The 72,089-nt window shown below is 38.3% G+C and overlaps 1 pseudogene across 1 annotated transcript; it reads right to left on the reverse strand.

Annotated features, from left to right (window-relative positions):
• Nucleotides 1–29,771: 29,771 nt before the first annotated feature.
• Nucleotides 29,772–35,465, reverse strand: LOC309641877 (large ribosomal subunit protein eL39 pseudogene; annotated as a pseudogene). The gene has a single exon. The product of its transcript is annotated as a large ribosomal subunit protein eL39 pseudogene (transcript).
• Between the last annotated feature and the right edge of the window lie 36,624 nt (nucleotides 35,466–72,089).

Raw genomic sequence — 72,089 nt, forward strand, 5'->3', positions numbered from 1 at the left:
TAATTTCCAAAATATATGTTTTTTTTATATTAAGCATACAGCTTAATATAAAAAAAAACAAACAGCCCAATCAAGAAATGATCAGAAGACCTAAAAAGGTCTTTCTTTCTCCAAAGAAAAAATACAGATGGCAAACAGGCACATGAAAAGGTGCTCAACAATGCTAATTATTAGGGAAATGCAAATCAAAACTACAATGAGGTATCACCTCACAGCAGTCAGAATGGTGTCATTAAAAAGTCTGCAAATAATAAATGCTGGAGAGGGTGTGGAGAAAAGGAAACCCTCCCACACTGTTGGTAGGAATGTAAATTGGTACAGCAACTATGGAGAACAGTATGGAGGTTCCTTAAAAAACTAAATATAGAGTTGCCATATGATGTAGCAAATCCCACCCCTGGGCATATATCCAGAGAAAACTCTAATTCAAAGAGATACATGCACCACAATGTTCATAGCAGCACTATTTACAATAGCCAAGACTTGGGAGCAACCTAAATGTCTGTTGACAGAGGAATGGATAAAGATGTGGTATATATATAGAATGAAATATTACTTGGCCATAAAAAGGAATGAAATAATGCCATTTGCAGCAACATGGATGGACCTAGAGATTATCATATTAAATGAAGTAAGTCAGAGAAAGATAAATATCATGTGCTATCACTTATATGTAGAATCTAAAAAAAATGATACAGATGAACTTATTTATAAAACAAATAGACTCACAGACATGGAAAACAAACTTATGGTTACCAAAGGGCATAGCAAGAAGAGGGGGAGATAAATTAGGAGTTTGGAATTAACATATACACACTACTATATATAAAATAAACAACAAGGACCTACTGTATGGCACAGGGAACTATATTCATATCTTATAATAACCTATAAGGAAAAAGATTCCAAAAAAGAATATATATATAATATATATTATATAATAATATACATATTTAATATATTATTGTAATTATATAATACATAATAATAGATTATATATATTTATTATATATTATATAATAAATATATATAGTATAATATTCTAATATAGTATATTATTATATGTAATATTATTCTATATTATATAAAATATATAATATATAACATTATATATTATTATATAATATAACAATATATTACATATTATTTTATAAATATTATATATTATATTAATATAGTCATATATATTATATGTAATATAATATATACCATATAATATATAATATATTATATATACTATATTAACTGTATAATTAATGTGATATATTATATAACATATATATCAGATATATATTTTATGATACAATATGTCATATATTATATGAATGTAATATATCATATAATATATATCATGTATTATATATGTAATATATCATATATTATAATATTACCCTAATATATAAAATTATAATATAGAATTATATGATATATACTATTTATATCATATAATATTATATGATATATAATACATATGATATCTAATATCAATATATTAAGTATAACATATATATTAAATATGTATTATTATATAATATATTAATATTAATATAATTATTATATATTATAATATATATTATAATACATATGTTATGTATATTATATATAATGAATATTTTATATTATTATATATAAAAGAAAATTATTATGTTTATATGTAATATAATATATTATAATAGTAGATAATTATATATAATGTAATACTGTATATTATATTATATATAATATGTATAATGTATAATATATATTATATAACATATAATATAATAATATATACTTCAGATATGATATATCTGAAATATAATATATATAATATATCTGAATTACTTTGCTGTACACCTGAAACTAACACAACATTGTAGGTTACCTATACTTCAATAAAAAATGGTTTAAAAAAGAGCAGGGAAAAAAAAAATCTATGAGTCATACAGGGGAGTGGTATGGAAGAAGAAGAAAGCTTTTCTTCAAAGAGGAATGCCAACTAATATGTAGACAGAATAGAAAATCACCATTTTACAACCCCCAATTTAATAATTGATTAAGGTAAGGATTAATAATAGATCCTCAAACCACTGGGTAAAAGTTTACTGAAGATGTGGTTATTCAAAGTATCACCCCACAGATTACTTAATTGTTATAAAGGGAAAAGGATCAAATTTAGCATGTTCGATGGTAAGCAAGCTTACCTTATGTGCAATAAGGAATATGCAGCATTGTCTATGTAACACTTTGCAAAATTTTGACTCTAATCATGAGGAAAATGCCAGATTCAGAATGTAGAAAAGGTATTCTATGGGACAGCTGGCCTATGTTCTTTAAAAAAGAAAAAGGTCATGAAAAACAAAAAGGCAGCCTATTATATATTTTAAAAACTGAAGAGATATAATAATCAAGTGTAATGCTAAAACCTTGATTGGATTCTAGATCAGAAATTTAAAAATTTTTATAAAAGACATTTTAGTGTCAAGTGGGAAAATTTGATAATACTGAATTATACTTCTTGGTTGTGATAATGTTATTGTGGGGTCGTGACGGAGACTATTTTATTCTTAAGATAAACTTGCTGAAGTATTTAGGGTTATATGTAATGACTTCTACAATTTAATTTTAAATGTTTCAGCTCAAAATGTGTGTGTGTGTGTGTTTTCTTGGAGAGAGAGAGGATTAAGCAAGCAAATGTGGCAAAACATCAATAATCTGGGTGAAAGGTGTACAGGTTATTGTATATTCGTCTTTAACTTTTTGTGTGTTTGAAAATTTTCAAGATTAAAAGTTGGGAGAAAAAAATACAAACACTGAAGTTTTTAACAGACTAAATAAAGCGGCAACATAATGCTTCTGGCTGCAGAGCTAAGCAAAGATCAGATTGCTTCCTTTGGTTCTAGGAAGAAGGTGTTGAACCCATAGTTCCCAAATGTGCATGTCTTTGCTTCTGTTGATGGACAGAGTTTAATTAATGTCTCCGAATCCAAATTTCTGAGAGACAGAATCTAGTTAATCTAACTTTGGTTCCAATTCAGTCTAGTTCTGGATTAATCACTGGTAGTCAGGGTGTTTGGATCCTTTTGTTAGCTAACACAACTGTGTGGTGGGCCCTGTCCCTGCAAATGAGAGGGAGGATTGAAGGTACTTGCTGGCCAGTCTCCATAGAAGGGGCCTCTGTGAGAGAGGGGGGCTCTTGAGCTTCACTGACATAAAAAATGGGTACAAGTTTGACCAAAGAAGAAAATTTAACAAGTAGCATACTCAGATAACAATAGACTGTGCTTAGGCATTATTCTCCAAGGTGGTAGTATCTCTACATTATTTCTAGAGGAGACTGATCATAATTCGTTTAACTACTACCTTATTGAGACTTTCGACTGACCAGCCGTTGCTGTAAGACTGGTACAATCTACATTTTAATAAGATGTAACTCTCAGAAAAGAGAACAAAAAAGAATTCCCATCCAAACGTATGCATATTTATTTCTTAATAACTTTCATATATTCTCTTCTATTAATATTTTATGATATAAAACTTCCACAAAGATAGAAATTAACATGTATGAGATAAAATTAAATAGAAATTGAAGTTCATATATTTCCTTCTCTCACTCCAATGTTTTATGCACTCCATTTTGCAACCACTTCCAGTGCTTGATGTTTAACACTGGGACTCATTTATGGGTATCTAGATGTGTATTTCTTTAGCAATACCTGAAGCAGCTTTTAATTTGATTTTATAAAGCAAAAAAAAAAAAAAAACCCACTGAAATTCTTAAATTCATGTACTTTAGAATAAGTTATATGTAGTTTTACATAAATAATGTTTATTTTCCCCTATCAATGTCTTAAGGTCATCAATATCTGTAACTTTCCTCAAAATAAAACAGGTACCTTAGCTTGCTTTCCTTCCCATTGGTTTCTGCTTCTCTCTCCCACCTCCCTTCCATTTTGGTATACACTATAGTTTTCGTTATGTACTTTTATGGGTATATTACTTATTCTTTTTTTGTCCACTGATCTGTACATTTTTTTGCACTTGATCTTGGCCAAAAGGCCAAGAAGTGATTGCAAACTTTTTTGATCATGTGCCCATATTAGTTAAAAGAAAAACAAACTGTGACCATACACATGTACATCTACTTAATTTTAAATTATGTTACACTATATTAGTAGATTGTGCACATTATAAAATTTTCATAAGATGGAATTTTTTAGGAAGGATATTAAAAAAATAAATGTAAGTAAATGTTTTAATATCTTCTTATAGCATGTCACCTGTATTAGTCAAGGTATTATCTTACACAATTGTGGAGATTGGCTAGTCCAAAATCTGCAAGGAGGCTGGCAGGCTAAAGACTCAGGGAAGAATTGATGTTGTAGTTCAAGTCCAGAGTCAGTCTTCTGGCAGAATTTCTTTTTCCTCAAGGATGTCAGTCTTTTTCTTAAAGCCTTCAACCGATTGAATGATGTCCATCCACAGTATGGCAGGTAATCTGCTTTACTTGATATCTACTGATATAAATGTTAATCTCATCTAAAAAAATACCTTCAAAGCAACATCCAGACATGCTTGACTAAAAATCTGCGTGCTGAGGCCTAACCAGGCTGACACATAAAATTAACCATCACACCACCATAACCTCTTGTGTTGATCTGGCTTTCATTTGTCACACTTTGGGTCTCACTGTTTGACAAACAATAATGTTTACTTATTGATGCTATTTCTTTCAATCTCCGAATTTATCTTCTCATTGGATTGCTTCCCCTGAGTGTACTTTCAAAGTGGTTCATGTGATAAACTTCTTGATTATGCTTGAGAGTATCTTTATTTATTATACCCTAACATTCAAACAGTATTTTAGCTGGATATAGAATTGGAGCTTCAGTAAATGTTGTTTTCCATCAAAACTTTGAAAACATTACTCCATTATTTTCTTGTACTGAGTGTTGTTGTTTTTGAGAAGTCTGATATCAGTCTGATTCTTGTTTGTATGCATGTGATTTGCTTTTCTCAGTAGCAGGCCTTTAGAATGTTCTCTTTGTCTTTGATGTTCTCAAATTTCACCATAATGAATTTAATTGTAAGCTTTTTTCTAGTGTTTTCTTGAGTTCTTTAAATCTGGGGTCTTACATTTCACTTTCATTCTTGGTCATTATTTCTTCCAATAGTTCCTGCCCTGCCCTCCTACTCCAATCTACTTTTATCTCCTTCTAGTACTTCTATTATATAGATCTTGACATTTTTACTGCTTTCCTCCTTATCTTTTAAACTTTTTTTTATGCTTTCTCTCTTTAGTCCTTTATGATGTTTTTCAACCTGGTTTTTCAACTTACCAATTTGTTCTTTGGTTCTATTTATTCTGCCACTCAATTTATTGTTTGAGTTGTTTTTTATATCCAGTGTCTCCAAATGGTTTTCCTTCAAATTGCTTTTCCTGCTTCATGTTTTTAATGCCCTCCCTTTGTAATGTTTTCTCTCCTCTCTGAGGATTTTTATTTTACATATTTTAAATTCTTGTTCTATCTGATCAATCAATTCTGTTTTCTCTTATGTAAGTTGTTTAGTTTGTCATTTCTCTTTTACAGGACTTATGTTCCTCAGGTGTCTTCTTTAATCCTCCTGGGAGTTCATGTTCACTGTGGTCTACCAGGTACCTTGGCTGGTGCTGTGTATGTGGGGACAGACAGGCAGAAAGCACAGGAATTAGCTTGTATCCACCTAAATGCATGGGGGAAGAGCATGAATTAGGTTGTAGAACCACTGGTATTATAATCATTCTCTTTTATTTTCCCCTAAACTTGTGCGCCCGTGTGCGCGTGTGTGCGCACACACACACACACACACACACACACACACACTGGCATCTTTTCCCTCAGGGAACCTCCCAGTAAAATCCTGCCACTGCTCTTTCCCCAAGGCTACCTCCCCATATTGTAATTGTCTGGCCAATAGTAGGCGGGGAGAGAAGACACATAGGGACCAGCTAGCCCACCTGTACCTGTTGTCATCCACCCTTCATCCCAACCAGGATCTACTACTGCCCTGATCTTACTCCATCCTCTGGCTGGAGTTGGGCTGATGTTGCCATTTGCAGCTCCCACAGGGGCCATAGGACAGTCCTAGAAGAATGCAGGGCATGCAAAAAAAGCACAAATAGAAAATGCTACTTCCAAACTATCCCCATCCCTGCTATCTGGCTCTCCTTTGTGCTGGTCTGTCATTTCCTCCCCAAACTGGTATTCAACTATATCTGTCTCCCGAAAGATTTCTCACTGTCTTAGGATCCATTAATCAGTCTCTTGTTTTGTGGACTATTCAGAGTTGGAGGTGAGAGGAGGGAGTCAATACTCTTTTGCTTCACTGGTGCCGATCATAAATAATCTACATTTAAAAGCATAGTGTAGACCAGAAATACTACAAGTGTGTTGCTGTTGTTGCTGCCCAGATCCTCTTCCTTCTGCATTGCACTGGCTCTGCCTCATTTTCTTCCTCCTCTGTTGTACTGCCTCTGTCTCATTCTGGGACTTGTTCAGCGTTCCATGCTTGTCTACGTGAGGCTGATCACCTCTTTTCTTAGGAGCTCTATCAATCGCTATAGCCACTGTCACTCAAAATCCAGTCCTTAACTGAGAGCATTCAATTGTATTCACATTTGTCTGGTTCAAGGGTTTTTGTCCTGACCTCTGGATAGGCTGTGAATATTTTGAAGTTATATGTAACATTTGTGACTATGTGGAGGGGATTTGTAGCTATGATCATATATTGAAAGGAATTTGCATACTTTGAAAAGATAAGCATTAATACCCCAATTATTTCCACTTCTATTTGCTATTTCACAAATTTATTAGCTAGAACTCCTGGGGGTGTGGCTCTTCTGTAAAAAATGTGGGGACAGATTACCTATAGGAGGAAGAGGATAGGAAGGCAGTGAACATAGACAGGTAGCCTAGTGGTGAAAAGCATGGACTTGGGAACTAGATTCCCTGGATTTTGAATCCTACCTTGGCAATTTACTAATTGTGTAACCACTGACAAATTACTTAGCCTCAGTTTTTGTAAAATGGGCATGAAAAATGGTGATCTTATTTAAAATTTTTTTAAATTTAATTTTATTTATTTTTTTATACAGCAGGTTCTTATTAGTCATCAATTTTATACACATCAGTGTATACATGTCAATCCCAATCGCCCAATTCATCACACCACCATCCCCAACACCCACGTCTTTCCCCCCTTGGTGTTCATACGTTTGTTCTCTACATCTGTGTCTCAACTTCTGCCCTGCAAACCGGTTCACTTGTACCATTTTTCTAGGTTCCACATACATGCACTAATATACGATATTTGTTTTTCTCTTTCTGACTTACTTCACTCTGTATGACAGTCTCTATATCCATCCGCGTCTCAAGAAATGACCCAATTTCATTCCTTTTTATGGCTGAGTAATATTCCATTGTATATATGTACCACATCTTCTTTATCCATTCATCTGTCGATGGGCATTTGGGTTGCTTACATGACCTGGTTATTGTAAATAGTGCTGCAATGAACATTGGGGTGCATGTGTCTTTTTGAATTATGGTTTTCTCTGGGTATATGCCCAGTAGTGGGATTGCTGGATCATATGGTAATTCTATTTTTAGTTTTTTAAGGAACCTCCATACTGTTCTCCATAGTGGTTGTATCAATTTACATTCCCACCAACAGTGCAAGAGGGTTCCCTTTTCTCCACACCCTCTCCAGCATTTGTTGTTTGTAGATTTTCTGATGATGCCCATTCTAACTGGTGTGAGGTGATACTTCATTGTAGATTTGATTTGCATTTCTCTAATAATTAGTGATGTTGAGCATCTTTTCATGTGTTTCTTGGCCATCTGTATATCTTCTTTGGAGAAATGTTTATTTAGGTCTTCTGCCCATTTTTGGATTGGGTTGTTTGTTTCTTTAATATTGAGCTGAATGAGCTGTTTATATATTTTGGAGATTAATCCTTTGTCCCTTGATTCGTTTGCAAATATTTTCTCCCATTTTGAGGGTTGTCTTTTCATCTTGTTTATGGCTGCCTTTGTTTTGCAAAAGCTTTGAAGTTTCATTAGGTCCCATTTGTTTATTTTTGTTTTTATTTCCATTACTCTAGGAGGTGGATCAAAAAAGATCTTGCTGTGATTTATGTCAAAGAGTGTTCTTCCTATGTTTTCCTCTAAGAGTTTTATAGTGTCCAGTCTTACATTTAGGTCTCTAATCCATTTTGAGTTTATTTTTGTGTATGGTGTTAGGGAATGTTCTAATTTCATTCTTTACATGTAGCTGTCCAGTTTTCCCAGCACCACTTATTGAAGAGACTGTCTTTTCTCCATTGTATATCCTTGCCTCCTTTGTCATAGATTAGTTGACCATAGGTGCGTGGGTTTATCTCTGGGCTTTCTGTCTTGTTCCATTGATCTATGTTTCTGTTTTTGTGCCTGTACCATATTGTCTTGATTACTGTAGCTTTGTAGTATAGTCTGAAGTCAGGGAGTCTGATTCCTCCAGCTCCTTTTTTTCCCCTCAAGACTGCTTTGGCTATTCAGGGACTTTTGTGTCTCCATACAAATTTTAAGATTTTTTGTTCTAGTTCCGTAAAAAATGCCATTGGTTATTTGATAGGGATTGCATTGAATCTGTAGATTGCTTTGGGTAGTATAGTCACTTTCACAATATTGATTCTTCCAATCCAAGAACATGGTATATCTCTCCATCTGTTGGTGTCATCATTCATTTCTTTCATCCGTGTCTTATAGTTTTCTGCATATAGGTGTTTGTCTCCCTAGGTAGGTTTATTCCTAGGTATTTTATTCTTTTTGTTGCAGTGGTAAATGGGAATGTTTCCTTAATTTCTCTTTCTGATTTTTCATCATTAGTGTATAGGAATGCAAGTGATTTCTGTGCATTAATTTTGTATCCTGCAACTTTACCAAATTCATTGATTAGCTCTAGTAGTTATTGGGTGGCATTTTTAGGATTCTCTATGTATAGTATCATGTCATCTGTAAACAGTGACAGTTTTACTTCTTCTTTTCCAATTTGTATTCCTTTTATTTCTTTTTCTTCTCTGATTGCCATGGCTAGCACTTCCAAAACTATGTTGAATAATAGTGGTGAGAGTGGACATCCTTGTCTTGTTCCTGATCTTAGAGGAAATGTTTTCAGTTTTTCACCATTGAGAAAGGTGTTTGCTGTGAGTTTGTCATATATGGTCTTTATTATGTTGAGGTAGGTTCCCTCTATGCCCACTTTCGAGTTTTCCTCTACAATTTTTGGAAGAGTTTGAGATGGATGGGTGCTAGCTTTTCTCTAAATGTTGATAGAATTCACCTGTGAATCCATTTGGCCCTGGACTTTTGTTTGTTGGAAGATTTTTAATCACAGTTTGAATTTCATTAATTTGATTGGTCTGTTCATATTTTCTATTTCTTCCTGGTTCAGTCTTGGAAGGTTATACGTTTCTAAGAATTTGTCCATTTCTTCCAGGTTGTCCATTTTATTGGCATAGAGTTGCTTGTAGTAGTCTCTTAGGATGCTTTGTATTTCTGCGGTGTCCGTTGTAACTTTTCCTTTTTCATTTCTAATTTTACTGATTTGAATCCTCTCTCTCTTTTTCTTGATGAGTCTGGCTAATGGTTTATCAATTTAGTTTATCTTCTCAAAGAACCAGATTTTAGTTTTATTGATCTTTGCTATTGTTTTCTTTGTTTCTATTTCATTTATTTATGCTCTGGTCTTTATGATTTCTTTCCTTCTGCTAACTTTGGGTTTTGTTTGTTCTTCTTTCTCTAGTTGCTTTAGGTGTAAGGTTAGATTGTTTATTTGAGACGTTTCTTGTTACTTGAGGTAGGCTTATATAGCTATAAACTTCCCTCTTAGAACTGCTTTTCCTGCATCACATAGGTTTTGGATCATCGTGTTTTCACTGTCATTTGTCTCTAGGTATTTTTTGATTTCCTCTTTGATTTCTTCAGTGATCTCTTGGTTATTTACTATCGTATTGTTTAGTCTCCATGTGTTTGAGTTTTTTACGTTTTTTTCCCTGTAATTCATTTCTAATCTCATAGCGTTGTGGTCAGAAAAGATGCTTGATATGATTTCGATTTTCCTAAATTTACTGAGGCTTGATTTGTGACCCAAGATGTGATCTATCCTGGAGAATGTTCTGTGCGCACTTGAGAAGAAATTGCAATCTGCTGTTTTTGGATGGAATGTCCTATAAATATCAACTAAATCTATCTGGTCTATTGTGTCATTTAATGCTTCTGTTTCCTTATTTATTTTCATTTTGGATGATCTATCCATTGGTGTAAGTGAGGTGTTTCAGTCCCCCACTATGATTGTGTTACTGTCGATTTCCTCTTTTATAGCTGTTAGCAGTTGCCTTATGTATTGAGGTGCTCCTATGTTGGGTGCATATATATTTATAATTGTTATATCTTCTTCTTGGATTGATCCCTTGATCATTATGTAGTGTCCTTCTTTGCTTCTTGTTATAGTCTTTGTCTTAAAGTCTATTTTGTCTGCTATGAGAATTGTTACTCCAGCTTTCTTTTGATTTCCATTTACATGGAATATCTTTTTCCATCCCCTCACTCTTAGTCTGTATGTGTCCCTAGGTCTGAAGTGGGTCTCTTGTAGACAGCATATATATGGGTCTTGTTTTTGTATACATTCAGCAAGCCTGTGTCTTTTGGTTGGAGCATTTAATCCATTTACGTTTAAGATAGTTATCGATATGTATGTTCCTATGACCATTTTCTTAATTGTTTTTGGTTTCTTTTTGTAGGTCCTTTTCTTCTCTTGTGTTTCCCACTTAGAGAAGTTCCTTTAGCATTTGTTGTAGAGCTGGTTTGGTGGTGCTGAATTCTCTTAGCTTTTGCTTGTCTGTAAAGCTTTTGATTTCTCCATCGAATCTGAATGAGATCCTTGCCGGGTAGAGTAATCTTGGTTGTAGGTTCTTCCCTTTCATCACTTTAAACGTGTCCTGCCACTCCCTTCTGGCTTGTAGAGTTTCTGCTGAGAAATCAGCTGTTAACCTTATGGGAGTTCCCTTGTATGTTATTTGTCGTTTTTCCCTTGCTGCTTTCAATAATTTTTCTTTGTCTTTAATTTTTGCCAATTTGATTACTGTGTGTCTTGGTGTGTTTCTCCTTGGGTTTATCCTGTATGGGACTCACTGCGCTTCCTGGACTTGGGTGGCTATTTCCTTTCCTATGTTAGGGAAGTTTCAGACTATAATCTCTTCAAATATTTTCTCTGGTCCTTTCTCTCTCTCTTCTCCTTCTGAGACCCCTATAATGCGAATGTTGTTGCATTTAATGTTGTCCCAGAGGTCTCTAAGGCTGTCTTCATTTCTTTTCATTCTTTTTTCTTTATTCTGTTCCGTGGCAGTGAATTCCACCATTCTGTCTTCCAGGTCACTTATCCGTTCTTCTGCCTCAATTATTCTGCTATTGATTCCTTCTAGTGTAGTTTTCATTTCAGTTATTGTATTGCTCATCTCTGTTTGTTTGTTCTTTAATTCTTCTAGGTCTTTGTTAAACATTTCTTGCATCTTCTCGATCTTTGCCTCCATTTTTTTTCTGAAGTCCTGGATCATCTTCACTATCATTATTCTGAATTTCTGGAAGGTTACCTATCTCCACTTCATTTAGTTGTTTTTCTGGGGTTTTATCTTGTTTCTTCATCTGGTACATAGCCCTCTGCCTTTTCATCTTGTCTATCTTTCTGTGAATGTGGTTTTTTCAAAAAATGGTGATCTTTTCTACATCATAGGGTTGTTTTGAAATGAAAGGAAATTAAATAATAAAAATCTCATAGCATGCTGGCTGACATCAAGCATGTAATTATAATTATTTTTATTACTACTAAACCTCCAAAGTTTCTAATTTAGGGGACTGAGAAGATAATGGTGCCATGAATATTCATCTTTGTCTCTTATATAGCCCTACTCCAGTGCCTTCCACAGCAGAGGAATTTCTGAAAGGTTTGTTGAGTGGGACACAATTGAATCTCTGTGTTGAATTCTGAAAGTCTATTCCAGCCTCTGATTCAATTGGCAAATCTTTTTCAAGCTCACTCTGTCTACTTTAGGACACTCCGTTGGATCTCTAAGAAACTAGAAAGTTTGGGAACCAAGCCGGTACATTCTAGGAGAGGAAGAGAAAAACTAGGGAGGTCCATGTTTATGCATTAGCCAAACTGCTCCTTAAAAACACCTATGGGGTAAGAGGGGAGTGGTAATATCTCTCAGCAAAAGGTGAATCATAAAAGTTTTAAGTAGTCTAAGAGAAAATATATTTATTTTTAATATTTACTAAATGTAAGTCTATAAACAAGCATTTTGAGTACTTCTTGTATTCAGAGATTGCTGTGGGAAAACAAGTGTTAAAACAGAGGATACCAAGAAATTGAGAACTTGGTTTCTGTCTGTATGATTCAGGATGTGTTGATGAGAAACAGAACCAGTAGGCTGTGTGTATATTTGGAAAGAGACTTATTTTAAGGAATTGGCTCACGCGATTATGGACACTGGCAAGTCCAAAATCTGCAGTGATCTGGGAGGCTGGAGGCCCAGAGAAGGGCTGATGCTATGGCTCAAGTCCAAAGGGCATCAGACTGAAGACCCAGGAAAGAGGCAGTGTTCAAGGTCAATTCCCTCTTCCTCAGAACAGTCAATCTTTTGTTCTTTTCAGGCCTTTAACTGATTGGTTGAGACCCACCCACACTCTGGAGGACAATTTGCTTCACTCAAAGTCCACTGATTTAAATGTTAATCTCATATAAAACCCCTCAACATCCAGAATAATGTTGGACCACATATCTGGGCACCGTGGCCCAGCCAAGTTACACATAAAATTAACCATTACACTGTCTTAAAATAGATGAGGAGAAAAGCTTGGGGTCACACACAGAGCAATAAAGAAGAATGAATAAGGGCAGGTTTTAGATTCTAAAGACTTGAGTTCAAATCCTGCTTCCACACTTTGGTAATTGGGTGAGGACCTTGGGAAAATATGACAGATGCTCAAATCAGGCAAACTTGAAATTCAGGTGAATTTTCAGTTTTCCAGTGAAAGGGCCTCAAAAATACGTTTTTGGTCAACTTAAATATGCAAACATGAGAAATAAGATTCAATTGGGAGATATAACTTAAAATATTTACATATTTAGTTACATGTATATATTTAAATTCTATTACATATGAAATAATGTTAATTTAGAAGCATTGTTTTATTTTAGTCTCATACTTCATGAAATACTTTGATTCAAACTCTTCCCAAGCATCTTTGTCATTCCTTTGGCCAATTTCTGAGCTGCTGCACACAGTTTTTTGGAGTATGTCTTCCCATCAATCCAAATTGTGCAAGAATCCAAGCTTTTTGAATCTGGTTGATGCTGTCAACTACAAAATTTATCCCACTCTGTAAGTATAAACTTGAATAACATTAGGAGAGTGGATTTTTAAATTCATTGGGTGAACGATCATTATGTTTACAACATAACCTCTTAGAGTGATTAAAAAGACTTGAGTCATGAGTTTTATTAGCGGTCCCCCAGGAGTAATTAATAAATCTTGGTTAAACATCTTTACCTCTTTTTTAAAAAAAAACAATTCTATTAGATTACTTTCATAAGCATCTAAAACTAGCACCAGTTATGATCATTTCAGGTAAATATGTCTTTCTCATATTATTCTGATGTTCAAAATTTAGTAACTAAAACAGTGCCCCATAATAAGGGAGAACTTTCTATAGAATTGAAATGAAGGGATTTTTGATGGATAACTTTGGGAAAATATATTATTCAACATATAGAGTATTTATTTTTCTTTTATGGAGATAATGGCAATAATTACCTCATTACCTTCATTGTAATGAAGATAAAATGAAATAATTTAAGAAAATTCATGGTATAATGCCCAATACATTGTAAGGGCTCTGAAAGGTTAATTATTATTATTATAATTAATAATAAGCAATGTGACGGTATATTAGAGATGTTCCCTTCTTGTTCCATAATGAGTGAGAAACAAGATAAAATGGGCTTGGAATTCTTTTCTCCTTTCTCCAGTGTAGATTAGTTTCCAGACTTGGTTTGACTCTGCAGCCTTCCTCAAAGCTGTCAGATTTCACCAGGGTCCATAAGGCATCATGGATGTGACCATCAGTTTCATCCTCCTGCTTGTATCTCATTAGGAAACTATAAGAACTGGTTATGGAGGAGCTTCAAGATGGCGGAAGAGTAAGATGCAGAGATCACCTTCCTCCCCACAGATACATCAGAAATACATCTACGAGTGGAACAACTCCTACAGAACACCTACTGAATGCTGGCAGAAGACCTCAGACCTCCCAAAAGGCAAGAAACTCCCCACGCACCTGGGTAGGGCAAAAGAAAAAACAGAGACAAAAGAATAGGGACAGGACCTGCACCAGTGGGAGGGAGCTGTGAAGGAGGAAAGGTTTCCACACACTAGGAAGCCCCTTCGCGGGCGGAGACTGCAGGTGGCAGAGGGGGGAAGCTTCGGAGCCACGGAGGAGAGCGTAGCCACAGGGGTGCGGAGGGCAAAGCGGAGAGATTCCCGCACAGAGGCTCGGTGCTGACCAGCACTCACCAGCCCGAGAGGCTTGTCTGCTCACCCGCCGGGGCGGGCGGGGCTGGGAGATGAGGCTCGGGCTTCGGTCGGATCCCAGGGAGAGGACTGGGGTTGGCTGCGTGAACACAGCCTGAAGGGGGCTAGTGCACCACAGCTAGCCGGGAGGGAGTCCGGGAAAAAGTCTGCAGCTGCCGAAAAGACAAGAGACTTTTTCTTGCCTCTTTGTTTCCTGGTGCGCGAGGAGAGGGGATTAAGAACATCACTTAAAGGAGATCCAGAGACAGGCGAGAGCCACGGCTGTCAGCATGGACCCCAGAGACGGGCATGAGACGTGAAGGCTGCTGCTGCCGCCACCAAGAAGCCTGTGTGCGAGCACAGGTCACTATCCACACCTCCCCTCCCAGAAGCCTGTGCAGCCCACCACTGCCAGGGTCCCATGATCCAGGGACAACTTCCCCAGGAGAACACACGGTGCGCCTCAGGCTGGTGCAACGTCATACTGGCCTCTGCCACCGCAGAGGTTGCCCCGCACTCCGTACCCCTCCCTCCCCCTGGCCTGAGTGAGCCAGAGCCCCCGAATCAGCTCCTTTAACCCCGTCCTGTCTGAGCGAAGAACAGATGCCCTCAGGCGACCTACATGCATAGGCGGGGCCAAATCCAAAGCTGAACCCCAGGAGCTGTGAGAACAAAGAAGAGAAATGGAAATCTCTCCCAGCAGCCTCAGGAGCAGTGGATTAAATCTCCACAATCAACTTGATGTACCCTGCATCTGTGGAATACCTGAACAGACAACGAATCATCCCAAAATTGAGACAGTGGACTTTGGGAGCAGCGATTTATATATATTTTTCCCTTTTTCTCTTTTTGTGAGTTTGTATGTGTCTGCTTCTGTGTGTGATTGTGTCTGTATAGCTTTGCTTTTACCATTTGTCCTAGGGTTCTGTCTGTCCGTTTTTGTTTTATTTTTTTTAATTACTTACAAAAATTTTTTTCTTAGTAATTATTTTTTATTATAATAACTTTATTTTATTTTACTTTATTTTATCTTCTTCTTTCTTTCTTCCTTTTTTTCCTCCCTTTTATTCTGAGCTGTGTATGAAAGGCTCTTGGTGCTCCAGCCAGGCATCAAGGCTGTGCCTCTGAGGTGTGAGAGCCAACTTCAAGACACTGGTCCATAAGAGACCTCCCAGCTGCATGTAATATCAAATGGGGAAAATCTCCCAGAGATCTCCATCTCAATGCCAAGACCCAGCTCCACTCAATGACCAGCAGGCTACAGTGCTGGGCACCCTATGCCAAACAACTAGCAAGACAGGAACACAACCCCATCCATTAGCACAGAGGCTGTCTAAAATCATAATAAGGCCACAGACACCCCAAAACACACCACCAGACATGGACCTGCCCATCAGAAAGACAAGGTCCAGCCTCATCCACCAGAACACAGGCACTAGTCCCCTCCACCAGGAAGCCTACACAACCCACTGAACCAACCTTAGCCACTGGGGACAGATACCAAAAACAACAGAAACTACAAACCTGCAGCCTGCGAAAAGGAGACCCCAAACACAGTAAGTTAAGCAAAATGAGAAGACAGAGAAACACACAGCAGATGAAGGAGCAAGGCAAAAACCCACCAGACCTAACAAATGAAGAGGAAATAGGCAGTCTACCTGAAAAAGAATTCCGAATAATGATAGTAAAGATGATCCAAAATCTTGCAAATAGAATGGAGAAAATACAAAAAACGTTTAACAAGGACCTAGAAGAACTAAAGAGCAAACAAACAGTGATGAACAACACAACAAATGAAATTAAAAATTCTCTAGAAAGGATCAATAGCAGAATAACTGAAGCAGAAGGACAGATAAGTGACCTTGAAGATAAAATAGTGGAAATAACTACTGCAGAGCAAAATAAAGAAAAAAGAATGCAAAGAATTAAGGACAGTCTCAGAGACCTCTGGGACAACATTAAATGCACCAACATTCGAATTATAGGGGTCCCAGAAGAAGAAGAGAAAAAGAAAGGGACTGAGAAAATATTTGAAGAGATTATAGTTGAAAACTTCCCTAATATGGGAAAGGAAATAGTTAATCAAGTCCTGGAAGCACAGAGAGTCCCATACAGGATAAATCCAAGGAGAAACACACCAAGACACATATTAATCAAACTATCAAAAATTAAATACAAAGAAAAACTATTAAAAGCAGCAAGGGAAAAACAACAAATAACATATAAGGGAATCCCATAAGGTTAACGGCTGATCTTTCAGCAGAAACTCTGCAAGCCAGAAGGGAGTGGCAGGACACGTTTAAAGTGATGAAAGGGAAAACACTACAACCAAGATTACTCTACCCAGCAAGGATCTCATTCAGATTCAACAGAGATGTTACAACCTTTACAGAAAGGAAAAGCTAAGAGAATTCAGCACCACCAAACCAGCTTTACAACAAATGCTAAAGGAACTTCTCAAGGCAAGAAACACAAGAGAAGGAAAATACCTACAATAATAAACCCAAAACAATTAAGAAAATGGTAATAGGAACATACATATCAATAATTACCTTAAATGTAAATGAATTAAATGCTCCAACCAAAAGACATAGACTGGCTGAATGGATACAAAAACAAGACCCGTATATATGCTGTCTACAAGAGACCCACTTCAGACCTAGGGACACATACAGACTGAAAGTGAGGGGATGGAGAAAGATATTTCATGTAAATGGAAATCAAAAGAAAGCTGATTTGTATGGAAACACAAAAGACCCCGAATAGCCAAAGCAACCTTGAGAAAGAAAAACGGAGCTGGAGGAATCAGGCTCCCTGACTTCAGACTATACTACAAAGCTACAGTAATCAAGACAGTATGGTACTGGCACAAAAACAGAACTATAGATCAATGGAACAGGATAGAAAGCCCAGAGATAAACCCACACACATATGGTTACCTCATCTTTGATAAAGGAGGCAAGAATATACAGTGGAGAAAAGACAGTCTCTTCAATAAGTGGTGCTGGAAAAACTGGACAGCTACATGTAAAAGAAAGAAAGTAGAACACTCCTTAACAGCATACACAAAAATAAACTCAGAATGGATTAAAGATCTAAATGTAGTATAGTATACAAATGTAAAATATTTGAATCCACCTAATCCAGCACTGGATTTTTCACTTTAAATTACTTTCATGCACCCCAATGTTCACTGCAGCACTATTTACAATAGCCAGGACATGGAAGCAACCTAAGTGTCCATCATCGGATGAATGGATAAAGAAGATGTGGCACATATATACAATGGAATATTACTCAGCCATAAAAAGGAATGAAACTGAGTTATTTGTAGTGAGGTGGATGGATCTAGAGACTGTCATACAGAGTGAAGTAAGTCAGAAAGAGGAAAACAAATACCGTATGCTAACACATATATATGGAATCTAAAAAAAAAGAAAAAAATGGTCAGAAGAACCTAGGGGCAAGACGGGACTAAAGATGCAGTCCTACTAGAAAAAGGACTTGAGGATACGGTGAGGGGGAAGGGTAAGCTGGGACAAAGTGAGACAGTGGCATGGACATATATACACTACCAAAAGTAAAGTAGATAGCTAGTGGGAAGCAGCCGCATAGCACAGGGAGATCAGCTCGGTGCTTTGTGACCACCTAGAGGGGTGGGATAGGGAGGATGGGATGGAGGGAGATGCAAGAGGGAAGCGATATGGGGACATATGTATATGTATAACTGATTCACTTTGTTATAAAGCAGAAACTAACACACCATTGTAAAGCAATTATACTCCAATAAGGATGTTAAAAAAAAAAAAAGAACCGGTTATGTCCTTACTTGTCTTGACATATTCGGACAGTTATATTTCCTAAGTAACACCTGCTGCTTGTAGGCAGTTTAGACTTCTTACAAAATCCAAGATCAGAATCCTGGGAGTATGATTAGTTACCATGAAATAGACTTGCCTTCCCTGAAAGAGCGTAGACTTCTTTCTTTTCCTCAGCTCCACAGACAAAATTGAGCTAGACAACAAAAACTTCAGAAATCTTTTTTGTTAGAACTTCTCAAAATACAGATAAAGAGAGAAAACAACCCTCAAACCTCCTTGGTAAAAGTAATAGTGACAAAGTCATTATTTTAGCACCTCTGTCTTTCCAGTTTCGAAGGAGAGATGGAAATATCTCATGTCACCCTGCTGGGTCTCTCTATTTTTATCCTGAAACCATGAAAAGACCCGCCAATTACAAGAATGACAGCCAACTTGGAATTTCTCCCGTAACTGTTATCTTCTTCATCCAATAAATTTAAAGATCAATCTGAGAACAACTTGTGTTGCAGTGTGATTCAAGTAAGTGTGATTATTAGGGTGAATCAGGAGAACCTGACAGTGTGATTTCTTGTCACATTAAAGGAAGTACTATCCTTATGGTTCATAGAATGAAGGGCACTTTCAGGCAATTTGGCTCGGGTTTGGAGAATATTTCAATATGAGAATGCATTTTAGTTTAACATGGACAGTAGGCAGACAGATGTGTATCAAATAGCATCTACAGCATGTGAAAATTAATTTTTCATGACCAGTAAGATATAAATATAGTAATGTTTCTCATTTTAAAGTGTCATTTACATCAACCAGAAGTGTGATATATTAGGGGAAAATTCACAGCCTATGAATAGTATTGCCTTGGAGTCCTCATCTGTGGGTAAATGGACAAGGGTGGTGGGGATTCCTTTCCCTGAATATAAGCTTAAGTCGAACTTTCCCTGAAACATTTACATTTGGTTGTCTTGAAAGCACATTTTTTACTTGAAGTATAGTTGATTTACAGTGTTGTGTTAATTTCTGTTGTACAGCAAAGTGACTCAGTTATACACATATCAACATTCTTTTTTATATTCTTTTCCATTATGGTTTATCCCAGGAGATTGGATATAGTTCCCTATGCTATAGAATAGGACCTTGTTGTTTATCCATTCTAAATGTAATAGTTTGCGTCTACTAACCCAAACTCCCAGTCCTTCCCTCCCCCACTCCCCTTCCCCTTGGCAAAAACAAGTCTGTTCTCTATGTCTGTGAGTCTGTTTCTGTTTTGTAGATAGGTTCATTTGTGCCATATTTTAGATTCCACATATAAGTGATATCTTATGATATTTGTCTTTCTCTTTCTGACTTACTTCACTTAGTATGATAATCTCTAGTTACATCCATGTTGCTGCAAATGGCATTATTTAGTTCTTTTTTATGGCTAAGTAGTATTCCATTGTATATATTGTATATACCACATCTTCTTTATCCATTCACCTGTTGATGGACATTTAGGTTGTTTCCATGTTTTGGCTATTGTGAATAGTGCTGCTATGAACATAGGGGTGCATGTATTTTTTTTTTTTGAATTACAGTTCTGTCTGGATATAAACCCAGGAGTGGGATTGCTGGATCATATGGTAATCCTATTTTTAGTTTTCTGAGGAACCTCCATACTGTTTTCCATAGTGGCTGCACCAACTTACATTCCCACCAACAGTGTAGAAGGGTTCCCTTTTCTCCACAGCCTCGTCAGCATTTGTTACTTATAGACTTTCTAATGATGGCCATTCTGACTGGTGTGAGGTGGTACCTCATTGTAGTTTTGATTTGCATTTCTCTAATAATTAGTGAAGCTGAGTGTCTTTTCATGTGTTTTTTGGCCATCTGTATATCTTTTTTTGAGAAATGTCTATTTAAGTCTTCTAAATAGTGCTCATTTTGAAAGCACATTTTAGTCATCATCCTCTCTCCCAAACTTGGTCCTTTTCCTGCATGTCCTCTCTTGTACATGGCACCTTCATCCATTTAATTGAACATAACATAAACCCAGAAATCATCTTAGATACCTCCCTCTTCCTCACCCCCTTATCCAATCCATCTTAACTTTTCTGTAACTGTCCACTTTTCTTCCTCTCCACTGTGACCATCTTAGTTCAAGCCACCATCAGAAGTCACTTGTCTTGGACTTCCCTGGTGGCGCAGTGGTTAAGAATCTGCCTGCCAATGAGTTTGAGCCCTGGTCCGGGAAGATCCCACATGCCAGGGAGCAACTAAGCCTGTGCACCACAACTACTGAGCCTGCACTCTAGAGCCCACGAGCCACAACTACTGAGCCCACGTGCCACAACTGAAGCTCGCAAGCCTAGAGCCCATGCTCCACATCCAGAGAAGCCACCGCAATAAGAAGCCCGTGCACCGCAACAAAGAGTAAGCCCTGCTCACCACAACTAGAGAAAACCCATGTGCAGCAATGAAGACTCAGTGCAGCCAAAAAAATAAAAGAATAATAGGAGAATATATTAAAAAAAAAAAAGAAGAAGTCACTTGTCTTACTGCCCTGGCCTTGTGTTTTAAAACGTACCCAGGATTTGTTTTAATCAGGTATGGTAAGACCTACAGACACAGATGACTGTCATGAAGGAAAAGTCACAGATCTCTAGAAACAGGAAGCATGGCACAGCACTCAGTGGGCCCACATGGGGAAACACCAGGACTGGTCAAGAGGCAGAGGGAGTGAGGGGAAATTGTGGACAAGAGCCTTTATTATGGTTTCCGTGGGAAGAAATGGGTGAGGCAGGGTAAACAGGCATAGGATGTGCTACTTTGAAAAATTCCAGTGGGCTCTGGGGCACAGGAGCTGTCCCTGGTTGTCTGTTACCTGACCCTGGGGTGATTAGGGCAGGAGGATATTGGCCAGGAGTATAAGAGCTAGTAAAGGTGGTTGGGGGGTTGGGCTTTGGATTGGTTGGTTTGCATATAAAAGGAGCACTTGCAGGGGAGTCCTTTACTATATCTCTAGAAATTGTCTAGCCCTGGGAGTAGCAGTCTCTTGAGAATCAGCAAAGTCCAAATGTCAAAACCTCAGAAACACCTGGTTAATACACCTTGTAACTAGTCTCCTTATATCTCCTCTCCCCCACCAGAGTGAGATATCCTTTAAAAATACATATATGAAAACATTTACTCCTTAGTCCCAAATCCATCAGTAGCTCCCCATTGCTCTTCCTAGGAGTCGTGAATGATATGGTCCCTACTTACCTATCAGGCTTCATTTTGCACCTTCTTCCCTTTATGAACCCCAGCCATGCTAGCTTGCTTTCAGCTCTTTAAATGTGTTGTATTCCCTCCCTGGGCTGTGACATGTACAGTCCTCTCTGAGCGGAACATTCTAACTTACTTCCTCTTCCCTATGTTGCTACCTAAGCACTCTGGAGCTATCAGTTTGAGCATCACTTCTTCAGTGAAGACTTCCCCTCCATCCCCAGACCAGGTCATGACACATTCCCTGTTTTAGACTCTCATTGCATTTCATGATCCTCCTTCAGCATACTTGTACTTATCAAAGCTTGTGATTATATGCTGATTTGTTTGATTAATTTCTGATCCCTTGGATCCATGAAGGCAGAACTGTGTCCATTTGATTCACATTATGTTCCTGATTCCTAGCAGAGTGCCTCCATAAATATAGAAGCCTTCAATAAATACGTGTTGAATGACTGAATAAATGCCAGTTCTGGTTTAGGATATAGACAATATATTCAACTTAAAGACTGAGTTGGAAAAACAGAAATGGTCTTCCTGAGACTGCTTTTTAAAAAGCACTTGAAGCTGATGCATAATTGCTCTGAGTGATGTGTTATCGAAGTGATGGGAGCCATATCGACTGTCTCTACTGGGCATTGTGTGTCATGGCAATAAGATATCTGACATGATTTGGAACATGAAGAAAATAGATTGTGAAAAGTCATAAATATATGGAAGGTTTTTCCCTTCTCATGAGGATCACCTGACAATTGCTCTCAGTGGTCAGCGGCATGTTTTATGGCTGACTCTTCAGAGAAGATAAGAAAAGGTGGTCTGTGGGAAGATCTTTTCAGACTGTATATAGAAAGGGAAACTTTGACTTGTTTTTCTTTTACTCATGCTTTATAAAAATTTATAAAAACACTGCATAACGTTAACCACTTCCCAGATGTTTTTTATGAGGAAAGAATCCTAAAAAAACAAGCATCTATACACTGGATTAGTTAAAATTAGACTTGAGCTCTGGGTACTCTGAAAAGAGTGATAGGATTTCAAATTTTAAAAAAGATAGAGGTTGTCAAACGTGTAAGCTAGAATAACTAAAGTGCCACAGAACAGAGCAGACAATTCCCTGTCAAGGTGGCTCTACTATCCTAACGGGAGATGTCAAAGCTCTTTCTTTTATATCATTTCAGAAGGCAAGATGGAGTTTTAAAATCTTTTTCTTTATAGTACTACTCTCCGGTTCCCCACTTATCCACTTCTTCTTCTCCAGGGCTTATCTTCTCTTTGCACAGAGGAAGTAATATAAAAAATTGATCAGATGAAGCAGAGAATTGAAGTAATATACCAGAATGGATGTTGCAACTGGATGGTCATGGTGACTGTGGTGTATATTTGATCTGCATAATACTTTGGTGTGTCCTGCAAAGGGTGTGAAGTTTTGTGAATATTTTTCAACACTTGAAATTAAGAGACTACATATTACCATTCATACTTTAATTGAAAAAATGGGACACCCTGGGAGTCCTGAGCCTATGTTTCTGCACAGCCCTGTTGCTCTTGCTGAGTGGAGCCCTTAACCAGGGCACATGCTCACCAGTGTGCCAGTATCCCTACATGGCCCTTGTCACATTTTTGTATTAACTGTCTGGCCCCTGCAGGCCTTTGACTTTGTGATTCTTAAAATATACGATACAAGCAATTACATTATTTCTCCATTTGCTCTGACTGTAGAGAGGGTCTTTTTACAGATGAATTCATGTAAAGAGCTCCTTTCTGAAATGCAGAAGATGCACAATTTGCAGTGAGCAGAGTGCAGTGACTTATCTTGTGGATCACTTCTCTGTGAAACTTTAAATCCGTAATTCCCTTAGATCTTATTGTCGTAAAGATTTAAAAAACTTACTTCTTACAAAACTGTCAGATGTTTCTCTTCATATTTATGGCAAAAGAAGAAAAATTACTGGGCTATTTAATTCCTAAGATCTAAAAGATGGCATGCAATGGTTATTTATAATGTCAGTGGACCATTACCCTATTTTTTGAATACCCTAAGTAGCTTAGCTTGTGAATACCCTAAGACTCTTACAAGAAAAATCACAAATGGGCAAGACGCTTACCTAGAAGCTAGTTTGTGACTATTTGCTTTACTTTTCACTATTTGCTTTACTTTTCAAATAAGTGGCATAAAATTAGATTAATTAGGCAACGTAGAACAACAGGGAAGTAGAGCCAAAATATGGATCAGGAGAAAATATATATAAATAAATCAAGAAACACACCATATTTGCAGCTTGTATTCCATGGATGAAACCTTTCTAATGTTAGTGTGTCCCTACTCTTCTTACTTATTTACATAGTGATGAGAAGTTGAATTCATGAAATTGGAAATTAGATTATTTTCCATTGTATCTTTAGCACGGACAAACTAGCACATAATAAGCATTCAGTACAAACATATACACACACAAGTGAGTTATAATCATTTTTGTGAAGGACAGATCAAGATTATTGAAGTAAACTTAGAGGTACTTAGAGGTAAACTTAGAGGTAGCTTAGAATACTTTAAAACTCTGAATTTAATAATGGGATAAATTGGCTTAGTTTGTGTCCTAAAACTCTTAGGCTCCCAAAATGTACATCTACCTACCCTCATCCATGGACCCATGGTTCTGTGGAAAAGCATCTCTTCTTCTTGTGCCATTCTTTACTTTCAACCTTAGAACATTACTCTGCATTCAGTAGTATCTTTTATCTCAATATTTGTTTACTGGCAAACTATTCTCCGCATACGCCAATAATAATGTCAACAAAAAACTTGTGTGCAGGGCTGCTAATTTGGTTGGGTCTTGCACAACAAGACTGTCTAGCCAAGAGAGCATGAAATCTAGTGTCTGGGTGGTTGCAGGGAACCTCACCATCTGATCCATCCTTCTCATTGATCACCTTCCTCTACTCCTATTGACCAGCACATTGCTCAGGTGTCTACCACAGACTTGAACTTTCTTGTGAGATTCTTTGTTCAAAAACATAACAAAGACTTCTAGTTTTGAATTCCACATGTAAGGAGATTGGAAATCACTGCTTCATTCTAACAACAAGTAAAAAGCTTAACAGATTGAAAAATCAACAACTCTTCTAGGATCCTTAAGAAAAGAGAGGACACAAGGTAAACTGCTGCCTCCAAATTTAGAGAGACAGACAGGCAAATATAGGGAGACATGGCTCAGTGGAGCAGAGACTCACAAGCAGAAACTGACACAGGAACCAGTGCTGGAGTAAGAAAACCTAAACTGTAATTGGTAGCTATTAAGCAAACTATATTAATAATCACTTTGAACAGCAATGTTCTAAATGCATCAATTAAAAGACAGTGATTGCCAGAGTGTATCAAAAAAATAACATCTAGCTATATGTTGTCCACAAGAAACTACCTTTAAATATAAAGACTCATATAGATTAAAAGTAAATGGATGGAGAAAAATATGCCATGCTAACACTAATCAAAAGGAAGCAAGCATAACCATATTAATTTCAAACAAAGCAGACTTCAAAGCAAGAAAAGTTATCAGGGATAAAGGGGTTAATGCTCTAACAATTCTTAACATATATACACATAAAACAGAGTGTCAAACTATGTGAGGAAAAAACTGATAGAAATGCAAGAAGAAATAGATGAATCCACTATCATAGTTGAAGACTTCACTACTTCTCTATCAGAAATGGACGAATACAGCAGGCAGAAAATCAGTAAGGACATAGCTGAACTCAACAGTACCATTAATCAACACAATAAAATTGACAACTATAGACTACTTCTTCCAGCAACAGCAGAATGCACATTATTCTCAAGCTCACAGGGAACATCACCAAGATAGACCACATTCTGGGAGATAAAATACACCTTAACAAGTTTAAAAGAATAAAAATTATATAACATCTGCTCTCAGATCACAATGGAATTAACCCAGAAATCAATAATAGAAAGATAACTGGAAAATCCCCAAATAAGTAGAGATTAAACAAGATACTTTTAAGTAACAAAGGAATCAAATATGAAATTCCAAGAGAAATTTTGAAATATATTGGTAAATGAAAATGAAAGCACAACTTATCAAAATTTGTAGGATGCAACAAAAGCAGTGGTTAGAGGGAACTTAATAGCAGTGAATGTATATATTAGAAAAGAAGAAAGACCTAAAATCAGTCATCTAAGTTTCCATTTTAGGACACTAAAAAAAGAAAAGCAAATTAAATCCAAAGTAAGCAGAAGAAAGTGAATAATAAGAATCACAAGAGAACACAATAAAATTGAAAACAGGGAATCAGTAGAGAAAATCAATTAAACCAAAAGCTGGTTCTTAAAAAGATCAGTAAAACTGATAAGCCTCTAGCCAGGATAGCTAAAGAGAGGGAGAGAGAAGATATAAATTACTGGTATCAGAAATGAAAGAGGGGCCATCACTGCAGATCCCATGGACATTAAAAAATAATTTTAAAAAATACTATGAACTATGCCCACAAATATGATAATCTAGATGAAATGGGCCAATTTTTAAAGGACAATCTGCTAAAACTTACAGAAGAAGAAATAGACAATTTGAATAAGCCTATGTCTATTAAAGAAACTTAATAAGCAAGCTGAAAACACAAAGCCCAGATGTGTTCACTTGTGAATTCTAACAAATATGTAAGGAAGAAATTATACCAATTCAGGACTTATATCTATTAAAGAAGTTGAATTAACAAACAGAAAGCACCAAGCTCAGATGTGTTCAGTGGTGAATTCTACCAAATATGTAAGGAAGATATTATATTGGTTCTCTAAAATCTCTCTCAGAGGATACAAACAGCGGGAATACTTCCTGACTCATCCTATGAGGCCAGCATTACACTAATACCATAAGGAAAGACACTAAAAGAAAAGAAAACTATAGACCAATATCTCTCATGAATAGAGATGCAAAATCCTCAACAAAATATTAGCAAATTGAATCCAAAATGTATAAAAAGAATTATACACTATGACCAGTGGGTCTATCCCAAGTATGCAAGGCTGATTCAACATTTGAAAATCAATAAATATAATCCATCACACTAACAGGCTAAAAAGAAAAAAACACATGATCATATCAGTAGATGCAGAAAAAGTATTTGACAAAATGAAATGCCCATCCATGATGAAAACTTTCAGTAATGTAAGAATAGAGGGGGACTTCCTCAAGTTGATAAAGACTATCTACAGAAAACCTAGAGCTAACATCATACAATGGTGAAAACTGCAAAGCTCTCCCACTCAGATCAGGTACAAGGCAAGGATGTCCACTCCTTTTCAACATCATACTGGAAGTCCTTGCTTATGCAATAAGACAAGAAAAAAAAAAAGGTGATACAGATTAGGAAGGAGGAAATAAAACTATCTTTGTTCACAGATGACATAATCATTTTATAGAAAATCCAAAAGAATCAACAATATCCACAGAATGCACAACACTGTGAGTGAACCCTAAAGTAAACTATGGACTTCAGATGATTATGATATGTCAATGTAGGTTCATCAGTTGTAACAAATATACCACTCTGGTGGGGCACATTGAAAATGGAGGAGGCTATGCATGTCTGAGGACAGGGGATACATTGAAAATCTCTGTACCTTCCTCTCAGTTTCGCTGTGAACCTAAAACTGTTCTAAAAAAATCTTTTAAAACGACAACAACAAAACAGAATGAAGGGATCTAATTGGCTCAGATTTGTTTGTGGTTATCTCTTTTTTGGGGGTCAGATATTCACTTCTTACCCAATCAACTGTAATGGGAAGATTTATGGAGCCCACTATCTAGCAGGAGTTATGGGTAAAGCAGGATATAATGGTGTCATAGTCTGTCTGGGCTACTACAGCAAACTACCAGAGACGAGGTAGCTTCTAAACAATATAAATTTAATTCTCACAGTTCTGGAGGCTGGAGGTCAGAGATCAGGGTGTCAGCATAGTTGGATGAGGGCAATCTTCTGGGTTGCAAACTTCTCGTTGTATTCTTAAATGGCAGAAGGGGGTAGGGAACTCTGTGGGATCTCTTTAAGAGCATTAATCTCATTCAAGAAGTCTCTGCCTCATGACCTAATCACCCCCAAAGGACCCACCTCCTGACGCCATCACTTTGGGGGTTAGGTTTCAACATATGAATTTTGGGGAGACAGTAATATTCAGACCATAGCAAATGGTATAGGTGAAAGTTTGAGCAAGGGGACCACTCTGAATCTAGCTGTAGCTAAAGGACATAAGCCCCTCCAGGAATATAACTGATGGAGAACACCGCTCATCTAGCCCTGTATGGGGCTTGAGGAGCAATGCAATTCAAGAACACAACAATCTAAGTTTGGACAAAGCCTCCATTCACTAGTGGCAGACAGAGCTATAATCAAATTGAGGTGATGAATGATGGCAGCATCATAGCAAGTCAGACCATTAGCACCCAGAAGAAGTGAGAATCACTGTGGATGGAGGAAAGTCTCCTCTGCTGTAGCAAAATCAGTAGTGACTGACAGGATGGAAATTTGAAACTGGGCAATTCAGATGCTCTTAATGTGACTTAAAGCAGTGCTACTCAAGTGTGATTTGTGAACTGGATGGAAATGGACATTCTCAGTCATAAAGCTCAACCTAATGAATCCAAATCTCTGGTGGTGAGAGACTGATTCTCTAGGTGATTTGGGTGTGCACTCAAGTTTGGGAAGTGCTGGCTTAGAGGATAGAGTCTTCCCTACCTGATGGAAGACTTCATAAAAGATGGGGGAGAAAATAGCCTGGGAGGGATGTGAGTGGGTTAGTTCTGGGGCTTGAAGAGACAGAGATCTTTGGAGCAAATAATTTTAAAGTGGCATCCAGGATTTGTAAAGAGAAGTCTATTTGCTCTTAAGGGGACGTTGGTATAAATAAGGAGCTGAGCTTCTGGAAAAAGAGAAGCTTCTGGAAAAGCACCTCTTTCTTTCTACCCCAGGAAAATCTGAACTGACTCACAAGGTCAGAGATAATGATGTCCTTCAGTCACGCCCACCTGTGTAGGATCAAGAACATAGCTCAGGGGTTCATAGACCTATAGACACAGATCTCATGGATACTGCACATACCAGATATTCTCTGAGGGCCCCCAGCAGGGTTTGCCAACTGTAGCAAATGCTCAAGAGTTTCTTCCCCAACACGAATTCTTATGAAAGGTGTAGAAAGTAAGGCTACATTTCTTTTTATAGTGAATGATTATTATAAAAATCTTTCTGATTTCCTCTGAGGGCCTTGGAATATGTAGATTAAATAATTGTTTCATGCCCAGGGTAGATATTTTTTTATCTGCACGAGTTTATTAAGTAGAATGTGATGATATCTATGAACCAGGCCGGGCACTCTCCTTTGAAGCCAGGCTACTTAACAGAATTTTTTAAAAGCTCTGGGTCACTGCTGTTCTCTACCTGTATTTCCTGATCTACCTTACTCCCAAAACAAACACAAAGGACACCAGATAATGTCCAGTTACCCTTAATACCATGGAAATAAACAAGATGACCCAAAGACTTCCTACTTTGTATGATTCCATGAAGATCAAAGTGAATCAGAGCTTTGCCATTTCTACCAGTTACAATTATTATAAACATCTTCATCAGTTCTTCAATAACATTCTATCCTGGCTTGGCTAATAAAACTGATGGACTTTGACATGTAATATTCACAGATGCTAATAAAACTGTTACGATAAGTATGGTTATGATAAGTTTTTTTTTTTAATTTAATTAATTTATTTATTTACTTTATTTAATTTAATTAATTTATTTATTTATGGCTGTGTTGGGTCTTCATTTCTGTGCGAGGGCCTTCTCTAATTGCGGCAAATGGGGGCCACTCTTCATCGCGGTGCGCGGGCCTCTCACTGTCGCGGCCTCTCCTGTTGCGGAGCACAGGCTCCAGACGCGCAGGCTCAGCAATTGTGGCACATGGGCTTAGTTGCTCCGCGGCATGTGGGATCTTCCCAGACCAGGGCTCGAACCCATGTCCCCTGCATTGGCAGGCAGACTCCCAACCACTACGCCACCAGGGAAGCCCCATGATAAGTTATTTTTGAAGATGCATATTTGGAGGGATGTTCTATTGTTAAATACTGTACTCTTTAAGTCCAGGTCTAGATCTGTCTGCAGCTCAGCCTCAGAAAATATTGATTTTAAATTAAGTTTGACATTTAATCTTTCTATCAAAGCAGAAGACCATATGAAGACAAAAAGGGAGATAGAGGTTGGACTTTAGAAAAGAAATGAAAAAGATGTGATAGTAGCTCTTAGGTAAAACTGGGTGGTATTTAAAAAGTAACCCATTCAACAAATAGTGAATTTAGATGCCGTATCTTTTAGAAAATTAGCTTATAAATCTAACTTATAAATTTTGTGAACAATTTTAGTTGATGAGACAGGTTATGGAGAAAATCAAATTGCATTTATAATTTGTCATATGAGTTTCATTATCTTTAGACAATGCTGTGTGTAAGAGGACAAAGAATTCCACTATTTTCTCTCCAACATGAAACTGATAGGATCTCAGGGTAGCCACAGACATGGCTGATGGATAGATCCGGTAGGTCAGTTATCTCCTGAAATCTACCTGATAGAAACCTGAAGTAATAAGTTATTTTACATAAATAAAACCTTTAAGAACCATATGAAAATTTTTATTCTTTCAGTCAGACAGACCCACCCAAAAACTTGCCTTTGGACATAATGACTACCATTTGAAGCCCTAATGCTGGAGTATGAGTGAGCATCATTAATAATCTGATAGTGTAATGAAGTTACCTGCAACATATTTGAGGTTGCAAGACCCTGATGTGTCATGTTTTAGGCCAGAATACTTTGTACCAGACTGAGGGCAGCTGCAGCTGGCCATTTTCTCTTCCTGATAAAGGACATCTGAATATAAGTCGGGGAACCATGGTACCAATCTCTAATGATCAGTCCATCAGTACTTGCCAAACAAATCTACCTGGTTTATGGCCATGTTTGTTGTACTTACTTAATTAAATTTGACAAAAAAAATTATGGAGTCTCTACTAAGTGCAAGGTGCTGTGGAAAAATCAAATATAATAAAATATATAATAGGGTTTGATATAATCATGACAAGTTGCTGTTAGGTCTTCATTGTTTCCAAAGTACTGGCACATTCATTATCCCATTTGACCTTCTCAACAACTCTCACCCCTCAGCGTTGAGGAGACTGAAGTCTGGAGAGGTGGAATGGCTTGCAGTGGTCATTGGTGACTGGTCTTCGGTGACAGAACACAGACTAGAACTAACTTGCACACTTTCTCGCTGTCACACGTATCTCTGCCCAACTTGCATCACAGCATTTGATTTGTTGCCATCCATTCTTTATTGATGAACCCCATGTGGTGGAAAACATCACTGACACAGGATATCCTGGTGGCTGAGCCACGCTTCACCCTGGATGTGAAAGATGCTGCCTGCCAAGTGGAACTGACCCGGAAGGCAAGAGGTTTGCAGCATTAACAGGTGCTTGTCACGTCGTCATCAATCACGGTCACGGCACCACTCTGGTTCTTTTAACCTTCCTCTGAAGCGTGATGCCTTTGTTAAGACTTGATCTTGGATGGAAGAAAAAGAATCTCTCTCTCCTGAAGACCAAGCTCACTTTATCAAATGAATTTTAGGACAGGACAAAACCTACTTCTCCCTTTACTTTGTGTGAAATCCTCTCCCTAGGGCAGACTGGAGAGTCTTAACCAAGTCCATCAAATGTCAACATTTTTTTTCCAACGAAAGGTTTCACATATTTATTACTAAGCCAAAGCACTAGTGCAGAAACACTGACAACAAAAGAAGAACCAACCATTCCATTTCTCCCATAAAACACATGTGGCTTTTCAGACAGTAGTGATGTTCTCACTACTATGATATGGTAAGATGCAAGTGACCTTGACACAACTTAAATGTGTGCCACTTCGTATTTGAGCCTCCTTATAGACCCAGCTTGATTCTTCTCCAATGTCTTCTCGGAGTTGTATCTGATTTTATTACCAGTTTTCATTCAAATACATTGAAGAATGGGATGATTCTGCTTTTGTTTCTTGGCCGGGAATTGCTTGATCCTGAAAGTCTTGTGAGAAGACCTGGCGAGGAACAAACTCAACCGCACATAGGATGGCAGAGAAGAGAAGAGAGCAAATGTCAACATTTGGCTTCTTATTAACATTTAGCCCCAAACCTAGGCGAACTCTATCATACTCTCCCTTTATTTTGTTTTCTGTTTGTTTGTTTTGTTTTTACTTCCTGATCTAATCCATCAGTAAATCCTCATGGCTTTTTCTCCAAAATCTATCCCCTCTGTCCAACCTTGTCCCCTCCTCTCCCTTGCGACCCCTTGAATTCAGGCTACCAAGGCCTCAGGCTGCCCTTCTCTGGCAGGCGCCATGGCTCTAATGATTCCTTCTCCTTTCACCCTTGGCCCTTTTAATGTCCAGCCTTCACAGAGGGACCAGAGAAATGCTTTTAAAAATGTAAATCTTGTCACTCCCTGTCTCCTGTTTAAAATCTTTCGCTGGCTGCCCATTGACATTGAACTAGAACCTGAATCCTTTACCTTGACTTCCAGGCCCTGCCATCAGCCCTCATGGCCCCCACACCTCTCTCTGTGCTGCCTCCACATGCTGTTAGAACGTGCTGAGCCCCTCCCATCTGTGGTAGGCTGAAAAATGCTCCCCCAGAAAATGTATCCATGTCCTAATCCCTGAAATCTGTGAATGTGACCTTACACGGCAAAAAAGGGGATGTAATTTTTTTTGCAGTTGTGATTAAATTAGGTGTCTTGAGCTGGAGAGACGGATTAGTCTGAATTATCTGGTGGGTCCTAAATGCCATCATGATGTCCTTATAAGAGGGAGATTAGTCAGACACACACAGAGGAGAAAATTTGAAGATGCTGGCCTCGAAGATTAGAGTGATTCGGACACAAGCCAAGAAATGCTGGTAGCCACCAGAAGCTGGGAGAGTCAAGGAACAGATTCTCCCCAGCGCCTCCAGAGAAAGCATGGTCCTGCAAACACCTTGTTTTCAGACTTCTGGCCTCTAGAACTGTGAGAGAATAAATTTCTGTTGTTTCAAACCACCAAGTTTGTGTTAGGTTTTTACAACAGCCGTAGAAACTAATACACCATCTTAGGGCTTTTACGGTTCCTTCTGCCTGCAACTTATCCTATGAAACCTTTTGCCTCTCTCTTGCTCCTGAGGACGCAGTTGAAATACCAGCTCTTCAGGGAGGACTTCCCTGACCGTTCGAGCTAAGGTAGCCCACCCCACCGAGACATTCTTTATCACATCACCTGTTTTATTTTCTCCATCATTGTTTAGAAATTATTTATATTTATTTTTTCTTTGACTGGCTTATTTTCTCATTCCAGTACATAAAACAGTATCTGGCATGTAATACCTGCTTATTAAATATTTGTTAAAGGATGAAAGAAAAAAAGAATATTACTAATTGCTTGGTGATAAAGAAAATGTTATATAATAATCATCTAGGCTTTCAACAAATGTTTTGGCTACTATGGTGAATGTCTTCTACTAGATAGGGTTGCCTATATACAATCCTATAAATAAAATACAGGGCACTCAGTTAAGTAGGAATTTCAGATAAACATAAATAATTTCAGTATAAGTATGTCCTACCAGATACTGCATGGGACATACTTGTGCTAAAAATTATTCAAATTCAAAATTCAAATTTAGCTGGGCATCTTATTTTGTTTGTCTTATTTTTACTACCCTTGGCAACCCTAGCTGTAAACCACTATAGTCTGTCATAGACAGTCAGAAGATGAAGGGATTTTAAAAAAAAACAACAAACAAACAAAAAAAAAAACCCTTCCCTTGAAAATCTTGTCTCATGCAATTATTCATCAAAATCTTGGAACTACACACGTATCAGTAAGTTTTTCCTTTTCTCTTTGAAGGAAAACTAAAGAAGTTGTGCTTGTTTACCCACATCACTCAGGGAAAGGAAGACACCCACTCTGCTAGAAGAAAGCCCTGATGGTTTCACATGTGAATCTGCATGGGTAGCTCCAGAACTGGGCATAGATTGATTCTACAGAGTAGATCTTGACACCAAAAGCATGTTGCATATTAGACTTCATCAAAATGAAAAAATTTTGCTATGTGAAAGACTTGACTGTTAAGAGGATAAAAAGACAAGCTAGAGCATGGGAGAAAATATTTGCAAACCATACATCTGACAAAGGACTCATGTCTTAAGATATAAAGAACACTCAAAACTCCACAGTAAAACAAAGAAACAAACAAAAAGACAATTCAATTTGAAAATGGGCAAAAGACTTTGAGACATTTCACTAAGGATATATGAATGGAAAATACGCACATGAAAAGATATTTGATATTACTTGTCATTTATGGAGGAAGTGAGCCTTAAGCCTGCAATCCATCTTTTGTCTATCAGCCAGGATCCCGGGGAATAAAGTCGCAGTTGATGGCAAGTAAAAGGATTCATGCACCCACGCAGTCCAGGATGAGAGGGAGAGTGGAGACCTGGCAGCCTTGGCAGGGGCAGGCCCTGCTGGCTGTACTGACCCAGAGAGACCAGAGGAGCAACCCTATGCCATGAGAGCAGAGAACACGCATCGTGAGTGCAGTGGCTCTTAGCATGGCCAGATCCACTCAATAGAGAGCGTGGCCTGATAACCATCAGGTCTGATAAGCCAACCTCTTCCCATGGGGGAGGGGGGTAGTCAGGAGTAAGATGGGGTGGACACTCCCTCTCTAACATCTCCTTGTCACAGAGAAAGTATATGTGGACACTCCCTTCCCTTTGGGTCAAGGCAGGCATATGAAAAGAGGAACATAAATATTTCTCCCTAAAATGCTGCCTCAGGGGAAGGAGGTATTTACAAGACCAGGTTGTCAGTATTACTGATGGATGTGACCAGTCTTTAAGCCTGCTAAAATAAGAGACTCACTGAGACCAAAAGGTTTCCACTGGGCAACAGAAAGGTCAGAAGATCCCCCAAAGCATACTCCAATAGTTGTGTTTACCTTGAAGTCCCTTGGAAATCCAAAAATAGGAAGTTCTGTGTTGAAAAGCTACCCATCAATAAGGAAACAGAAGTGCCAGCCATCCAAATGCAGAGCCCCAAACTGCATGCCTCATTACCTACTGTCATACAGCGTGGGGCTCAGTTCTGCTCCGCTCTTATCAATGAGTTCACTCACCACAATATAGGAAAACATTCTAGAAGAAAACATTCTAATAATGATTAAAAATATAAATCCATCACTAGGGGCAACGTTGTTTTCTTTTTAATTCATGAACAACATTCTTCTCAATCATCTCAGGAGAAAGGGAAATAAAAGAAGCACCTTAGTGAGGACCCACCCCCATCTTTCACAAATTTCCCTGGAATTTTGTTTTAAAGAAGACCAGAGACTATCACAGATACAGTTTTTCTCCTCAGCACCAACTTACAAAAAGTTTTGTGATCTTTTTGTTTTCTAAAATGCATTAATTTCACATTTTAAAGAAGACACTGAGCCCTAGTGGTTACGAATAGAATTAGGTGTATTTTCAAAGACTCAAACTTCAAGAACTGAGGCCGAGGTAAATTCATTCTTCCAGACCATGGTTTAATATTTCTGATAGGTAATTCACCCAACTCTATTCTTGTGCCTTAAAGAAGTAAATGTAAATCTAATGGATGAGCCAATGCAATTGGATCATTTTATTTGCTTTAAAAAACCATAAAGGGCTTCCCTGGTGGCGCAGTGGTTGAGAATCTGCCTGCCAATGCACGGGACACGGGTTCGAGCCCTGGTCTGGGAAGATCCCACATGCCGCAGAGCAACTGGGCCCGTGAGCCACAATTACTGAGCCTGCGCGTCTGGAGCCTGTGCTCCACAACAAGAGAGGCCACGATGGTGAGAGGCCCGCGCACCATGATGAAGAGTGGCCCCCGCTTGCCGCAACTAGAGAAAGCCCTCACACAGAAACGAAGACCCAACACAGCCAAAAATAAATAAATTAATTAATTAATTAATTTTTTTTTAAAAAAAGAGAGATTAAAAAGTCTTTAAAAAAAAAAAAAAAACCATAATATCTGGATCAAGTTGTGGACAAGAAGTTCTTCAAGTTTGGCTTCACAATACATTTTATATTCTTTTTCTTCTGTAAGATTCTAGCAATATTTGAGACTCAAAGTTTTATACATTTGAAAACTTTCTAGAATGTATAATCAACTAATTAAAAGGATTAATTATAAAAAGCAATCTTATAAATTTCAAATTTTCATTGTTTCTTTCTAATTAAAAAATAATATGTATGTTCATTGTAAAATCTCAAAGTTTATAAAGTAAAAAATAGAAATTTCCCTTCCTTCTACTCCAATTCTACACTCCAGACATATCCATGGTTAATAGTTTGACATGTATCTTTTCAGATTTTGTTTTCCTATTCACATAGAAACATATATGTAAATACATTTTAATTGTCTTTAATCTTTATTATGAAAAATTTCAAAGTTGAAGAAATTAGAATATGATAATGAGCCAATATATACCTATCACCCAACTTCAACTGTTTTCAATTTTCTGTCAATCTTGCTTTATCCATTTTCCCACCTACTTTCTTCCATCCCTCACTGGGTTATTTGTAAGCAAATCTAAAGCATAATATTTTATTAGTTAATACTTTAGTATTTATCTCTAAAAGATAAGGACTTTTAAAAATAATTACCACCCCTAAAATTTTCTAAATGAATAACTCTTAAATAACATAAAATAGTGTTCAAATATTCCTAAATATTTGAAAATATATATAACTATATATATGTATATATATATATATACATATATATATAACTATATATATGTATATAAATATATAACAGAACTATACTAGACATAGTGCTATGTTTCTGCAGAAAAAATTTAAACTTTAAAAATAAATTATAGGTCAAAGAATGTTGTTGGGATCCATTGGGACTTTTCAGCTTATGTTTTACACCCCTTCTATTAATTTATAAAGTTCTACTATCTGAGGTCAGGCTTAAGGCTCACTTCCTCCATAAATGACAAGTAATATCAAATATCTTTTCATGTGCATATTTTCCATTCATATATCCTTAGTGAAATGTCTCAATGTCTTTTGCCCATTTTCAAATTGAATTGTCTTTTTGTTTGTTTCTTTGTTTTACTGTGGAGTTTTGAGTGTTCTTTATATCTTAAGATATGAGTCCTTTGTAGGATGTATGGTTTGTAAATATTTTCTCCCATGCTCTAGCTTGTCTTTTTATCCTCTTAACAGGCTCTTTCACATAGCAAAAGTTTTTCATTTTGATGAAGTCTAATATGCATCATGCTTTTGGTGTCAAGTCTAAGAAGTCATCACTAAGCCTTATATTGCCAGGGTTTCTCCTATGTTATCATCTAAAAGTTCTATAGTTTTATGTTTTGCATTAAGGTCTATGACTCTTTTTGAGTTAATTTGTGTATAAGGTATGAGACTTAAGTCAAAGTTCACTTTTTCTATGCATATTCAATTGCCTCAGTACCAGTACCATTGGTTGAAAAGACTACCTTTTCAAAAATTGCTTTTTGCATCTTTGTCAAAAATCAGTTGGCTGTTCTTGTGTGGGGTTACTTCTGGCTTTTCTGTTTTGTTCCATTGATCTATGTGTCAACTGATTAATATAAATTTTATGTAATGTTTCTAAATATTTCCTACTATACACCCTAGGCACCTGCCCACTACAGTTCATTGTTGCTCTCAATCAGGGACTCTTAATTGTGTTCCTGGAATAAGTTTTTTGGCCTGTGAAGAAGATACAGAGAATCTTGAATATTATTCTGTTCTAATGGTACTGTGTGAATTTCCTTGTGAAAACATCTAATTTCTTTACTAAAAATTTTTTTAAGTTATCAAGAACAGGAAAATTTCGAGTTTATCTTCATGTCATTTCTTATTTGTTGTTTATGTAATCCAAATGTCCCACATTTCATTTCTCTTTAATGCCCAACTTTCAACAACATGAATCCCCTTTCCATTTGCCTGTAGAAATTCGATTCTTTCTCTCAGGTCTCTGAGAATACTCTCTCATGCTTACATGTCTCACCAGTGTATCCCAGATGGCTGTCACTTTAGCTGGCCATCTGGTCTTGACCTCTGCTTAGCTTTTCTGCACCCCCTCTCGCTGCCTTGAGATGGGTCTTCTGCCAGCTGCTGCTGTAGTTCTCTCTATACTGCTTTGCTTCAGGTATGGGCACAGATGTCCAGGCCAGTCCCTAAATTTCCCAACATAATAACTGGGACCAAGCTGCCTATTTAACAAGACTTTACTAAAAACTTGAGTGTAATGCAGAGGATTGTGGCATAGACCATTTGAAACACATATGAAAATGATTTCAGGGTCAGGCTCGAGCCCCTCCACAGGTCCCCTACAAGACACTCTCTCACCAGTCCCTGGCCTGCCCTGAAGTTGTGAAGTCTTACTGCAAGAGGGGTGCCCTTGGGCATCTCCCGTTCTATATCTCAAGCTGCCAAACTCCTTGAGGCTCCAGAAAAGAAACTCTTTATTGTATAGCACAGTTTAAGGCCCACCTCCAAGAATTCCTTTTTACTGGACCAGGTTAACATCTTGAAACAACCTTTATTTCTTTTTTAAGATTTAATTTTATTTATTTTTGGCTGCGTTGGGTCTTCGTTGCTGTGTGCGTGCTTTCTCTAGTTGCGGCGAGCAGGGCTACTCTTCACTGTGGTGTGCAGCCTTCTTCTTGCGGTGGCTTCTCTTGTGGAGCACGGGCTCTAGGCAAGTGGGCTCAGTAGTTGTGGCACGTGGGCTCCAGAGCGCAGGCTCAGCAGCTGTGGCACACAGGCTTAGTTGCTCCACGGCATGTGGAATCTTCCCGGACCAGGGATTGAACCTGTGTCCCCTGCATTGGCAGGCGGATTCCTATCCACTGTATCATCAGGGAAGTCCAAAACAACTTATTTTTATAAGGAGAACTTACTTCTTATTCAAAGGAGTTGGCCCTAGAGGTCCCACAAGAACTATAGTTTAGCATGTATAATAAGGAGTCTGATTCCCTTGGCTAATGTTTGGCTGTATGTCGCCTTTAGCCTCATTCTTCCCTCTTCTTCTCATGTCCCACATCTGGGAAAATGATGGAGCAAGTCCAGATGCTCCCTCCTTCGGGATGGTAGGTGGTTCAAGCCATGCAAGCCTTTGTCTGTGCAGGGAAAGCCTCACCCCCGGCTCCATCCCCTAACCACAGTAAACACTCAAAGCCAGTCTCATTTCTTGCTCTCTTGAACCATTTTGGGCCTGCTTGGGAGGCCTGCCCTGCTTGCCCCAGAAAGCCTCCATTATGTAATAATAAATCTCTTCATACCCTCTTGGTATTCGTGTGACATCATCAGTCTTGACACGCAAACCAAATTTTGGATGCGGGTCCATCCTGCTGAGACTGATTTGGATATCATGATAACATCAGAATATGTCTCAAAAACACATTAGAGAATAGCTTGAGTTAAGTTCTGGCAGTTCTTGCTCTTTTGGCAGTCCTTGCTCTTTTGGCAGTCCAGCAGTCTTTAGGGTTCCTTCATAAACAAGAGGTAAAGATGAGACTTCATGTCTTGTTTTGTTTATGCAAGACACACAAACATTCCCAAGAAAATTTCAGAGCTCATAGTCTAAATTTGTATTTAGAATGCACCAATCTTCCTAAAGGAAATAGCTGATGGGAATCAACTCTACCCACAAAGAAAATGACATTTTGCATTTTTATACAGATCAGAAACCCTGTCCACTCTGGAATATCAACTTTACCTTTTTATAACCAAAAGTCCTATTAAAAGGTCCCTTCCCTCTCCAAAAAAAAAAAAAAGTACAAAGTTAAATCAAATCTTGGCAGGCAAGGAAACAGAAAAATACCTTGAAGCTTCAAAATAGCAGGTCTTACTCTGCCTCTGGATCTCCTCACCATCAGAGTAACATGTGGGAAAAAAACCACCTCCACCAAAACCTAACCCAAACACCTTCATCCCTCGACCTTTCATGAGTAGCTACAGAACTACCAAATTTAACCAAAAATGTTATTCTCTTCCATGAATCCACTCCTAATTTCCCACCCTGTGAGTTTCCTTAAAGGATTAATCAAGGCTTATTTAATAAGTAAATCTAGATAAGATTGAATTTTTTCAACGGTAATAGGCATATAATTTAGGTATTCGTTATATACAAGGATACAGAAATTCCAGAAACATGAATACTCTCCAACAAAGTTGGCCTGTATTAGGTACTGTACCTTGAGGTCTGTCTGCAGAACTTTACTTATTTAAGCTATTGCAGTGTCATTTCACTAGGAAAATTAATGCCCAAACCAGTTAAGACATGAAGACATGGAGTTTGAGAGCTTTGCCCATGTTTGCCATTACCAAAATGCAGTAAATAGAAGTAGTAGCCACAGAGAGGAGAGAAGGGAGTCTCAACCACAAAGATGAACACTCAACTAAGAATCATTAACCACATAAGGAAAGCAGCACCATGAAAGATATACAACAAATAAACTTAAAAGTCAATACCTGAGCAAACAGACTTAATAGGATACATAAATATATTTTAAAATGTCATGATTAATATCTTCAGAGGGGAAAGAGAAGATATTATATCCACAAAATGAGAAGTCCCTACTATTAAAAAGAACCAATTGAGGATTCTATAAATAAAGATACAAAAATTAAGTCACCAAGATAAATAAGTAAATAATGTATAAATGGTCAGTAGAAGATTGAGATGACTAAAGAACAAATTAGAAAGTGGGACTATTGAAAATTATTAAGGGATTCTCCCAGATTATAAAACAAAAGAGTAAAAATAAAACATGAGAGAAAAATAGAGACATGGAAAATAACTCCAGAAACTCCAATATCAACATGGTACATGTTGCAGAATAGCAGGTGTTACAGAAGAGGAGAACACAAAGAATCAAGGAGCGGAACTAATCAAAAGAATAATAGCAGAAAATTCTCCACCAAGACAGAAATCTTCAGATTGATAGTGTTCACCAGAGGCTGGGCAAATGACATATCATAGTAAAATTTTACATATCAAAGATAAAGAGAAAATCGTAAAAGTTTTCAGTGAATAGTGAAGACAAAACCAAATGAACAAAATATCAGGTTATCTATAAAGGAATGAGAATCAGGATGTTATGCCAAAGAAAACTATACCTCTTCCAGAGAACTAATTTTTTCCCCTTCAGTAAAAGAGTTATGAAATCTATCATATTATTTGCCTTTTTGCCCTGGATGACAGAAAACTGTAATGATTAAGCACTGGAGCCATGTTGCCCTAATATGCTAGAATATTTTAACTTTCTCTTTTATTTGTTTCTGGTTGTCAATTACTTTGTCTATTTTACTAAGCTTTTTTTATGTCTTAAAATTGTTTTTAATTGTGAAATACATAAATACATAAAATTTACCATCTTAGAAATTTAAGTGTACAGTTCAGTTGTGTTAAGTACATTCACATTGTTGTGCAACCAATCTAAAGAATTCATTTCATCTTAAAAAACTGAAACTGTGTACCCATAAAAAACGAACTCCCTCCATTCCCTCTCCCCTCAGTCTCTAGTAACCACTGTTCTACTTTCTGTCCCTATGATTTTGACTACTCTAGGTACCTCACATACATAAATTCACACAGTATTTGTACTTTCCATGACTGACTTATTTTGCTTATCATAATGTCTTCAAGGTTCATGCATATTTTACTGTGTCAGAATTTCCTTGCTTTTTAAGGTTGAATAATATTCTATTATATGCATATACCACATTTTGTTTAACCATTCATCTCTCAAAAACTTGGGTTGCTTCAACATTTTGGCTACTGTGAATAATTCTGCTATGAACCTGACTCTACAACTCTCTCTCCAAGACCTTGCTTTCAATTCTTTGGAGTATATATCCAGAATTTGGATTGTTGGATCATATGGAAATTCTGTTTAAAATTTTTGAGGAACTGCCATACTGTTTCCCATAGTGCTAAACCATTTTAGATTCCTATCAACAGTGTACAACAGTTTCAATTTTGCCACATCCTCAAAAGAATTTTATGTTTCTTTGCTAGTAACCATCCTATTGGTTATGAGGTTGTATCTCTTTGTGGTTTTGATTTATATTTCTCTAACAATTAGGGATGTTGAGCATGTTTTCATGTTCTTCTTGGCCATTTGTATGTCTTCTTTGGAGAAATGTCAAATTGAATCTTTTGCCATTTTTTAATCAAGCCGTTTGGTTGTTTTTGTTGAATTGTAGGAGTTGTTTAATATATTCTGGGTATTAACTTCTTATCAGAGATATAATCTGCAGATATTTTCTCCCATTCTTTTTGTTGACTCTTTACTCTGTGATTGGGTCTTTGATGTACAAAAGTTTAATTTTTATGTAGTCCAATTTATATTTTCTTTTGTTTCCTGTTCTTTTAGTATTATATTCAATAAATCATTGTCAAATCCAATGTTCCAAAGATTTTCCTCTATTCTTTTTCAGAGTTTTATAGTTTTAGCTCTTATGTTTCGCTCTTTGGTCCATTTTGAGTTAATTTTTGTACATGGTAAAAGGTAAGAGGCCAACTTCACTCTTTTGAATGTATTAATAGATACTCAGTTTTCCCAACTCTATTTGTTGAAAAGACTGTCATTAACCCAGTGAATGGTCTTGACATCCATGTTGAAAATCATTTAACTATATATTTGAGGGCTTATTTCTGGGCTCTCTATTCTAATCCATTGTCCTATAGGACAGGTTTTTATGCCATACCACAGTGTTTTAATTGCTGTACTTTTGTAGTAAGTTTTGAAATCAAGAAGTGTGAAGCCTCCGACTTTATCATTTTTTGTCAAGTTTGTTTTGACTATTTGGAGCCCCTTGAGATTCTATTTGAATTTTTTAAAACATCTTTATTGGAGTGTAAATGCTTTACAATGGTGTGTTAGTTTCTGCTTTATAACAAAGTGAATCAGCTATACATATACATATATTCCCATATCTCCTCCCTCTTGTGTCTCCCTCCCACCCTCCCTATCCCACCTCTCTAGGTGGACACAAAGCATGGAGCTGATCTCCCTGTGCTATGCGGCTGCTTCCCACTAGCTACCTATTTTACATTTGGTAGTGTAAATACGTCTATACCACTCTCTCACTTTGTCCCAGCTTACCCTTCCCCCTCCCCATGTCCTCATGTCCATTCTCTACATCGGCGTCTTTATTCCTGTCTTGCCCCTAGGTTCTTCAGAATTTTTTTTTTGGATTCCATATATATGTGTTAACATATGATGTTTGTTCTTCTCTTTCTGACTTACTTCACTTTGTATGACAGTCTCTAGGTCCATCCAGCTTTTAGTTTTATTGACCTTTGCTATCGTTTCCTTCATTTCTTTTTCATTTATTCCTGATCTGATCTTTATGATTTCTTTCCTTCCGCTAACTTTGGGTTTTTCATGTTCTTCTTTGTCTAATTGCTTTTGGTGTAAGATTGTTTATTTGAGATGTTTCATGTTTCTTGAGGTAGGATTGTATTGCTATAACCTTCCCTCTTAAAACTGCTTTTGCTGCATCCCATAGGTTTTGGGTCATCGTATGTTCATTGTCATTTGTTTCCAGGTATTTTTTGATTTCCTCTTTGATTTCTTCAGTGATCTCTTGGTTATATAGTAGTGTATTGTTAGGCCTCCATGTGTTTGTAGTTTTTACAGACTTTTTCCTGTAATTGATATCTAGTCTCATAGTGTTGTGGTCGGTAAAGATACTTGATACAATTTCAATTTCCTTAAATTTACTAAGGCTTGATTTGTGACCCAAGATATGGTCTATCCTGGAGAATGTTCCATGAGCACTTGAGAAGGAAGTGTATTCTGTTTTTTTTTGGATGGAATGTCCTATAAATATCAATTAAGTCCATCTTGTTTAATGTATCATTTAAAGCTTGTGTTTCCTTATTTATTTTCATTTTGGATGATCTGTCCATTGGTGAAAGTGGGCTGTTAAATTCCCGTACTAGTGTTGTGTTACTGTTGATTTCCTCTTTTATAGCTGTTAGCATTTGCCTTAGGTATTGAGGTGCTCCTATGTTGGGTGTATAAATATTTACAAATGTTATATCTTCTTCTTGGATTGATCCCTTGATCATTATGTAGTGTCCTTCTTTGTCTCTTGTAATAGTCTTTATTTTAAAGTCTATTTTGTCTGATATGAGAATTGCTACTCCAGCTTTCTTTTGATTTCCATTTACATGGAATATCTTTTTCCATCCCCTCACTTTCAGTCTGTTTGTGTCCCTAGGTCTGAACTGGGTCTTTTATAGACAGCATATATATGGGTCTTGTTTTTGTATCCATTCAGCCAGTCTATGTTTTTTGGTTGGAGCATTTAATCCATTTACATTTAAGGTAATTATCAATATGTATGCTCCTATTACCATTTTCTGAATTGTTTGGGGTTTGATTTTTAGGTCTTTTCCTTCTCTTGTGTTTCCTGTGTAGAGAAGTTCCTTTAGCATTTGTTGTAAAGCTGGTTTGGTGGTGCTGAATTCTCTTAGCTTTTGCTTGTCTGTAAAGGTTTTAATTTCTATGTCGAATCTGAATGAGATCCTTGCTGGGTAGAGTAATCTTGGTTTTAGGTTCTTCCCTTTCATCACTTTAAATATGTGTTGCCACTCCCTTCTGGCTTGTAGAGTTTGTGCTGAAAGATCATCTGTTAACCTTATGGGGATTCCCTTGTATGTTATTTGTTGCTTTTCCTTTGCTGCTTTTAATATTTTTTCTTTGTATTTAATTTTTGATAGTTTGCTTAATATGTGTCTTGGCGTGTTTCTCCTTGGATTTATCCTGTATGGGACTCTCTGCCCTTCCTGGACTTGATTGACTATTTCCTTTCCCATATTAGGGAAGTTTTCAACTATAATCTCTTCAAATATTTTCTCAGTCTCTTTCTTTTTCTCCTCTTCGTCTAGGACCCCTATAATTCAAATGGTGGTGTGTTTAATGTTGTTCCAGGGGTCTCTGATACAGTCCTCAATTCTATTCATTCTTTTTTCTTTATTCTGCTCTGCAGTAGTTATTTCCACTATTTTATCTTTCAGGTCACTTATCCGTTCTTCTGCCTCAGTTATTCTGCCTTTGATTCCTTCTAGAGATTTTTTAATTTCATTTATTGTGTTGTTCATCGTTGCTTGGTTCCTCTTTAGTTCTTCTAGGTCCTTGTTAAATGTTTCCTGTATTTTCTCCATTCTATTTCCAAGATTTTGGATCATCTTCACTATCATTACTCTGAATTCTTTTTCAGGTAGACTCCCTATTTCCTCTTCATTTGTTTGGTCTGGTGGGTTTTTACCTTGCTCCTTTATCTGCTATGTATTTCTCTGTCTTCTCATTTTGCCTACCTTACTGTGTTTGGAATCTCCTTTTTGCAGGCTGCAGGTTCATAATTCATGTTGTTTTTGGTGTCTTCCCCCAGTGGGTAAGGTTGGTTCAGTGGGTTGTATAGGCTTCCTGTTTTAGGGCATTGGTGTTGTGTTCTTGTGGATGAGGCTGGATCTTGTCTTTCTGGTGGGCTGGACCGAGTCCAGTGGTGCATTTTGGGGTGCCTGTGAACTTATTATGATTTAAGGCAGCCTCTCTGCTAATGGGTGGGGTTTTGTTCCTGTTTTGCTAGTTGTTTGGCATAGGGTGTCCAGCACTGTAGCTTGCTGGTCGTTGAGTGGGGCTGGGTCTTAGCGTTGAGATGGAGATCTCTTCGTGAACTTTTGCCATTTGATATTACATGGGGCTGGGAGGTCTCTGGTGGACCAATGTCCTGAACTCAGCTCTCCCACCTCAGAGGCTCAGTTCTGATACCCGGCCAGGCACCAAGACCCTGTCAGCCACACAGCTCAGAAGAAACGGGGGGTGGGGGGAAGATAAATAAATAAATAAAATAAAGTTATTAAAATAAAAAATTAAAAATATTATTAAAAATTAAAAAGTAATTAAAAAAGATAAAACAAGAGAGAAAGAAAGAAGACAGCAACCAAACCAAAAAACCAATCCACCAATGATAACAAGCACTAAAAACTATACTAAAAAACAAACAAACAAACAAACAAACAAAACTGACAAACAGAACCCTAGGACAAATAGTAAAAGCAAAGCTGTACAGACAAAATCACACAAAGAAGCATACACATACACACTCAGAAAAAGAGAAAAAGGGAAAAATATATATATATATTAAAATGGAAGAGAGCAAAGAAATCAATAAACAAATCTAGCAGTGTTAATTAGCTCTAAATACTAAACTAAGATAAACATAAAACCAGAACAAAATTTGATGCAGAAAGCAAACCCCAAGTCTACAGTTGCTCCCAAAGTCCACTGCCTCAGTTTTGGGATGATTGATTGTCTATTCAGGTATTCCAGAGATGCAGGGTACATCAAGTTGACTGTGGAGATTTAATCTGCTGCTCTTGAGGCTGTTGGGAGAAATTTCCCTTTCTCTTCTTTGTTTGCACAGCTCCTGATATTCAGCTTTGGATTTGGCCCCAAATTTAAATTTTTTCCTCTGTGTGTATGTCGCCTGAGGACATCTGTTCCCCACCCAGACAGGAGGGGGTTAAAGGAGTGCCTGATTTGGGGACTCTGGATTACTCAGGCCAGGGGGGGAGGAAGTGGTATGGAATGTGGGGTGAACCTGCAGTGGCAGAGGCTGGCATGACGTTGCAACAGCCTGAGGCGCGCCATGTGTTCTCCCAGGGAAGTTGTCCCTGGATCACAGGACCCTGGCAGTGACGGGCTGCACAGTCTACAGGGAGGGGAGGTGTGGATAGTGACCTGTGCTTGCACACAGGCTTCTTGGTGGCTGCAGCAGCAGACTTAGCATCTCATGTCTGTCTCTGGTGTCCGTGCTGATAGCCGCGGCTCACACCCATCTCTGGAGCTCATTTAGGCGGTGCTCTGAGTCCCCTCTCCTCACACACCCCAATGGTCTCTTGCCTCTTAGGTAGGTCCAAACTTTTTCCCGGACTCCCTCGTGGCTAGCTGTGGCACACTAGTCCCCTTCAGGCTGTGTTCACGCAGCCAACCCCAGTCCTCTCCCTGGGATCCGCCCTCCGAAGCCTGAGCCTCAGCTCCCAGCCCCCACCCACCCTGCGGGTGAGCAGACAAGCCTCTCAGGCTGGTGAGTGCTCGTTAGCAGTGATCCTCTGTGCAGGAATCTCTCTGCTTTGCCCTCTGCACCCCTGTTGCTGTACTCTCCTCCATGGCTCTGAAGCTTCCCACCTGCACCCCCCATCTCCACCAGTGAAGGGTCTTCCTAGTGTGTGGAAACTTTTCCTCCTTCACAGCTCCCTCCCAGAGGTGCATGTCCATCCCTATTCTTTTACCTCTGTTTTTTTCTTTTTTCTTTTTCTCTACCCAAGTAAGTGGGGATCTTCTTGCCTTTTGGGAAGTCTGAGGTCTTCTGCCAGCGTTCAGTAGGTGTTCTGTAGGAGTTGTTCCACTTGTGCATGTATTTTTGATGTATTTGTGAGGAAGAAGGTGATCACCATGTCTTACTCCTCTGCCATCTTGAAGGTCCCCCTTCTATTTGAATTTTAGGATTGAATTTTCTATTTGTGCAAAAATGTTATTGGGATTTTGATAGTGATTTTATTGAATTTATAGATCCCTTTGGATAGTATGACATATTTACAATATGTCTTCCAACTCATGAGTATGTCTTCCATTTATCAGTGTCTCCTGTAATTTCTTTCAGCAACATTTTGTAGTCTTTATTGTACAAGTCTTTTGCCTGCTTAGTTAAATTTATTCCTAAGGAGTTTATTCTTTTTAATACCATCATAAATAGAATTATTCTCTTAATTTCCTCTTTAAATTATTCATTGGTGGTGCATAGACACACAACTGATTTTTGCACGTTGATTTTATATCCTGTGACTTTGCTAAATTCATTATTAGTTTTAACAAGTTTGTGTGTGTGTGTGCATGTGTGCATAATCTGTAGGGTTTTCTACATATAAAATTATATTATTTGTGAACAGAGATAATTTCACTTCTATCTTTTCAATTTGGATGCTTTTAATTTCTTTTTCTTGCCTAATTGCTCTGGCTAAGACTTCCAGTACTATGTTGAATGAAAGTGATAAAAGTAAACACTATTTTCTTGTTTCAGATCTTAGAGGGAAAGCTCTCAGTCTTTCACCAATAAGTATGTTAGATGTGGGCTTTTCATATATGGCATTTATTATGTTACCTTTTATTCCTAGTTTGTTACATCTTTATATCCTGAAAAGGTGTTAAATTTTGTCAAATGCTTTTTCTGCATTAATTGAGATGATCATGGGTTCATCCCCCCTTTATTCTGTTAATGTGGTATATTAAGTTGATCCATATTTGTATGTTGAACCATTCTTGCATTCCAGGAATAAATCCCATTTGGTCATAGTGTATAAGGCTTAAAATTTTGCTGTTAAATTCTGTCTGCTGATATTTTCTTGAGGATTTTAGCAGCACTAGTCATAAGAGATATTGGTCTGCAATTTTCTTTTCTCATAGTGTCTTTGTTAGGATTTGCTATCAATGTAATGTTGGCATCATAAAATAAGTGTGGACGTGTTCACTCCTCTTCAAGTTTTAGGAAGAGTTTGGGGAGAATTTGTGTTAATTCTTCTTTAAATGTTTGGTAGATGTCACAAGTGAATTCTTCTGGGTCTGGGTTTTTCTTTGTTGGAAGTTTTTTGATTACTGATTCAATCTCCTAACTAGTTTTGAGTGTTCAGATTTTCTATTTCTTCAAGATTCAGTCTTGGTAGGTTTTGTGAGTCTAAGAATTTGTCCATTTCATCTGGGATATCCAATTTGTTGGTGTACATAATACTCTTACAATACTTTTTATTTCTGTAAAATTTATTGTAATATCCCTTCTTTCATTTACGATATTAGTTGAGTCCACAGTTCTGCAGTCTTCCTGCAGCTTTTATGTCCCAGTGTCCACCACTGCTTCCAGAGGCCTCCAACCTGACATCCAAATTAAGCCACCATTCTCGCCTGTGCCCCAAGTAATATGAGACAGAAACCAGAGCTCCAGGCATCCTCCAGACAAGCCAGAACAATGCAAACAAGTTCCACTCTTTCCTTGCTGTCCCAAAGGAGGAACCAGGAATTGGTTACCTTCGTTCCAACCACACCTCAGCGCACTGGGGAGGAGGTGGGGCAAGAGTGAGCAGAAATAACATGAAATTTCCTGCCCTTTGGAGTGTGACTTTTTCTTGGTTAGGCATTTGCTTGTTGCAACTTTTTAACTGATTTCTAGAATTCTGGCAAAGCTGCTTTGGTTTGTAAGTTGTTGTTTATTTGGTGTTTTTGTGGGAGATTGAGGGTATAGAGCTTACTATCCGGCCATCTTACTGATGTCACTCTCCTGTATAAATACTGAATATTTTGAAAAAATAAGTACTCATATCTTTTTTGGAACTATGTCATAAATAAATTGAATAAATAAGGTTAAATTCACATCATTTAAGAGGGAAACAAATTATAGAATATTAATGTATTTGTGTTTCAGGTTGTTGAGTAGGAAAAACTAAGATTTTCTTGAGAGTCTAGTGTTCAGAGTAAGTGCAAAGGGGTGCCAAAAACAAACAAACAAAAAAACAGTAAATGGCAGGGTTTAAATAGCTATAGACTTGGGGGACCAGAAGTTTAAAAAGGACCTCCAAATAATCTTCAGTTAAATAGAAAGTAATAAGACTATTTAGTGACGGTGTTGTAACATCTGGAGATTACTTAATTGGTGCTTAAGTGGTTTTGTTTTGCAAAATAGGCGTTGCATCAGTTAGGAGTATGTTCATTTGCAAGAAAAAAATATTAACCATCAGTGGTTTAATAAATTTGGTTACTTTTTCTAACATAGGAAGCCTGGAGATAGAAAGATTCAGGCTTTGGTTCAGCAGCTCAATGATATCAGAATATGTGCTGACATTCTTCTAGCCTTAAACTCATGGTTTAAGTTCAAATAAGTTCCCACTGCCCCACATTCAAAGCAGGAAGAAGAGGAAAACTTAGTGCCAGTTATCAGACTCTATCAGGAATGCACATATTTCCCAGGAACACCTGGGAGACTTCCGGTTACAGCTCATTGGCCACAACATGGTCATATGGCCTTCTTTGCTACAGAGGGTACTGAGAAAGTGAGTTTTTACATTTTTCAGGCTGTGCTGTGAAAGACGGCAAGAGAGAAGTGATGGGGGTGGGAATGGCTGTTCGGTAAGCAGAACCAGCAGTGTTTCCCCAGGGGCACTTAATGAGTAAAATCCCACTTGGTCCTCTGGTAAAGAAGCAAGCAGTTCTATGTCTTTATTTTATCGCAGACGTCCTTAATCTCCAGAGTATTCTTACAGAGAGATGCATTCACAAAGTATTCCTCAGTGTCTATTTTAAAATAAGATTTTGTAATTTGGAACAAAAGCATATATTATTTTTTTCCCCTACTAACAATTTTAATAATATTATGACATTTTTATGGTCATAATATTATTCACCCAACATTTATTAGGCATCATCTATGTGATAGTAATTATGGTAGATAATAATAATTCAGAGATGAATAAGATAAGATCCGTAGCCTCAAGTAGTTCATAGTCCAGAAGTTAAAACACTTTGGTGTAGACAATTATATACATACAATTATAATTTATTTATAAAAAGAGCATTGATGATCATATATGATAATATGTATATCCAGCTCTGGTGATTACATATTCTTAGTCTGTGGACAATCTTTTGAATTTGACAGTTTTGCTAAGAGATCCAGGGAGCTCGGTTTAGAGATAACTCAAATTCCCTTAAGCAAATGTCATTTTGTAATGACATTACTTTTCTTTAATCTTTGTATTGTCCCTGAAGTCACTGAAGTCTGTAGGTCTTTAATAAGCTTACCCAACTTGATGAAAGTAGAGAGGTTTGAATTTAGGTACCAATGTTATACTTGAAAACTAAGAATGTGATTGGTATTTAGCCTTCTATCTTAAAAGAATTGGTGAGTTACTATGCCTGGTTCACTTGATGTACCTGGGTTCTGAGTAAGAAAAAGAATACGAGTCAGAACTGCACCTGGCAGCCTGAGGCACTCCCTTTTAGGGCCACTGAGATCTGCTGCTCCCAAACAGACGGTATAGAATGGTTCCCCCTTCCCTTCTCTGCTTTCAGCAACTCACAACTGCCTGGAATCATGAGAAACTTTAATTCCTCTTCTTGGCAAGGAATCTTTTCCCCTTTGCCCCATTGGATTACATGAGATCAGGACATGGCATTAAAGCTTGCTGTCCTTTACCTATACTTTGTGACTCTGTGTCTCTGTAGAAAAGTCCTTCATTTAGAATAGAAGTCCATGAACTCCAGCCCATGGGACAACTACTGTAGTTGTATACCCTGTGAGCTAAGAATAGTTTTGTATTTTTAAATAGTTGAAAAACTCAAAAGGAGGATTTTTTTTTTTGATATATGAAAATTACGTAAAATTCAAAATTCTGCATGCACAAATAAACTCATATTGAAACACAGCCACGTTCATTTTTTTATACATTGTCTATGGCTGCTTTTGAGGTACAATGACAGAGCTGAAGAGTTGCAACAGAGACTGTATCATTTGCAAAGTATAAAATGTTTCAGATTTGGCCCTTGATAGGAAAATTTTGCCAACCTCTGAGTTAGAAGAAAAATTTCCACCTCTGCATATAGAGAAGAAATCCATAATCACACTAATATACTTCACTAAGCAAATTGGGATTGTATATCACCTGTCAGTCTACCAGGTGTAGGGCACTGGCACCATGACACAGCACAGTGGTGATCAAACATTTTTAGCAGCAGAACTGTTTTTTTCTGGAATGGTGTCTAAGGTCCCTCAGGTGACCTCTAAGTTCTGTAACTCTATGTTTGCCTGAATCTCAGCCTCTTACCATCTATGTGTCTATGCTCCTAGTTAAGACTCTGTGTCATTGCTAGGAGGAGCTCTCCATCACCCAGAAGGTTCATTGTTCCCATCTTAGTAAATCATCCTACAAACCAAAAACCTCCATATCAACTGTGACCACCTTTTTTCCTCCTTTATCCACACATTCAATCCACCACCAGGTTCTATCAGCACCATCTCCTAAATGTCTTGCTCAAGTGTCCTTATCTTTCCCTTCGCACTGCTACCTCCTTACCAAGGTTACTAGCACCTGGACTCCTGGAAAATCCTCCCAATGATATCATTATTCACTCCCTCCCACCAGACCTGGAGAAAATCTGGTGCAAGATTACCTGGTTTCATATCCTTCAGTGTTTTCCCATTGACTGCCCCTTCAGCCCCATCTCTTACCTCTCTCTGCCTAGAACCCAACCCCACTGGTCTCTGTGCAGCTCCTTTATTGAGTAGCGCTCTGTTCTACCTCAGGGCCTCCATGCCTGCTATTCCTTGCCTTCTCATTCCCTTTGCCTAGCTATTCCATTTTATCTTTTAGTTCCTGGTTTTCATTTATAAAGTGAAATACTGAGTATTTATTATGTTCCAGACACTGTGTTAAGAACTCAGAGAATAGGTATGGAGAAGACACAAGTGTCCCACAGACCTTATAATCTAATAGGGGATACAGACATGAAGCAAATTATTCTCAAATAGTGAATTAATTACTAGTGTGATAATGTTAGGGAGTTGAAATATAGGAAGATTCCAGAGAATAAAATGGGTATTGATCTAATCTTGGGGGCACAGAGAAACCTTTGTGGAAGTGATATTTAAGCTGAACCTCATAGGATGAATAACAATTCCTGAAGTAAGAGAGATAAGAAAATTCCAAGCCAAGAGAAAAGCATGTACAAAGTTCCTGAAGCTGAAAAGAATTGATAGAGGTCCAGTTCCAGAGCACGAAGAGTAAGAGAAACAATGACTTATAATAAGTTGAAAATAAAGGGAGGGCCCAGATCATGCAGGGTCTTTTAGGCCCTGATAAGCATTTTGGCCATTGAGGAATTTAGGCTTAAATATCCCTTCTCCAGAAACCTTCCTTCATTCTCCAACCTGGGTGAGGAACCCAGCCCCATCCCCAGCTCTGACATCACACACATTGTTCCATAGTTTCTCTTCTTCTTTGCTGGTCCTATTGCCTTGTCTTGTTTTCCCTGCTAGTCCAAGAGCTCCATGAGGGTAAGAAACTTGTCTGTCTCCTTCATCACTGTTTCCTCTGTCCCTAGCACAGTGCTTGGAATATAATAGGAGCTCAATATATGCATGTTGAATGAATGACCCTCCTTCTTTTCTGTCACTGTGCCATCATGGGCTCTCCGAGTGCTTCCCAGAAGTATGAAGGTTACCAGCTGTTCTGGTAGCAGCCCTATTTGTGGATCATTCACCTTCATCATTGGGATTCGCCTCTCTCCTGCTCTCCTGATTTCCATCCTCTTGCCTCTCCAGTCCGTCCTCTTCACTACTACCCAAACTACTATCCTAGAGAAAAATCTGGACCACGTCTTTTTTAAATGCAAAATTTTTTATCCTCAGACACCTTCCATCACTCCTCAGTGCCCACAGAATAAACTTTAAACTCCTTTGCTGCGGTCTTAGACCCTCCATGAATGGGCCCTGACCCATCTTTCCAGTCTCATCTATGCCTCATTTCACGTCTACTGAGCTCCAATCATAGCAGACTTCCCACAGATCCTCAGATATTCTCCACTCTGATTATTGTTCCAACCAGGAATGCCCTTCTCTCTCTTCTCTGTCAACATTTATCTCATCCTTTGCCACCCATCTGAAGCCTAGCATTCTGTTCTTTTGGCTCTGTTTCTATAACCCAGTGGTTCTCAAAGTGTGGTCCTTGACCAGCAGAAAACTTGTTAGATATGGAAATACTCAGGTCACACCACAGACTTACTGGAAAACTCTGGGGTTGGGGCAACCTGTGGTTAAACAAGCCTTCCAAGTGATTCTAATGTCCATTAACATGTGAGAGTCACTGTCCTAAACATATTGCTGTATTTCTAGTTTAGAATTTTATTTTTTTTATTTCATAAGAAAATTGAGACTCAGAAAAGTCTGGTACTTTTGCCTAAAATTGCTCAGCTAGGAACCGAATTTTAACCCAGGGGATCAGACTCCATTTAGTTTAGAAATTTAGACCACATTAAGTTCTGGTTAGGTGTTTACTTGTCAGCGTCCCTTATTAGAATAAGCAGCCAGAAGATAAGGACCAGATCTTATCTATTTTATCTCCACCACAATGAAATAAAATGGCAATAAAGTACTACTGTGCTGGGTAGTTGAAGAGTCCTTCTATTCCTAACGCAATTTAGGGTTTCCTCCTCTGCAAATAAATTTACTTGGAAAGGAAGAGAAATTATATTACATTTTATTATATATTAATTATCACACATTACATTACAGGATGCTATATTACATACATATCTCACTAGAGCAATTCATTCACCTGTAACTTTCTTGATGATGAATCCTGGACTTGAATTTCAAGAACCTGATAAGAAGAAATTGTTCTAAGGGGAGACTGTCTTGCCTAATTAGGATTTAAGATTTTCAGCAGTGCTTCTCAGACTTTAATGTGAATATGAATCACTTGGGGATCTTTTAAACTATAATTTCCTGATTTAGTAGGTCTGTGGAGAGGCCTGAGAGTCTGCATTTCTCACAAGTTCCCAGGTGATACTGCCTCTGCTGGTCTGAGTGGACCCCAGAGGAAATTTTACAAACTATCTTCTTGCAGACTGGCTTTGTAGCTTCTTCTGGCAAAGGGAGATTTAGTGTGTGGTACAACTTCTTTGTCGTATTTTTAATCAATCATGGGTCAAAGGCTCCAGCCAATGGTCCTCAACCATAGCTGCACTTTTGACTCACCTGGAGGTGCTTTTAAAAAAACACCAGTGCGTAGGCTCTACTCTCTGAGAGCCAGATGTAATGAACCACTGCCCTAGGCAATGAAGTAAAACAGATGCATAAATTGCTGCTTTGTTCTACACAGCAGATCTATGACAAGTCTGCCCTTGAGAAGTTTTTCTAACTGATAAGGTGGTACAATGCATATTAAGAAGGACTTAACATTAAAATTATTCAAAGGAAAAGTAAAAGGCAAACCTTGCTTTTGCTGTAAAATGTGATCGACCACCTCCTTCTTAAGGTGAAAACCCAACTGTAGGCCTGTTAATATGTGCCCGTTTCTCTGCAAGCACCCCTAAGGAAATTGTTATTTGGAAGAGTAGAATTATTGCTCACTTGCCTGGATGATGAGGCAGGCCATCATTATTTGTGTAGCGTGGCACGTTTTCAGATATTCAGCTTTAGTGATTGGATTATGCTCCAATTCTTCATTCCCTCCCTTGTTACAGAATCACAAGACATCCATGCCCTTGCTTTGTGACTGTGCAGTGCCTCCCACAGGGGCAGGGAGAGCCTATTTCTTGTCTCATGGACGCCGGGCTGGACCAGTGGAATGTCACAACACAGAGACTTTAAATGTTCTTGAATGGTTTTGTTTGGCTTCTTGTACTGCTGCCATCCACAAGAAGATCACACGTAGGATAGCAGAGGTTCTGATTGACCCCCAAGAGATCTGGGGTACAGCTCAGACATCTGCATTTATTACATAGTACACACAGGTAATTCACTGACCTCTGGGTTTAAAGGACTAGAAAGTAAAACAGATAATGTAGGTGCATTCTGCCCAATACCTTTAAGATCTCTTAATCCACTAAACATCTGAAATACACCTGATCTGATGATTTCTGTGATGAAGTTGTCATTGTGTTTGTTTGTTTATTTATTTATTTATTTATTTATTTATTTATTTATTTATTTATTTATTTATTTTTGGCTGCGTTGGGTCTTCGTTGCTGCGCGCAGGCTTTCTCTAGTTGTGGCGAGCAGGGGCTACTCTTCGTTGTGGTGCGCGGGTTTCTCACTGCAGTGGCTTCTCTTGTTGCGGAACATGGGCTCTAGGCACGTGGGCTTCAGTAGTTGCGGCTCACGGGCTCGAGAGCACAGACTCAGTAGTTGTGGCACACGGGCTTAGTTGCTCTGAGGCATGTGGGATCTTCCCAGACCAGGGATGGAACCCACGTCCCCTTGCTATGGCAAGGGGGTTCTTAACCACTGCACCACCAGGGAAGTCCCTCTCATTGTGTTTAATTGTAAAGTAAGGACATGGTGATTAGGGTTTCATAAAGTCTAAGTACTCAATGTCAAGATTTCTTTATTTTGAGAATGTGAGTTTTTTGTTTAAATTGTTTTTCTTTTATGAAATGATGGTGATGGTTGGTTAGCTATTTTTTCTTACTTAGCAAAATAAGACGTTGGAAACTGAAAGCTGGAAATGTTACATACATTCCTAATCTGATGGGGTGCAGGGGTGAGTGCAGACTTTTCATGGTATATGAATACAAAAGCTAGGGAACACTTTACAAACTATTAGCTTCACTCAGTGTAGATAAATCAAACGGAAGCAGAGGATTAAGCCAATCTGTAGTCAAGGATTCCTCCGAGTAGCTGATGGGACAAGCAAAATATGCCCTAAAAGAAACCCATACTAATTGGTTGCTATCCCTTAGGGCCATATTTTGTCATTTGTGTGTGTGTGAACTTCATCTTACGATCTTAAGTTGGTGAGGCTTCTCTGCAGAAATCAAGGATAGATAAATAGATTTTAGCTAAGCAAATGCAGCATTTACAATAAACCATAGTTGGTCATATAAAAGTGTCAAAATCACTCTTCCTAATAGTTAGTGTTATGAAGTGTTCTAAAATGATAAGCCGTTAATTCCTCTTTCCGCGCTTTCTAGCTGACTGTCAAAAAAATGGTAATATCACCTGATATATTTTCAATATTAAAAAAAAGATTGGCAACATCCTCACTAATATGCAGTACTGCAGAATTGAGACAAATTATACCAGTTGGCTATGAATAGATTCCCCTGTTTATTTTTTGGAGGGGCATGAACTCCTTCAAAGCCAGGAGGCAGCCATGGTGTGGCAGAGGCCCAGCACACAGGGACAGGCAAGACCTAGCCACCTCTGTGTCCTTGGACATGTCATTGAAGCTCTCTGGGCCTCATTTTATTTATCTAAGAAAGGAAGGGTTTAGGTTAGGTGGTTTTTAAGGACTTTACCAGATATGAAATTCTGTGATACTGTTTTACATCCGTGTAATAACATCTCCAAATGAAGAGAAAAAATGAGGTAAGTTTGGCCAAGTTATTCCTCACCACTTTCTTGGTAAGGCAATGGTTTTGCAAATGAAGAAACAGAGCCACAAAAGGGTTAATCAACGTGCCCAAAATCACACAAAAAACTTTATACTTGGTCTTTTGAATCTAGAACTTTGAAATATATATAGATCTATTTTTCCAGAAGAGCAGCTCTAAAAAATGCCCATTATCTAGATTTTACTTCGGGTAAATCAGATATCAAAATTATTTTTACGTTTTTCAGTGGATTATTAGATCTGGGGAAAATTTTCTGATTTACAATTAAACTATTTCTAAATACTAAGAGCCCTGACTTTAAAAAGTCTTTACATCTTCCCCTTAAAAGATAAACAAAAACCAATTCAATAAGCTAAGAAACTACTCCTTGGTTTTTTTCCAGTTGTTATTACATCTGCGTGTATGTATATGTCACAGAGAGGAAGAGGTTAACATAATCTCACATCACTTTTTACTCAGAGTCATTATAACATAGGAATTATCTGAGACCTATAAATCTTTACCTAGGTGAAACCTGCTGTCCTCAGTTTTCGGATAAAGAGATTGAAGCACAGAGGTGTTAACTGACTTTCTCAAGGTCACACAGAAAATTACAATCAAGGCCGGGATTAGGAGCTAAGTTTTCTGACCCAGATGCTTTATTCCATTAGGCTGTTCTTTCCCAGAGTCAGTTTAGATTCCCAACTCCTTTGCAGGACTTAGAGACTCTTAGGAAATGCATCCTTAATAATCACAGGGGCACAAGTGGCATTTCCAGGAACAGATGGTGGCTTTTGAACAGGAAGTTAGGAAGTTTAGAGCATTAAATTCACAGGAAAATAAACTAAGATGTAAGGACAGCCTGGACTTTCACTAACAATCAAGCCAGGACTTTCAAACCAGTTCAATTTTTTCCCCTGGGCTGACCACTCCACTTCCACCAAGCATTTGTTTCTAACCTCGTGCTGTCCCTGGGACTAATATTCAATGGCATAAAGACTTTGTCTCTTCTGGGTGGTTTTTTTTGACTTAATAAGAGGACATTTCTACGTATTTTATAAAAACTCCATTGACAATACTGCACAAATCATATTCAGATGTTTCCCCAACCCTAATTAGAATATTGTTTTATTACACTGCACATTTCCTAAATCTCACACTAATTAAATGTATATTGTACTTCCTTATTACCAAAAAACAACTATCTGTACTCAAGATTTGTGGTCATGTACTGCAGTGTTTGATGACTGTATCAGCATTTCAATTTTAAATGCGTTTCAGAGGTTTAGGGCTTATCTGGAAAATTAATTGCAGCTGAAAACCTGGCACAACCTATTCTTCCACACACCAGCCTGGGAGCCCCCTCCAGCTCCAGGCTCCTTTTCTTGGAACAGCTGCCAGGGGGAGCGGAGTGGGGAGTGGAAGGGAGGGGAGTGGAAGGGAGGGGAGTGGAAGGGGGATGGATGGGGGAGCGTGGAATGCCATCCTTTTCTCAGAGCTTTCCTTCCAATCGCTGGAACCTGTCTGCAGGGGACATGAACATTCTTCTCTGCCTAATGAACACAGTGAGTAGATGGAGGCCCGGCTTCCTAACACTCCATTAGCAAGAAGGCCAGGTTTTGGCCTCTGCACTTTTCCCCTTTGTTTATGATTATTATTTTTTTTTAAATAAATTTATTTTTTTATTTTTGGCTGTGTTGGGTCTTCACTGCTGCGTGCCGGCTTTCTCTAGTTGTGGCGAGCGGGGGGTACTCTTTGTTGTGGTGTGCGGGCTTCTCATTGTGGTGGCTTCTCTTGTTGCAGAGCACGGGCTCTAGGTGCGTGGGCTTCAGTAGTTGTGGCTCGCGGGCTCTAGAGCGCAGGCTCAGTAGTTGTGGTGCACAGGCTTAGTTGCTCCATGGCATGTGGGATATTCCCGGACCAGGGCTCAAACCTGTGTCCCCTGCATTGGCAGGTGGATTCTTAACCACTGAGCCACCAGGGAAGTTCCTATTTATTATTTTTTACACAAAGATTTCAGGGGTTTTAGGGGGTTTTTGTTGTTGTTGTTGTTTTTGGTTTGTTTTTCATTAAGCTCAGCTGCGGGTATTCAGATATGGCTGCGGGTATTCAGATATGGCTGTATTTGTTGGCTTAGAAGCACATAGATGACCCTTGAAGGCAATTGGACTTTTTCCTGCCAGCTTGTCCTTCAAAGGGAAGGCAGGGAACAATAACACAGTTACTCTGGCTAGTGGCCTTGCAACCTAAATATTCGACATTTCTGCTTTATGAGCTTTTGTTTGTTTGTTTGTTTTTTGTTTTTTTGGCTGTGTCACGTGGCTTGTGGGATCTTAGTTCCCTGACCAGGGATTGAACCTGGGCCCCCAGCAGTGGAAGCTTGGAGTCCTAACCACTGGACCACCAGGGAATTCCCTGCTTCGTGCGTTTAATTGTACTCTGTCTATGAGTATAAAAGAGCAGTTAAAAAACAAAAACCAGGACAGTTTACTTATTTTTGTTTTCTTACTAGTTTACCACGAAGGTCCTGGTAGTAGACTAGGAACTCTCTTAGCTTATCGTGAACATTGAAAAGCAAAGAATCCCTGTTTAATTCAGGGGCCATTTGGTTGCAAGAAGCAGAAACCGACGAATACCAGTAAGCAAACGGAATCTGAGACCTGGAAGGACAGCTGAGCCTAATGAGAGTTTGGAATTGGAAGCTAGAAGGCCTTCAGGAAACAAGATTCCTGTTCTTTTCATCTCTCTCTCATGCCCATGCTTCGCTTCTCTTTCTTTCCAAGGTGTATTTCATTCCCCTCTTCTAGGATATCTGTTTGCCCTCTGCTTCTTCCTGTGTCTGGTTCTCTTGGTTTGCTCATCCATCCACACCGTCCCCAAACTCCCAGCCTTGAGGGTCTCCACTTCCACTGGAGTGACTCTCCACTTGCAGTGACTACCACTAATTACTACAGTTTTGCTATCTCAGTTTAAATTATTAAGAGAGAGGCCCTAATTTGTCCAGTCCATGCCAAATCAGTTTTGATGGGTGTGGTGGCACCATGACCACTAAATACATTGCTGACTTTTGCAGAATCTACGAGGGCAGCAGTGCTAAACAAGAGAGCATTGGCTGGACATCTAGGCATCCATCCCAATTGTGATATAGTAGGATCCACTGTTTCTCTCTCTCTCTCTCCCTCCCTCCCTCTCTCTCTCTCTCTCTCTCTCTCTCACACACACACACACACACACACACACACACACACAGAGGAACTGGCTTAATGACAATTGTTATCACGTGTGAAATATGGCTAATACAAAATACTTGAGTTCAATGGTTTTTATGCGTTAGAGGGCATACGTACACTTGGAGGGCCTATTAAAAATGCAGATGCCAGGGCTCCCTTTAGAGATCCTGATTGAGTGAGGTGGCAAACAGGTATCAGTACTTTTTCATAAGCCCTTCGGGTGAATCCACTGAAAGCAGTCCACATACCTCATTTTGAGGAACACTGGTTTCTCAGGTGATTCTTAACATGTGTTCAGGTGTAACAGTGACAGCGGTGAAGGATTTCTTTGACAGTTATGGTAGCACACAAGGAGTTCTGACCCCCTCATAATGACTGTAACAGGTTAGGTAGTGAGAATGAATTGCACCGTACATCTAAGCTTCAACTGGGACTTAGTGATGTGGGTATATAAACAGTTCAGGGTCCTAGTCAAAGAAACCCCAAGTGCTTTCATTTTACTAGATGTTGTTCCTGCCTGTAAAATAAAAGGTACGTTAGTTATGAAATTACATGGTCGTATTAACAATGCCATTCCAGTCAATGCTACAGTGAAACATACCAGAGTTGATTTTGTTAGTTTGCCTGGGAGGATTGATACTAAACTGTCAGGAGAGACATGAGAGAAGTGGCGGTGCCATTATTCCAACCTCATGGGAGCGTCATCAGAAAGGATAATTTATTATGCCTCATCCATGTTTCTAGGGTTTCACACCTTCCTGAAAATGCTGATTTTTTTTAAAAATTATTATTTATTTATTTATTTATGGCTGTGTTGGGTCTGCGTTTCTGTGCGAGGGCTTTCTCTAGTTGTGGCAAGCGGGGGACACTCTTCATCGCGGTGCACGGGCCTCTCACTATCGCGGCCTCTCTTGTTGCGGAGCACAGGCTCCAGACGCGCAGGCTCAGTAATTGTGGCTCACGGGCCCAGTTGCTCCGCGGCATGTGGGATCTTCCCAGACCAGGGCTTGAACCCGTGTCCCCTGCATTGGCAGGCAGACTCTCAACCACTGCGCCACCAGGGAAGCCCGAAAATGCTGATTTTGAAGAGCACAGATTTATAATTTTTCATTCCCAAAGTTAAAAACACACTACACATTTGCAGGCTTGCTGCTTCCTGTGTGGTTTCAGGTTTGCTGTGGGGCTAAATATCTACCTTAAAACACCCAGGGTTCAGCGTGCTTTATTGGATGGAAAAAACAAAGTGGTGCAGAAAGAGCGAAATTAAAAAGAAATTAAGATATGAGCTGTATACAGCCAAGTACATCATCTGCTTCCACGTGAAGCACAGAGGGTGGTTTTTCCAGGCGTACCCAGGCGCGTGGCACCTGTGTTCATTGAAATGATTACATATTCAACAAAATTTGAATGTGCGATATGCAATCATTTGAATCGCTCATTATACATTAAAACAAACTGACACAAACAGAACTCGTTCTCTGCTGCTTTTGAGAAACTAAGTAAATTAAATGAAAGAACGAAATGACGATGGTGCTAGGCTGAAGATGTGACATACAATAGAGTCAGGAAATTCAGCATCCTTTGACCATGATCAAATAACTTTCAGTGCTGGTGTGCAGTGAGAAAAGCAGTAGAAAGAAGGAGAATGTCTCCCCGCTGCCTGGGACCACCAAGCCTGGCTCCCAGACCACTTACTCCTCACTGGGCTTTGGGCACTAGCCCAGAGGACCACATAGTACAAAGGGAAACAGTAGGGAAAAACAGTAAGAAAAAAAGGGCAAGTGGAAAGAATATCGTCTTCTGGGGAAGTACAGGTGTTTTTCCCAGCTCTCCCATTATAATTGTCTATGGTTGCTGTGTCTTCTTTTGTTTATGGTTAATGATTTCTACACCCTACTTGAATGGGGCTTCTGACCACATCAATCCACTGAAACTGTGTTTCAAGATTTATCAACTTGCCAAATCCAAATGTCCCTTGTTTCTTACCTTTCTTGACCTGAGAGCATGTGAAATGGCTGACCCCTGCCTCCTACCTGAAACATCTTCTCTTGCCTTCCACACTAAACATGATTCTAGTTTTCCTCGTGATAGTTCCAAATCTCCTCCTCCTCCTTCCATAATCAGTGTTTAAATGATTGACAAGTGCCAGAGTTTGGTTTGTGATGGTCTTCTTTTCTCTTTCTAGGAGGTCGTATCTGGTCTTACACAGGCATGTAGATGAATCCAGACTTACATATCTAAGTTGAAAGGCATCCCCAAACCACACATTTATATATCCAATGCTTACTTGATATCCTGTCTCAGAAGTCTTATTAAGATCTGAAATTTAAAACCTGGGGAAAACAGAACTCTTAATTTTATACTGACCTCTCTAAACAATATCTTCTTCATCTACCTAGTTGCTCCAGCAAAAAATGTAAGAGTTTTTCTCAACTCCTGTTTCTCCCTCTTTTCATCCCACATCTAATTCATTAGCAAGTCCATTCAAGACTACCACCAAAATGTTTCCCAAAACCACCAGCCTCCATTATCCTTCACTCTGATGACTGTGGAAGCTGTCTAACAGGTTTCTCTCCTTCTAGCAGTAGCCAGAATGTTCTTTTTCCCCAATTTTCTCTATCTTTTCTGATATCGTCCTTGTCAATCCACCATCATGTTTTTTCCTGGCTGGTGTATTTTGCCTTTTAACTGATCTCCAAACTCTGCAACCAAATTCTGTATTTTTGTATTCCTCTAAAAATACAAATAAGCTTTGACATTTCCTATGGTAGTTTCCTATTACATTTAGAATAAAATTTGAGCTTATCGAAGTATACAAAGCCTTGAAAGATCTCTTTCTGAATTCAATGACTACATTTTCAACAATTCTTAATTTCACAGAATGTTCTTTGAAAAACTTAAATCAGATTTTGTTATTCCCCAGATTAAGAACCTTCAAAGTCTGGTAATCCTTGCCACATTGTACAATGTTATGTCTGTTAAGAATATTTTTGGCTCCAAGTAATGGAAAAACTGATTAATGCTGCCTTAGAAAAGGATTAATTTTTCTCACAGAACAAGAAAACCTGAGTAGGCAGTTGGTGCTATTGGTGTAGCTGTTTAATGATTTCATGAAGTACTCAGACTCTCTTTTTTTTTTTCTCTGCTATCCTTAGTATGTTAGCATTTGACCTTATGCCTACTGCCTCATGGACCCTAGATGGCTCTTATAGCTTCAGACATCACATGTATCACATCCATGTTCAAGGTAAGAAAAAGGTAGGAGAGATAGGAGCAGTACCAGCAAACTCATTCCTGTTCCAGGGCCTTTGCACTTATTATTTCTTCCAGTTGGAATGAGTTTTGCCCAGATTTTCATACAGTTTGCACTTCATAAGTATTCAGGTTGCAACACAAATGTCATTTCAGAGAGATGAGTTATTAATCCAGAGTAGCACCTCCTGATATTTCACCATAACTATCTGTTTTCATATTGAAATCTGCATTCGTTTGCTAGAGCTGCTGTAACAAAGTATCACAGACTGGGTGGTTCAGGCTGCTACAACCAAAAATGCCATAGACTTGGTACTTTACATACAGAAATTTGTTTCTCATAGTTTTGGAGTCTGGGAAGTCCAAATCAATGTGCCTGCTGATTTGATTCCTGGTGAGAACCCTCTTCCTGTGTTGTTGTTTTTTTTTTCATTTCATTTTATTTTTTTTTTTCTATAGCAGGTTCTTATTAGTTATCTATTTTTATACATATTAGTGTATATATGTCAATCCCAATCTCCCAATTCATACCACCACCACCACCCGCCCCCCCGCCTTCCCCCCTTGGTGTCCATACATTTGTCCTCTATATCTGTGTCTCTATTTCTGCCTTGTAAACTGGTTCATCAGTACCATTCTTCCAGATTCCACGTATATGCCTTAGTATACGATATTTGTTTTTCTCTTTCTGACTTACTTCACTCTGTATGACAGTCTCTAGGTCCATCCACATCTCTACAAATGACCCAATTTCATTCCTTTTTATGGCTGAGTAATATTCCATTGTATATATATACCACATCTTCTTTATCCATTCATCTGTCAGTGGGCATTTAGGTTGCGTCCATGACCTGGCTATTGTAAATAGTGCTGCAATGAATATTGGGGTGCATGTGTTTTTTTGAATTATGGTTTTCTCTGGGTACATGCCCAGTAGTGGGATTGCAGGTAGTTCTATTTTTAGTTTTTTAAGGAACCTCATACTGTTCTCCATAGTGGCTGTATCAATTTACATTCCCACCAACAGTGCAAGAGGGTTCCATTTTCTCCACACCCTCTCCAGCATCTGTTGTGTAGATTTTCTGATGATGCCCATTCTAACTGGTGTGAGGTGATAACTCATTGTAGTTTTGATTTGCATTTCTCTAATGATTAGTGATGTTGAACATCCTTTCATGTGTTTGTTGGCAATCTGTATATATTCTTTGGAGAAATGTCCTTTTAGGTCTTCTGCCCATTTTTTGATTAGGTTGTTTGTTTTTTTAATATTGAGCTTCATGAGATATTTATATATTTTGGAGATTAACCCTTTGTTCATTTATTCTTTTGCAAATATTTTCTCCCATTCTGAGGGTTGCCTTTTTGTCTTGTTTATAGTTTCCTTTGCTGTGCAAAAGCTTTTAAGTTTCATTAGGTCCCATTTGTTTATTTTTGTTTTTATTTCCATTACCTCTAGGAGGAGGGTCAAAGAAGATCTTGCTGTGATTTATGTCAAAGAGTATTCCTCTTATGTTTTCCTCTAAGAGTTTTATAGTGCCCGGTCTTACATTTAGGTCTTTAATCCATTTTGAGTTTACTTTTGTGTATGGTATTAGGGAGTGTTCTAATTTCATTCTTATACATGTAGCTGTCCAGTTTTCCCAGCACCACTTATTGAAGAGATGGTCTTTTCTCCATTGTATACCCTTGCCTACTTTGTCATAGATTAGTTGACCATAGGTGTGTGGGTTTACCTATCTCTGGGCTTTCTATCCTGTTCCATTGATCTATATTTCTGTTTTTGTGCCTGTACCATATTGTCTTGATTACTGTAGTGTTGTAGTATGCTCTGAAATCAGGGAGTCTGATTCCTCCAGCTCCGTTTTTTTCCCTCAAGATTGCTTTAGCTATCTGGGGTCTTTTGTGTCTCCATAAAAATTTTAAGATTTTTTGTTCTTGTTCTGTAAAAAATGTCATTAGTAATTTGATAGGGATTGCATTGAATCTGTAGATTGCTTTGGGTAGTATAGTCATTTTCACAATATTGATTCTTGCAATCCAAGAACATGGTATATCTCTCCATCTGTTTGTGTCATCTTTGAATTCTTTCATCAGTGTCATAGTTTTCTGAGTACAGGTCTTTTACTTCCTTAGGTAGCTTTATTCCTAGGTATTTTATTCTTTTTGTTACAATGGTGAATGGGATTATTTCCTTAATTTCTCGTTCTGACCTTTCGTTTTTAGTGTGTAGGAATGCAAGAGATTTCTGTGCATTAATTTTGTATCCTGCAACTTTACCAAATTCATTGATTAGCTCTAGTAGTTTTCTGGTGGCATCTTTAGGATTATCTATGTATAGTGTCATGTCATCTGCAAACAGTGACAGTTTTACTTCTTCTTTTCCAATTTGGATTCCTTTTATTTCTTTTTCTTGTCTGATTGCCATGGCTAGGACTTCCAAAAGTGTGTGAAATAATAGTGGCGAGAGTGGACATCCTTGTCTTGTTCCTGATCTTAGAGGAAGTGCTTTCAGGTTTTCACCATTGAGCTGATGTTTGCTGTGGGTTTGTTGTATATGGCCTTTATTATGTTGAGGTAGGTTCCCTCTATGCCCACCCTCTGGAGAGTTTTTATCATAAATCGGTGTTGAATTTTGTCAAAAGCTTTTTCTGCATCTATTGAGATGATCATATGGTTTTTATTCTTCAATTTGTTAATATGGTGTATCACATTGGTTGATTTGCCTATACTGAAGAATCCTTGCATTCCTGGGATAAATCCCACTTGATCATGGCATATTATCCTTTTAATGTGTTGTTGGATTCAGTTTGCTACTATTTTGTTGAGGATTTTGCATCTATATTTATCAGTGATATTGGTCTGTAATTTTCTTTTTTTGTAGTATCTCTGTCTGGTTTTGGTATCAGGGTGATGGTGGCTTCATAGAATGAGTTTCAGAGTGTTCCTCCCTCTGCTATATTTTGGAAGAGTTTGAGAAGGATAGGTGTTATTTCTTCTCTAAATGTTTGATAGAATTTACCTGTGAAGCCATCTGGTCCTGGACTTTTGTTTGCTGGAAGAGTTTTAATCACAGTTTCAATTTCATTACTTGTGGTTGATCTGTTCATATTTTCCATTTCTTCCTGGTTCAGTCTTGGAAGTTTATACCTTTGTACGAATTTGTCTATTTCTTCCAGGTTGTCCATTTTATTGGCATAGGGTTGTTTGTAGTAGTCTCTTATGATGCTTTGTATTTCTGCGGTGTCCATTGTAACTTCTTTTTCATTTCTAATTTTATTGATTTGAGTCCTCTGCCTCTTTTTCTTGATGGGTCTGGCTAAAGGTTTATCAATTTTGTTTATCTTCTCAAAGAACCAGCTTTTAGTTTTATTGATCTTTACTATTGTTTTCTTTGTTTCTATTTCATTTATTTCTGCTCTGATCTTTATGATTTCTTTCCTTCTACTAACTTCAGGTTTTGTTTGTTCTTCTTTCTCTAGTTCCTTTAGGTGTAAGGTTAGCTTGTTTATTTGAGATTTTTCTTGTTTCTTAAGGTAGGACTGTATAGCTATAAACTTCCCTCTTAGAACTGCTTTGGCTGCATCACATAGGTTTTGGATCATCGTGTTTTCATTGTCATTTGTCCCCAGGTATTTTTTGAGTTCCTCTTTGATTTATTCAGCGATCTCTTGGTTATTTAGTAATGTATTGTTTCACCTCCATGCATTTGTGTTTTTTACGTTTTTTTCCCTGTAATTGATTTCTAATCTCATAGCATTGTGGTTGGAAAAGATGCTTGATATGATTTCAATTTTCTTAAATTTACTGAGACTTGATTTGTGACCCAAGATGTGATCTATCCTGGAGAATGTTCCATGTGCGCTTGAGAAGAAAGTGTAATCTGCTGTTTTCAGATGGAATGTCCTATAAATATCAATTAAATCTATGGTCTATTGTGTCATTTAAAGCTGTGTTTCCTTATTAACTTTCTGTCTAGATGATCTGTCCATTGTGTCAGTGAGGTGCTACAGTCCCCCACCATTATTGTGTTACTGTTGATTTCCTCTTTTATAGCTGTTAGCATTTGCCTTATGTATTGAGGTGCTCCTCTGTTGGGTGCATATATATTTATAATTGTTATATCTTCTTCTTGGATTGATCCCTTGATCATTATGTAGTGTTCTTCCTTGTCTCTTGTAACATTCTTTATTTTAAAGTCTATTTTATCTGATATGAGTATTGCTATTCCTGCTTTCATTTGATTTCCATTTGCATGGAATATCTTTTTCCATCCCCTCACTTTCTGTATGTGTCCCTAGGTCTGAAGTGGGTCTCTTGTAGACAAAATATATATGGGTCTTGCTTTTGTATCCATTCAGCAAGCCTGTGTCTTTTGGTTGGAGCATTTAATCCATTCACATTTGAGGTAATTATCGATATGTATGTTCCTATTACCATTTTCTTAATTGTTTTGGGTTTGTTTTTGTAGGTCCTTTTCTTCTCTTGTGTTTCCCACTTAGAGAAGTTCCTTTAGCATTTGTTGTAGAGCTGGTTTGGTGGTGCTGAATTCTCTTAGCTTTTGTTTGTCTGTAAAGCTTTTGATTTCTCCACAAATCTGAATGAGATCCTTGCCGGGTAGAGTAATCTTGGTTGTAGGTTCTTCCCTTTCAGCACTTTAAATATATTGCATGACTCCCTTCTGGTTTGTAGAGTTTCTGCTGAGAAATCAGCTGTTAACCTTATGGGAGTTCCCTTGTATGTTATTTGTCATTTTTCCCTTGTTGCTTTTAATAATTTTTCTTTGTCTTTAATTTTTGTCAGTTTGATTATTATGTGTCTTGGCATGTTTATCCTTGGGTTTATCCTGCCTGGGACTCACTGCGCTTCCTGGATTTGAGTGGCTATTTCCTTTCCCATGTTAGGGAAATTTTCGGCTATAATCTCTTCAAATATTTTCTCAGGTCCTTTTTCTCTCTCTCTCTTTCCTTCTGGGACCCCTATAATGCGAATGTTGGTGCATTTAATGTTGTCCCAAAAGTCTCTTAGGCTGTCTTCATTTATTTTCATTCTTTATTCTTTATTCTGTTCTGTGGCAGTGAATTCCACCATTCTGTCTTCCAGGTCACTTATCTGTTCTTCTGCTTTGGTTATTGTACTAGTAATTCCTTCTTGTGTATTTTTCATTTCAGTTATTGTATTGTTCATCTCTGTTTGTTCTTTAATTCTTCTAGGTCTTTGTTAAGCATTTCTTGCATCTTCTCGATCTTTGCCTCCATTCTTTTTCTGAGGTCCCGGATCATCTTCACTATCATTATTCTGAATCCTTTATCTGGAAGGTTGCCTATCTCCACTGCATTTAGTTGTTTTTCTGGGGTTTTATCTTGTTCCTTCATCTGGTACATAGTCCTCTGCCTTTTCATCTTGTCTATCTTTCTGTGCATGTGGTTGTTGTTCCACAAGCTGCAGGATTGTAGTTTTTCTTGCTTCTGTTGTCTGTCCTCTGGTGGATGAGGCTATCTAAGAGGCTTGTGCAAGATTCCTGATAGGAGGGACTGGTGGTGTGTAGAGCTGGGTGTTGCTCTGGTGGGCAGAGCTCAGGAAAACTTTAATCCACTTATCTTCTGATAGGTGGGCTGAGTTCCCTCCCTGTTGCTTGTTTGGCCTAAGGCAACCCAGCACTGGAGGCTACAGGCTCTTTGGTGTGGCTAATGGCGGACGCCAGGAGGGCTCATGCCAAGGAGTACTTCCCAGAATTTCTGCTACCAGTATCCCTGTCCCCGCAGTGAGCCATAGCCACTCCCCACCTCTGCAGGAGACCCTCCAACACTAGCAGGTAGGTCTGGTTCAGTCTCCTATGTGGTCACTGCTCCTTCCCCTGGGTCCCAATGTGCACACTACTTTGTGTGTGCCCTCCAAGAGTGGAGTCTCTGTTTCCCGCAGTCCTGTCAAAGTCCTGCAGTCAAATCCCGCTAACCTTCGAAGTCTGATTTTCTGGGAATTCCTCCTCCCATTGCCAGATCCCCCAGGTTGGGAAGCCTGACATGGGGCTCAGAACCTTCATTCCAGTGCGTGGACTTCTGTGGTATAATTGTTCTCCAGTTTGTGAGTCACCAACCCAGTGGTTATGGGATTTCATTTTATTGTGATTGCACCCCTCCTACAGTCTCATTGTGGTTTCTCCTCTGTCTTTGGGTGTGGGGTATCTTTTTTGTTGAGTTCCAGTGTCTTCCTGTCGATGATTGTTCAGCAGTTGTCATTCCAGTGCTCTCACAAGAGGGGGTGAGCACACGTCCTTCTACTCCCCTTCTTGAACCAATCTCCTCTTCCTGGTTTGCAGATGGACACCTTCCTGCTATGCCCTCACATGGCAGGGAGAGAGAGGAAGAAAACTCTCTTGTATCTCTTTATAAAGACACCAATTCCATCATGGAGGCTCTACTCTCATGACCTAATTACCTCCCAAAGGCCCCACCTCCAAATGCCATCACTCTGGGGACTAGGGTTTCACTGTAGGAATCTGGGGGGACATTCAGTCCATAGCACTTAACAGAAATTTATTGTTTCTTAATTCTGGAGGCTGGAAGTCTGAGATTAAGGTGTTGGCAGGGTCGGTACCTTCTGAGGGCTGTGAGCGAAGGAGCTGTCACAGGTCTCTCTCCTTGGTTTGTAGACAGCTGTCTTCTCCCTGGGTCTTCAATTCATCCTCCCTTTGTAAATGTCTGTATCCAAATTTCCCATTCTTATAAGGACATCAGTCATGTTGGATTAGGGTTGACTCTAATGACTGCATTTTAACTGTAAAGACCCTATCTCCAAATAAAGTCATATTCTGAGGCACTGGGGGTCAGCAATTCAACCTAGACATTTGGGGAGAGGGCAAATTACAAACTCAATAAATATGTGCTGAATGGGTGGATTTTAATCATAGCCACCATTTGCTGAATGTTTGCAGTGTGCCAAGTGCTATATGAAGTGCTTTATCCTATCTTCTTTAACTTGCACAGTGATCCAATGAAGGGGGTACTATATGTGTTCTTTTAGAAATGTTAAAACCATAGTAAGAGATATAGTGAGTGGTATAGCAGGAGAGTGGAGGCAAGGAAGAAAACAAAGGCTGGGAAGTCTCCAGCAAAACAGTGAGGAAACATCCTTTGAGACCTCTTCATTACCTTTGACTGGTTGCATTGGATCATGAGTAGACGAGGAGACTGAAATAGAAAGTTTATATGGGGGTCAGCAAACTTGTTTCTGTAAAGTACATATTTTAGGCTTCCAAGTCACATGGTTTCTGTCACAGCCACTCTGCCATTGTAGTATGAAGCAGCCATAGATAACACATTAATGAATGGTTGTGGTTGTGTTCCAATAAAACTTTATTTACAAAAGCCAGTGGCTAGCCAGGTTTGGCCTATGGGCCATAGTTTGCTAAAGCCTTGGTTAGGGAAATTTTCACTTGATTTTCTTTCCTTTTGTTTCCCCAAAAGTAAATTAATTTTGTGAATTTAGAAAAACTGTGCTGACCTGATGTCTTTGAGATGCCCAGCATTTGCTTCCGCCTTTTAGAGAAAGTTCTACTAAACCATACAAAACCTGAGAGAGACACTCAGAGAGTCCACAAATGTTCTCTCCTCTGGGAAATTCTTCATCACGTCCTGTCACAGTGTGAACTTATTTCCTCAGTGGTGGTGGAGGAAAGCTGTGGGGACAGAGGAGAGATCAAAGGACAGAGGTACAAAGCCTATCAATCCTGAGTTTCGTTCCTGGCAGAGGGATGGATGAACATGTGGCTTGGGTGCCAGTTATTTCAATTCACTATGAGTTGTTTTCTTTCCTGATGAGATCAGAAAACAAATCTTGCTTATGTAAGGATGACTTTAAAGGTCATCTGGATAAACATACTTGATAAATAAGCAGGGTAAGAATATCCTGATTTAGGGGTACAGAAGAATTCTCCCCTGTCATCTGAATATTTATATTTTGAACTTATGAGTCCCTGTGTCCCTTGTCAGCCTGATTTTTTCCCTCTTCTCACAATCAACCCTGCCCCACTCTAGTCTTTAGAGTTCTTCATTTTTCAGGTCTAGACTCAGAGCAAGATGAAGTTTCCATTTGCCTTACCCTCCAACCCCCAGTAGCAGTGTCCTTAAGGACTCATGCCCATCTCATTTTAAGTAGTTTACTACTAAAGCAACCTGGGAAACAGAGAAGAAATAACGGAAGTGAACATGGGAGTTAGATGTTTGATAAAGATCTTACACTAGTGGATCCTGATCTAAGACTCCTCCATGTTCGCATTCTCTTATTCTAAGGCAAAAAAAACCCTTCATTTTTTCCTATTACAACAGTAACATGTGGGCCTATAATTCTGGCAATATGGTAGACTAAATATCCTAAAGAGCCACCCCATAAAAAACTCCTAGGAATGCTAGATAAAATGTAACAAACATCCTTTAAACACAGAGCTGAAATCATAAGAAAATGAGAGAAATCTCCAGGGGCCAAAAACAAAGAAGGAGCTGGAAACCTGTGTGGCAAGTTCATTCTGAAGCACTGGCTTCCCAGTGAACATTTGTCAATTCTAATAACCAAGAGGCTCTCATTTCAAGAGTTGAAAAGGAGATGAAAGATGAAGCTTT

This window comes from Balaenoptera physalus (assembly GCF_965194825.1).
Source record: "Balaenoptera physalus genome assembly, chromosome: 13".
Lineage (NCBI taxonomy): Eukaryota > Metazoa > Chordata > Mammalia > Artiodactyla > Balaenopteridae > Balaenoptera > Balaenoptera physalus.